The sequence below is a fragment of the Mustelus asterias genome, unplaced genomic scaffold, assembly GCF_964213995.1.
Source record: "Mustelus asterias unplaced genomic scaffold, sMusAst1.hap1.1 HAP1_SCAFFOLD_2024, whole genome shotgun sequence".
Lineage (NCBI taxonomy): Eukaryota > Metazoa > Chordata > Chondrichthyes > Carcharhiniformes > Triakidae > Mustelus > Mustelus asterias.
In genome coordinates this window covers 5657-67065 of record NW_027591969.1, presented here as the reverse complement: position 1 = coordinate 67065, position 61409 = coordinate 5657, and the positions used below count along the sequence as shown (strand labels likewise).

Below are 61409 nucleotides of genomic sequence, written 5' to 3'. Positions count from 1 at the left end.
AACCTGATGGGCAACATGGTGACACAGGCCAGGGACCTGGACTCTGTTCTAGCCTCGGGTCACTGTCAGTGCAGAGTCTGCGCGTTCTCCCCATGTCTGCGTGGGTTTCCTCCGGGTACTCTGGTTTCCTCCCACACTCCAAAGACGTGCTGGTTAGGTGGATTGGCCATGCTAAATTGCTCCTTGGTGTCAGGGGGACTAGCAGGGTAAATACGTGGGGTTACGGGGCTAGGGCCTGGGTGGGATTGTTGTCGGTACAGGCGAGATGGGCCAAATGCCGCCCTCCTGCACTGTAGGGATTCTTGACGATGCGACGGACATGTGACCTGGAAAGCTGCCTCGTGTGTAGGTGTAGGAGGAAGAGGTGTAGGTGTGAAAAAAGCAGCAAGTGTGCTGCTCAGCATTCTGCCACGGATCACCATTGGCGTGTCTCTTCTCAACCTGCATGTTTTTCACCCACTCATCTACGCTTGCTTTCTGTTGTTTGGCAGCTTCTCACTATTGAAGCTGAGGTGCAAATTTTTGGAATTTTTTTATTTTGTTTTGTTTGGTGTACTTGAATCCCACAGCCTAGAGGCCGCTTCGACGCACCCAAGTTTTTTTTGGTTTTGCACCCTCTTTTTCTATATATGCTTACCAAGGTTTTTGTCGTCTTAATCTCCTCAATCTCTCTGGGCTGCTGTCGTGTATTTTGCTTCTCTTGACTTTCTTCATGAGGAAAACTGTTATCAACTGGCCGACGTCCTTACAGATTCTCTGCGCACTGATGCTGCGTGAAAGCAGTGGGTATTACTGCACGGAGGTATCTCACAGGTTTTCCACAACTTCTAAAACAACGTGGATACATCTTTTTTTGTTAAGCCTATGGGTGGTAATAACTTCAGAATTGCCGCCGTCTGCTTGTAGACATCTTTCTGAAAGCTTTGGGCCGCAACGATGACAGTTGGCGTAAATCGGCATCGTACGTTGCTCATTTGCAGTTTGTGTTGTGACCTTTTTATTTCTGGTGGAAAGAAAAATGAAGGAGGTCAGAAAAGCGTACTTTAACAAATCATCAAAGTAACCTTTTTGTGAGCAGCTCCATGAAGTCAAACAGAACTTGTGAATTTTCAGTGTTGACGCCATCCAGTGGAACGGGATTATGGTTGATATGGGGGTTTAAAGCAGTGAATGGGTTGGCCCTGAAGAGAGAAATAATATTTAAAAATTATTAATATAAAGAAAAACCTGAAGTTTAGCAAACGCTGGAAATACACAGCAGGTCTGTCAGCATCTGAAACAGTAAAAGCAGCTCATCATTTTCATCTGAACTGAACTTATTCTGAATCTCTCGTCCAGGGCTCCATGAAAGGTGCGAACAATGACACATGGATAAACCCTCTCTCTACGCAATTTTCCAAAATGGGATTACTGGTAAGAACAGCTTTACTGAACACACTGGAGATCTGATGTGCCTAATTTGCTGCTTAAGTTTATCACATTAAGCCTGCTGCTGACTAACCTAATTACTCTAAGCCCCACAACAAAAAGGTGTACTCTTGTGACATAAAGTTGACGGACTGAAATGTATTGCAACATAAGCTGATGCATCATTTAGACCTGATTAGAATTGTGAACACAACACATTGCCTTATGTAATAAATTGGGGCCAGTTGGTTATAATGTGTCGTGTTACATACAAGCATACATACGACATACAAATTAGGAACAGAAGTAGGCCATTTGGCTCCTCACATCTGTTCTGCCACTTGATAAGATCATGGCTGATCTAACTACCCCAATACTCTTTCACACCCTTGTCAATAAAACTCTATCTACTTGTTGGCGGTATTTGAATCATAGAATCCCTACAGTGCAGAAAGAGGCCATTTGGCCCATCGAGTCTGCACCGACCACAATCCCACCCAGGCCCTACCCCCCTTATCCCTACACATTTACCCGCTAATCCCTCTAACCTATGCATCTCAGGACACTAAGGGGCAATTTTAGCATGGCCAGTCAACCTAACCCGCACATCTTTGGAGTGTGGGAGGAAACCGGAGCACCCGGAGGAAACCCACGCAGACACGAGGAGAATGTGCAAACTCCACACAGACGGTGACCCGAGCCGGGAATCGAACCCGGGTATATTTATTTCAATGCTAGCGTTGAACAATAGAAAAAAATCACATGCTTTAATGCATCATATACTTTGTGTAAAACATTCCCAATTTATTCCCACCATTATTGTCACCACTATAGAGTTAGAGTCAGAGGTTTATAGCATAGAAGCAGGCCTTTCGGCCCAACTTGTCCATGCCATCCTTTTTTTAAACCTCTAAGCTAGTCCCGATTGCCATGTTCGGCCCAGATCCCTCTATACCCTTCTCACCCATGTAACTGTCTAAACACTTTTTAAAAGACAAAATTGTACCCGCCTCTACTACTGCCTCTGGCAGCTTGTTCCAGACACTCACCACCATCTGTGTGGAAAAAATTGCCCCTCTGTACACTTTTGTATCCCTTTGGTGGTTAGGGGCTGTAAAAGACTGGGCCTTGTGATTGGGGACTCCACAATTAGGGGGACAGATAGGAGGGTCGGAACTAAAGGTAGGGACTCAGGGTTGGTGTGTTGCCTACCAGGGGCTGGGGTCCGGGATGTGTCTGACAGGGTATTCAGGACTCTTAGGGGGGAGGGAGATAAACCACAAGTTATTGTACATGTGGGGACACACGACATAGGGAGGATAGGGGAAGGGGATATTAGGCAGGGATTTATGGAGTTGGGGTGGAAACTAAAGGCCAAGACTGACAGAGTGGTTATCTCTGGACTCTTGCCTGTACCACGGGATAGTTTAGAGAGGAATAGGGAGAGGGAAGGTTTGAATTCATGGCTGAGGGGATGGTGCAGGAGGGAGGGGTTCAGGTACTTAAGCAATTGGGGCTCGTACTGGGGAAGGTGTGACCTCTATGAGAAGGATGGTCTACACCTTAATCAGAAGGGGACCAATATCCTGGGGGGTAAATTTGCTAAGGCCATGCAGGGAGGTTTAAACGGATTCGGGGGGGGGGGAGGGATCCTGAGTAGTGGGGCTGAAAGTGAGGGATGCATGGATGGGGACTGCAATGCACGGCATTGCAGAGGTGGGGTGGAGCAGGGTTTGAAATGTGTATACTTCAATGCCAGGAGTATTCGCAATAAAGTGGGTGAACTTGCAGCGTGGATCAGTACCTGGGACTTCGATGTTGTGGCTATTTCAGAGACATGGATAGAGCAGGGGCAGGAATGGATGCTGCAGGTCCCGGGGTTCAAATGTTTTAGTCGAAGTAGGGAAGGAGGTAGAAGAGGGGGAGGGGTAGCATTATTGGTCAGAGATTGTATCACAGTGTCAGAGAGGAGGTTTGATGAGGACTTATCTGTTGAGGTAGTATGGGCGGAGATTAGAAATAGGAGAGGAGAGGTCACCCTGTTGGGAGTCTTTTATAGACCTCCTAAAAGTTCTAGAGAGGTTGAGGAAAGGATTGCGGAGTCAATCCTGCTTAGGAGTGAAAGTAATAGGGCAATTGTTATGGGGGATTTTAACTTGACTAATATTGACTGGAATTGTTATAGCTCTAGCTCGTTAGAGGGGTCAGTTTTTGTTCAAAGCGTGCAGGAAGGTTTTTTGACTCAGTATGTAGACAGGCCAACTAGAGGTGAGGCTATATTGGATCTGGTGCTGGGAAATGAGCCAGACCAGGTGCTAGACTTGGAAGTTGGTGTGCATTTTGGTGATAGTGACCACAATTCGGTTACGTTCACCTTAGTGATGGAAAGGGATAGGCATGAACCTCGGGCCAGTGGTTTTAGCTGGGGGAAGGGTAATTATGAGGCTATTAGGAGAGAATTAGGAAACATAGGTTGGACTAGGAGATTACAGGGACTGGGAACGTCCGACATGTGGAGTTTTTTCAAGGAGCAGCTACTGCGAGTCTGTGATAGGTATGTCCCTGTCAGGCAAGGAGGAATTGGTAGGGCTAGGGAACCGTGGTGCACCAAAAAAGTTTCTTTGTTGGTTAAAAAGAAAAAGGAGGCTTATGTTCGGATGAGACGTGAGCACTCGGGTAGTGCACTAGAAAGCTTTAGATTGGCTAAGAGGGAGTTGAAGAGCGAGCTTAGAAGGGCTAAAAGGGGACATGAGAAGACTTTGGCGGATAGGGTTAAAGAGAATCCTAAGGCGTTCTATAGGTATGTCAAGAACAGAAGGTTGGTTAGGGCAAGTTTAGGGCCAGTTATAGATGGCAGAGGGAAGTTATGTGTGGAACCGGAGGAGATTGGTGAAGCATTGAACCAATATTTCTCTTCGGTGTTCACGCAAGGGGACATGAATATAGCTGAGGAGGACACTGGGTTGCAAGGGAGTAGAATAGACAGTATTACAGTTGATAAGGAGGATGTGCAGGATATTCTGGAGGGTCTGAAAATAGATAAATCCCCTGGTCCGGATGGGATTTATCCAAGGATTCTCTGGGAGGCAAGAGAAGTGATTGCAGAGCCTCTGGCTCTGATCTTCAGGTCGTCGTTGGCCTCTGGTATAGTACCAGAAGATTGGAGGTTAGCGAATGTTGTCCCATTGTTTAAGAAGGGGAACAGAGACTTCCCCGGGAATTATAGACCGGTGAGTCTCACTTCTGTTGTCGGCAAAATGTTGGAAAAAATTATAAGGGATAGGATTTATAGTTATTTGGAGAGTAATGAATTGATAGGTGATAGTCAGCATGGTTTTGTGGCAGGTAGGTCGTGCCTTACTAACCTTATTGAGTTTTTTGAGAAAGTGACCAAGGAGGTGGATGGGGGCAAGGCAGTGGACGTGGTATATATGGATTTTAGTAAGGCGTTTGATAAGGTTCACCATGGTAGGCTTCTGCAGAAAATGCAGATGTATGGGATTGGGGGTGATCTAGGAAATTGGATCAGGAATTGGCTAGCGGATAGGAAACAGAGGGTGGTGGTTGATAGTAAATATTCATCATGGAGTGCGGTTACAAGTGGTGTACCTCAGGGATCTGTTTTGGGGCCACTGCTGTTTGTAATATTTATTAATGATCTGGATGAGGGTATAGTTGGGTGGATTAGCAAATTTGCTGATGACACCAAAGTCGGTGGTGTGGTAGACAGTGAGGAAGGGTGTCGTAGTTTGCAGGAAGACTTAGACAGGTTGCAAAGTTGGGCCGAGAGGTGGCGGATGGAGTTTAATGCGGAGAAGTGTGAGGTAATTCACTTTGGTAGGAATAACAGATGTGTTGAGTATAGGGCTAACGGGAGGACTTTGAATAGTGTGGAGGAGCAGAGGGATCTAGGTGTATGTGTGCATAGATCCCTGAAAGTTGGGAATCAAGTAGATAAGGTTGTTAAGAAGGCATATGGTGTCTTGGCGTTTATTGGTAGGGGGATTGAATTTAGGAGTCGTAGCGTTATGTTGCAACTGTACACAACTCTGGTGCGGCCGCACTTGGAGTACTGTGTGCAGTTCTGGTCCCCACATTACAGGAAGGATGTGGAGGCTTTGGAGAGGGTGCAGAGGAGGTTTACCAGGATGTTGCCTGGTATGGAGGGGAGATCCTATGAGGAGAGGCTGAGGGATTTGGGATTGTTTTCGCTGGAAAGGCGGCGGCTAAGAGGGGATCTTATTGAAACATATAAGATGATTAGAGGTTTAGATAGGGTGGATAGTGATAGCCTTTTTCCTCTGATGGAGAAATCCAGCACGAGGGGGCATGGCTTTAAATTGAGGGGGGGTAGTTATAGAACCGATGTCAGGGGTAGGTTCTTTACCCAGAGGGTGGTGAGGGATTGGAATGCCCTGCCAGCATCAGTAGTAAATGCGCCTAGTTTGGGGGCGTTTAAGAGATCCGTAGATAGGTTCATGGACGAAAAGAAATTGGTTTAGGTTGGAGGGTCACAGTTTTTTTTTTTAACTGGTCGGTGCAACATCGTGGGCCGAAGGGCCTGTTCTGCGCTGTAATGTTCTATGTTCTATGTTCTATGTTCCCTCGCATCTTAAACCTATGCCCTCTAGTTTTAGACTCCCCTACCTTTGGGAAAAGATATTGACTATCTAGCTGATCTGTGCCCTTCATTATTTTATAGACCTCTATAAGATCACCCCTCAGCCTCCTACGCTCCAGAGAAAAAAGTCCCAGTCTGTTCAGCCTCTCCTTATAACTCAAACCATCAAGTCCCGGTAGCATTCTGGTAAATCTTTTCTGCACTCTTTCTAGTTTAATAATATCCTTTCTATAATAGGATGACCAGAACTGTACACAGTATTCCAAGTGTGGCCTTACCAATGTCTTGTACAACTTCCAACAAGACGTCCCAACTCCTGTATTCAATGAAACCAAGCATGCTGAATGCCTCCTTCACCACTCTGTCCACCTGTGACTCCATTTTCAAGGAGCTATGAACATGTACCCCTAGATCTCTTTGTTCTGTAACTCTCCCCAATGCCCTAACTTTAGAGCTGCATCCTCCAGAGCCTTATCCCAGTGTTACACTGCACAGAATATTCAATCCAGTACATATGGAAAGAATCAATAATTGTGCTGTCTTGTTTTTAAAAAAAACTAAATACAAGAGTAAACTGATGGTGAGGATTTACACTGTAGTTCATCTCTGTGTGTTTAAACAGTAGTCAGCTCCATGTTTGTGTCACAAGAGGCATATAGTAATGGGGCTTGGTAAGCAGCCTTTTTAATGTTGTAAATTACACACGCTAATCCCATTGTCGACATTGACTGTTATGCGGTCTGCAATTTTGGTGTTTGTTGCATCAAGTTGTCCAGTTAAAGCTCACAGATCAAAACATCATCTTTTATTAATTCGTGGGACATGGGCGTCGCTGGCTGGGCCAGCATTTATTGCCCACCCTTGGAGGGCAGTTAAGAGTCAACCACATTGCTGTGGCTCTGGAGTCACATGTGGGCCAGACCAGGTAAGGACGGCAGATTTCCTTCCCTAAAGGACATTAGCGAACCAGATGGTTTTTTCCAACAGTCGACAATGGTTTCATGGTCAGCAGTAGATTCTGATATTTTTTATTGAATTCAAATTCCACCATCTGCCCTGGCAGGATTCGAACCCGGGTACCCAGGACATTAGCTGATTTCTGAATGAATAGTCTAGCGATAATACCACTAGGCCATCGCCTCCCTTCTTACCCCGGGTGATATTTGTTTATTGATTTCTCAAGTCCCTCTTGAGACAGGTCATCTGTCATTTTATAAAAAATAAAGTTTATTGCAGTTCTCTATCTTACTGCTGTTCTCTACTGATTCCTGAAGGGCAATAATATGGCAGTATTCTGCTTGGAGATGGTTTTAGACAATATATAAATGACATTTGAAAATAATTTGATTGCTTGTTTTGTTTGACATGAGATTCTAATCATGAATTTTAATTTTCGGCTGAGGGGTTTGGTGAGGTGGGACAACCATTCATCCCATGAATGAATTAATGTTCCCACCGTAATATATAGGAGAATACTGCTTTGGATTGATATTCCAATGTCTGAGCTGTAAACAAGCCAAACGCACAACTTTGCAGTGACTAGGGTTTGTCTGCTTTTGTTATTTACAAGCAAATGCCCGGTATGTGGTGTTAGATGCTCACCTTTCTCCTCTTAGACCTGGGGTCCAACTGAACCTATAACCACCTCTCCCTAACCACCCAAAATACAGCAGAACCCATGCACCCACTACCCTCTTCCCCCAGGGGCCCCGACCAACGCCCTTCACCCCCCCCCCCCCCCCCCCCCCCCCCCTTTTCCTTCTGACCCACAATCTCTCCCACATGTACACCAAAAGCCCTGTACCTGACAAAAGAACCCCACCTTACGCACGCACGCACGTGACTAACATGTACATTTTTTTAAAAAGGGAAAAGCTCCAGGGAAAAGAAGACGACAAGCCACGATACAAGGGCAAGGGACAGCAAGGGTTGAAGATGAGCCGAATGAAAAGTGGCAGAGCAAGAAAAAAAGGGGACATGTCCTCTCTCTATCCAACCCCATGAACCTGTAACGATTTGTGTAAAACTCCCCTCTCTCTCTGTGCTGAGTCCTGAACAGGCAGGGGTTTGGGAAGCCTCCACTATGATTAGATGGTCCAACAATATTTCATATAGTTTGAAGATGCTAAGATTGTGATTGAAAGAAACACAGTAACAAACTGGCAGCAGCAAACTCATAATTTAATAGTTTTAATTGTTATTACAATTTTTTGTTCCGTTCACAGAGGGAGTCTTCCGAAGATGGTGTTGGTAACAAGATGGACTTAACTGTTGGTGCGTATTAAACAGAATGACGTGTCAAGTTAAAGTTTATTTATTAGTGTCACAAGTAGGCTTACATTAACACGGCAATGAAGTCACTGAAAATCCCCTAGTCACCACACTCAGGCGCCTGTTCGGATACACTGAGGAAGAATTTAGCACGGCCAGTGCACCTAACCAGCACGTCTTTTGGACTGTGGGAGGAAATCGGAGCACCCAGAGGAAACCCATGCAGACACGGGGAAAATGTGCAAACTCCACATGGTCACCCAAGGCCGGAATCGAACCCGGGTCCCTGGATCTGTGAGGCAGCAGTGCTAACCACTGTCACCGTGCCATCCAGGTTATTTCAGGCATTTAATGTTCTTTAAAGCTGCTACTTTTACTAAATGATCCTTGTATTCTAATAGTCAACAGTTAACAATGTTGAGGTCAAGAATTGATGCATTCCCCTCTTCTTCACAGTTCTTTCCTCACCACTCCTGATAGTTGATTTTTAGAGTGGTTTCAACTCTGTCCCACGATGATAAATACTTCACACCTACCCTTCAGATCAGGTGCTAAACTTGGGATCCTGTGACATTTCTCTAGATTTCTAATGTTTTGTTTATTTTGATTGTGGAGTGCATGGTATCTCAGTCTGATTCAGCTTCTTTTTCTCCTCCCTCGACTGTGCTCCCCTGAACACGTGCATCCAGTTACCAGCAGGGTCAGGAGATGACCATCATGAACAGAAAACCTTAATGACTTTTGCTGTAATCAGCCTAGAATATTTCTGTAGCCCAACAGCTATCCTGCCTGAGACAATATAATCCAGCATAACCTGAATTGAACCTGAGATTTTCTAGTCCGTAAGGGATAATGTTGCAACACTAAGTCCAATCGAGCAGAGAACCCTCCTGAGTGTTAATAGTTTCTTCCTTTTACCTGGACTGTAGTTGTAAATTGATAAGTGTTATAATTCAGGTCAGAAACTCCCAAGGTTTTTATGAAGTCAGCCTAGGCCATAAAGTTTGCACTTTAATTTGGAACGGGTGAGCATAAGATGTTCCACCCCAGGTATGATTCAAGTGACCCACTAGGGAGCTTTTATCAAACAAAGTTTATTTAAGAATGCAGTTAACATATAATAAGACAATCATAACTTTTACAAATTACAAACAAACAAAAAAGCAGCCATGCTATTGTATAAAGCTTAACAGCTAAATATACTGTTCCAACCAAACATCCCTACAAACACACACCCTGTTCTAGGCTTAGCACAGAAAGCAAGTATGCTCGCTTTGGATATGGAATTGAAAGAGGTTTTCTGACCCTGGAACTTTCAGCACACTTTGAGAGACACAGGCACTACTTGCCTCTAGCTTCTAACGGTCCCAATGTACCACCTGACCTATCAATCATTTTTCCCCCAACAATTCAGAAGAGGGTCTTAAAACTCCAGGGCACTGCATTAGCCCAAATTAAAAATAAAAATTTCTTCAACTATCCGGCTACAGCAACCATAAAAAATACTGGTATGGACAGTGGCAGCATGGTGGCACTTGGTTAGCACTGCTGCCTCACAGCGCCAGGGACCCGGGTCCGATTCCTGGCTTCCGTCATTGTCTGTGTGGAGTTTGCAAGTTCTCCCCGTGTCTGCGTGGGTTTCCTCCGGATGCTCTGGTTTCCTCCCACAGTCCAAAGATGTGGAGGTTGGGTGGATTGGGCATGCTAAATTGTCCCTTAGTGTCAGAGGGACTAGCTAGGGTAAATGCATGGGGTTATGGGGATCGGGCTTGGGTGGGATTGTAGGCAATGCAGACTCAATGGGTTGAATGGCCTCCTACTGTACTGTAGGATTCTATCATTCTATGACAGCACAGTGCCAACACAAATGGCCAGGCCTGCTTGAAAAAACCTGTGCAGAAAACATGATTAAAATACATTTCTTAAAGGCACATCAGTAACTTGGTGACTAACTCAAATATGTACAGGCCGACGCTCTTTCATATAAACTCTCACTTGCGTTTTGAGAGTAAGTGCAACTTAACTCGGTTGTTGTCCATCATTAAAACCTGCCCTTTTCTGTTTTTTCCAGGTGGTCTACCAGACAAAAAGCTGGAATCTGACAAACGGGGAATGAATATGGATTACAATGGAATGATGAGGAAGGACCGATCGGGATTCCGGCCACCAAATTCCAAAGACTCGCCCACCGCAGACAGTGGACCCTACTTTGAGAAAGTGAGGGTTCTACTGTCAGTTATTGATCTATTTAAACGTGTAGCCTTTCGCTTCTTTTGAAAACATCCTAAAACATTTCTTTGGAATGCGTTGACTTTTAATGTGGGTGAGAGAAGTAGCCATATTGCACGCAGTAACGACCGTCAGAGCACAGTGAGAAAAAGACCATGTAGTCTCTCTAATATCTAAATAATCGGCAGGTCAGGAAGCATCTGGAGAGAGATAGAGAGAGAGAGACAAGAGTTAATGCTTCAGATGGAAGATCTTTCGTTAGAACCGGAGAATGTTACAGATGTAATCAGTTTTAGGCAAAGTGCGGGGTAAGGGGAGTAAAAAAAAAAAACAAAAGGGAAAAAAAGGCTGTGATATGCTGGATGGCAGGAAAAAAATGAGTGACAAAAGGGAGGCTGGTGCAGGCAAAGGGGGCCGATAAGGGATGGGTATCTGAAACGTGCTGAAAATACTCAACAGGTCAGGCAGCAATTTGTTTTGCCTCTTATTATCTCTGGCAATAGTTCAGGGAAGGATGTTGATCAGAAGATTGGAAAAAAAATCTCCCCTCTTCAAATCATTCTGTGAGATCGTGTTTGCATTATCCTAAACCCCCACTTGAACAGAGAGGCAGATCACATTCAAGAGGAGGCAACGTTTGCAATGTAGCCACTCACTTATTGCTTTAACGGTTAATCTAAATTATCATTCAAACTCTGGAGTGGGGTTTGACCCCTCTTGCCTCGGAGGCAGGTATATACCCGTGAGCCCGGCTGACGGAATTTATTGCTGTTCCATTTAATATGAACTTGGGTTCACTTTATTTGCTAGTGACCTGTCAGCCAATGGAAAGCAACTTTTCTCTGCCCTTTTTATTCTGCATATTTAATTCTAGATTCTGTCCAAAAACGGAGAATCTGGACTGTTTTCTCAGTTTCTCACCCTCCATTTCCTTGAACTCCTTGTTAAAACTGAGTTCACGATCTGATCCAATCTAACCAAGCAAGCCAGAGTGTCTGCATTTTTCTATATAACAAAGGCCAATTAAATTATAGTAAGTGGATTATATTGTAGCAAGGTTATCAATACGTTTTTTGACCGTTATGTTCAGCCTTAAATCCTCCCCAACTGATTTTGGGCTTGGTAAAGGTGTTGAGTTCAGGCAGCATTGAATAGTATTGGTGTAAATACTGCAATGAGCCAAGGCTGTTGTGTCCGAGATGATTGCGTAGTTCCAGCTCCTTCACCGCCTGTCTGCTAAATCTTAGAGCACAGCAATGAATGCACTAACCTGTAGCTCGAGAGTTGAAGTGCATGACACATGGTAAGGTTACTTTTGCGGAATGTTAGATTCTTGCAGCAACCAGGAAAATAAGGATCCTGCAATGGAACACTGCAGAAAACTCAGTAGCCCATGTGTTTTCTGTACCCATGATGTGGAGATTGATTAAGACACTAATTATATCTAACTGTATGTGTGTGTGTGTGTGTGTGTGAGAGCCTAACTGCTTTCTCTTCTCATTTTTGTTTCTTCCTGCCCTTCCCACAACTCGTCTTTGTGCTGTTCTCTTGTCTGTTTTTCCCTCCCTTTCCTCCCTCCCCCCACCCCGACTGCATGCTGACTGGCTAATGCTCCTTCAGCTGACTTTGCCTTTCTCCAATCAAGATGGGTGCCTGTCCGACGAGGCACCTAACTCGCCCTTCTCCCCTCCTCCGAGTTGTAAGCTGTCTCCCTCGGGCACTGCTCTACCCACCGCCAGCCTCGGCTGCATCGGCTCTGGTCTTAACATGCAGAATCTAAACGCAAGACACGTAAGGGCTGCTTTCTGAATGTGCCTCCTGACTGGGATGTTGTGATATTATGCGATTAATTCCATTCTCAGCGAGAAAATCTCAAGTCTCCTTTCCTGCCCGCATTTTGCTGTGTGTTGCAAAGAGATGCACTTATTATTAAGATTATAAATTCATTTATCGTTAGCGAGTTTAATCTTCCCCTTTGCACAAGTTAAATTCTGGTTGTTTCTCTCTCTACTACCCTGACCCAGTTGTGATGTTTCCACAGCAACATTCATCATGATAAAGAGAAAACAGATTAAATCAACCTCCTAATTGGAAAAAAAATTAATATTTACAGTATTAAAACATTTGGTACACTGTAAATTATGCAAAATGAAGTTATACAGTTACCTCAAGCTATTTTCTCGTGACTAGAATGACTCTTTAGGGCTAGCACCAATTGTTCTTTTTCCAACGGTGCGAAGGAAGGTTTAAAGCTATACATTTTTCCCTTTTGGAGCTAAATACTTCCCATTTTCTTTGGTCTTCATACACCAAGAAGGTCATAGTTTGAGGATAAGGGGTAAACCTTTTAGAACTGAGGTGAGGAGAAATTTCTTCACCCAGAGAGTGGTGAATGTGTGGAATTCACTCCCACAGAAAGTAGTTGAGGCCAAAATGTTGTGTGATTTTCAAGAAGAAATTAGATGTAGCTCTAGGGGCTAAAGGGATCGAGGGGATATGGGAGGGGGAAAGGGGGGAATCAGGATATTGAATTTGATGATCAGCCATGATCAAAATGGAGGGTAGAGCAAGCCCAAAGGGCCGAATGGCCTACTCCTCCTTCCAGTTTGTGTTTCTATAACACAAAAGACAGTGAGAGAGCCTCATCGCTGTGCCGTACTCAGGGGGAAACTGTCCATTATTTTGCGATTATGGGCTGTCCCTCTGCTCTAGTAGAATGGCGGATGTCAGGATGAGAACTGGGTTTGATAGCTAGTCACAAAGATTGTGTTGATGTCTGCATCCTGTGTGACCTCCCCCCTGATTGAATTAGCTTTTTAGTGATGTATGAAAACGTTCCTGGAAGAAAATCTAATTGATTTAATGTCTCTCTCTCTCTCTCACAGAACGGCAATCATGGTTTATTTGGCGGTAGCACAGCACAATCCAGGGGTGTGCATACACCTCAAGTACAACCCATGAATTCATCCCAGCCTAACCTTCGGGCTCAAGTGCCTCCACAATTCCTGCCCCCTCAGGTGTGTAACATCTCTGACCACAGAGTCTTTCTTTTCTCGACTCTTGCTGTACCTTTATTTTGGAGTTGGGAAGTAATGGGCCAGCTCTCGAGAGATTCAAATCTAGCCCAGGTGAATGAGCTGGACTTTACAATGGATGCTTGATGGTGACATTGGGTGCCTGTAATGGGAATTCATTCCATTGTTCAACGCTGGCATCCTTCAATTATTAATGGTCATTCCATCACATAGTTAGAAATGCTGCTAATCCCACATTATCTTCACTGCTGCTGAGCTCCTTGCCTCCTGATTCACAGCGAACATTAGCAGCCCTACTCCTGAGGTGAATGCAGAACTGCTGTTAAGAAGTCGATTAAGGTGAGTGGTGGTGAGAGCTGTTTTATATATTCATGTGCTAAGTGGGTTCCTTGCTCTGATTGTAGGTTCCTGCCTCCATGTTGAAGCATGCCACTCCGAATGGAGCCCTGAACCCAGCCCTATTTAGCCTTGGTCCACAACTTTCCCCTCAGCAAATAGCTATGCTCAGTCAACTTCCTCAACTCCCACAGCTCCAGCTGGTAAGTAGTAATTCTTCCACCGTGCTGTTGTGATACCAGGTGAATGTGTTGTTTTTACTCAGCCTCAGAGTGTGACGTGGACCATTTGTGTAGAGCGATGGCATTCTGAAGCAGCTTTTGAAGGGTAAGGGGTTTTCCTGCGATGGCAGTGCGTCTTCCAAGTTGTGCAGAGCATCTCTGCGTTCTATTTGTGCTTATGCAATTTAGATTTTTCTGCTTTAGGAGAAGCAATCTTATTTAAAAATTTTTAATGCTTGCACATATCCAACGGTGTTACAAAATGTCCCCCAAGTGTACGAATGGCATTGGAGAGTGGCAGGTACAAGGAGTGGTGAATTTAAAGTCCAGATTGCCCTGCCCCATTGATTATAACAAGAGGCAAAATATTCCATGCCAGCTTATTCTCACTTCAATGGGAATGTAAAGTACACAACCGAAAACAAAATAAGCAAAAGGGGGGGAGGCGTCGGCCCAGAAACTCAGCTGATGCTCGAATCCCGCCACAGCAGCTGGTGGAATTTGAGTTTGATTGAAAAATATCTGGAATTAAGAATCTACTGATGACCATGAAACCATTGTCGATTGTCAGAAAAACCCATCTAGTTCACTACTGTCCTTTTCGGGAAGGAAATCTGCCGTCCTTACCCGGTCTGGCCTACACGTGACTCCAGAGCCGCAGCAATGTGGTTGACTCACGACTGCCCTCCATGGGCAATGCTGGCCCAGCCAGCGACGCCCATGTCCCACGAATGACTAATTAAAAAAAAAATCAGTTAAAAGAATCGGGTCTCCTTGTTCGCGGTGAATTGCTACTCCTGTTCACTCCGGCTTCTTATCTTTCCTCCACAGGCCTACCAGCTCTTGATTCAGCAACAGCAGCAGCAAGTGCTGCAGAACCAACGGAAGCTCTCTGCCGCTGTCCGACAACAGCAAGAGCAGCAAGTATGAGACGCTAAACATATCTGTGACGTACTGGCGTTCTTACTCTCACTACATGTTGCAAAAGGAATTTGGAGAGCAACCGTAACACTTCTTTTAATAACAGGAGATTACTTTTATTTATGATATCTCCTTTAACCTATCACTCCTGGTGCTGAATATTCAGACCCACAATAGCACCTGCACCCCATTTTAACCTTCGAGTGACAGTGTTCGGCCAGGCTGGTTGGAATTTGTTGACTCTTGTACCTATGCCTAGGTTGCTTCACGCTGTGGTGGATTCCCTGCTGATCCTACTGCATGCAGTCTTAGCAAGCTAGTTGGGAAATGGTGAAACTCACACAAGGGTAGTGGCCCAGAGTGACAGCTGCTTCCAGGATATAATTTCCTCTTCCCTCAAATTCTGAAAGACGTGCTGGTTAGGGTGCACTTACCCGAGCAGGTGCCGGAGTGTGGCGATTAGGGAAATTTCGCCACAACTTCATTGCAGTGTTAATGTAAGCCTTACTTCTGACACTAATAAATAAACTTTAAAAGCTTTAAACTTTCATACAGGCCCAATCTAGTTTACTTTCTGGTTACCTTTGAGAATTGCTTGAAGTGGTTGCTGTGCGGTTTAACTTGGTAATGCATATGATGTTTTCAAAATAACGATGAGAGAGAAATGAATAATTAGTTAAGCACTCGACAGACACACTGGTGACAACAAGCATTCCACGTGCCGGATAGATTCTGTCATTGCTGGGCTGTTGAGATACGGCCACTGTGGGTGACATATAAACAGAAGGCTGCATATGTTGAAAACCTAAAGTTAAAATTAGAAAATGATAAAAATATACACATTGATTCATCTTTTAAAATACTGCTTTTGAGCCTCGTAGCCTTTACTGAAGCCAGTGTTTGGGAATCACATGGAGATGCGGTGAAGTTCACCTCCCACGTTGATTTCCAATCTTATTTACACATTCCCTGGAGCAAACATCAGACAAACATGCAGCGGAGCAAAGGCAAGAAAAGCAACAGAATGAGGCGATTGCAGCTTCCTTTGCACATCTAACTGCGGGGAGGAGAGGGGTTGGGGGTGGTGGTGGCTTCAGTAGCCCTGCCTCTAGGCGGAGGGGTGGGAGGGATATGTCTGCTCTTGAATTGCAATGCGTTTGCTCACCCCCCCGTGCATTCAGCAGTGACGCCTCCCTGTTCGTGAAAAATCCTGCTGCGGGTTCAGATCACGAGGAAATTCAAGGCTCAAAACATTCGGCTCCCTGAAGATTGTACATTTTTTATTATTGTCTCAAGTAGGCTGACGTTAACACTGCAATGAAGTTACTGTGAAAATCCCCTCGTCGCCACACTCCGGCGCCTGTTTGGGTAACACTGAGGGAGAGTTTAGCACAGCCAAATGCACTTAACCAGCACGTCTTTCGGACTGTGGGAGGAAACCGGAGCACCCGGCGGAAACCCACGCAGACACGGGGAGAACGTGCAAACTCCACACAGACAGTGACCCAAGCCGGGAATCGAACCTGGGTCCCTGGCGCTGTGCGGCAGCAGTGCTAACCACTGTGCCCACCTGATTAACCCCGTAAGGTTTAAAATATTTTACCGCTGAACTTGCATCTTAAAAATAGTGTTGTGTTTCCTTTGCTCGCTGCGGATCATTCACGGTGAAGCCATGAATTCTACCCTTGTCATAGATTTTTAAAAATTTATCTTCACTTTATCGAGTCTATCTGGGAATTAATTTAAAGGGGCGGCGGGGGGGGGGGGAGGCGACAGTAAAGTTGAAACTTACAATCAGGTTCGGGAAGGTTTTTAAATGGGTGTTTTATTGGTTCAGATTTCATAATTCTTTTATAAATTCTCTTCCTTCCTCCCTAAATCTCTCCCCTACCAAAGTAAACATCCAACTAATGGGAGTTTAGAATCATAGAACCCTACAGTGCAGAAGGAGGCTATTAGGCCCATCGAGTCTGCACCAACCACTATCCCACCCAGGCCGTAACCCTATGCATTTGCCCTAACTATCCCCCTGACACGAAGGGACAATTTAGCGTGGCCAATCCACCCAACCCACACATCTTTGTGGAGTGTGGGAGGAAACCCGGAGCACCCGGAGGAAACCCACGCAGACATGGGGAGAATGTGCAAACTCCACACAGACAGTGACCCGAGCCGGGATTCGAACCCGGGTCCCTGGTGCTGTGAGGCAGCAGTGCTAACCACTGTGCCACCGTGCTGCCGAGAGTGAATGCTGACAGGTTGTTTGACTTTTGGTAGAGGCATGGGAGGGAGAGAAGGAGAATCCTTGTGACCTGCTCTTTACGATTCTCTTGGTTTGTGTCATAACATGGGTTGAATTTTCATTCGCTTTCTGCATTCGACGTTAGTTAGATGATTTGTGTTGTAAGGAGAGGCTGGATAGACTGGGGCTTTTTTCTCTGGAGCGTAGGAGGCTGAGGGGTGACCTTATAGAGGTCTATAAAATAATGAGGGGCACAGATCAGCTAGATAGTCAATATCCTTTCCCAAAGGTAGGGGAGTCTAAAACTAGAGGGCATAGGTTTAAGGTGAGAGGGGAGAGATACACAAGGATCCAGAGGGGCAATTTTTTCACACAGGATGGTGAGTGGCTGGAACAAGCTGCCAGAGATAGTAGTAGAGGCGGGTACAATTTTGTCTTTTAAAAAGCATTTAGACAGTTACATGGGTATGATGGGTATAGAAGAATATGGGCCAAATGGGGGCAATTGGGATTAGCTTCGGGGGTAGCATGGACAGGTTGGGCCTGTTTCCGTGCTGTAAACCTCTATGACTCTAGTTAGATTAATAAGTGAGAGCGACCCTCTGTGAACCGTACTCGATGCTCACTTGGTGTGGTCTTTTTTTCCTCAGCTTGCCCGTATTGTAAACGCCCTGCAGCAGCAGCAGCAGCAGCAGCAACAACAGCACCGACACAACGCCCCTGGGATGAAGCACTCTCCATCGCATCCCGGCATACCCAAGCAGCACCTGGATAATGTTGTGCCTAATCCTCTTCCCTCTGGCCTTCCAGACTTCCAGACCAAAGGACAGCTTCAGCCGGGTTACCCAATGGGTGAGTCCCCTCATCAGGGCGCCTTGTTTTATTTCTAAACTTGTTCTTTACCCACCAGCTTTGAACAGGGCCCCTGGATTTTTGGAGAATGACCCTTAAAAAAAAAAAATTTTTTTTGTATTTCAGGCCTGGGTTCAAACATAAACGTAAACCAGTTAGACGTCAACAGTATTGTAGGAATGAAGGAACCTCAGTCCCAGCAGTCCCGGCTCAAGCAGTGGACAACCATGGAGGGTCTGTCTCCTGCCACTCCGCCGCCAGATCACAACCCCCTCAAAAACGGTAACTGTCCAAAGATCGGACTGGCTGAACACACGCCAGCATCGACATTCTTCCTTGCTTCAACCCCGGTGCTGAACGAGAACTTCTCGCGATGTTATTTGTTACCGATTGATTGCTTTCTGCTTTCCCTTCCTGTTTCTTTCTCCTAAAATCTACAGCCTTTCAAAACCCAAACTGATAACTCAACACTGTTTTTCACTGTGCCTTCTCTCCCCCTCTCTTCAGCTTTGGTAACGTCCTGTACTTTACAACTTGAGCTTTCACCTTGGTTTCTCAATCAGACTCATCAGCTGCTTGACTGTGAATAATTGTCATGTGGCGGACGTATCCATTTCAAGCATCACACATAATAAATTGGAGCGTAGGAGCCCTTGGCTTAGATTTATGTTCACCTTTTGAAGTTACCAAATTAGAATGTGGTGCTCCCTACAGTCCAGGCAGCCTCTTGGCATCTTCTAGCTTCAGCTTTGAAGAATGTTGAGTTCTGTGAGGTAGCAGAGGACTTCTGAATCCTGCAGAACCGGACTCTCTCGCACAAGTCCAGCAAGTGATTAGGAAGGCAAATAGAATGTTGTTGTCTGCTGCAAGGGGAATGGAATATCAAAGTAAGGATTTTTTGCTGCAGTTAAAGTTTGCTTGTTAGTCACAAGTAAGGCTTACATTAACACTGCAATGAAGCTACTGTGAAATTCCCCTAGTCGCCACAGTCCGGCACCTGTTCGGGTCAATGCACCCTAACCACGTCTTTCAGAGTGTGGGAGGAAACCGGAGCATCCGGAGGAAATCCACGCAGACACGAGGAGAACGTGCAGACTTCGCACAGACAGTGGCCCCAAGTCGGGAGTCGAACCTGGGTCCCTGGTGCTGAGAGGCAGCAGTGCTAACCACTTTGCTACCGTACTGCCCCTTAGCTGTACAGGGCATTGGTGAGATTACATCGAGGGTGCTGTGTACCATTTAGGTCTCCTTATTTAAGCAATGACATAATTATGGGCGGCACGGTGGCACAGTGGTTAGCACTGCTGCCTCATAGCGCCAGGTACCTGGGTTCAATTCCAACCTCGGGTGACTGTGCGGAGTCTACACGTTCTCCTCGTGTCTGCGTGGGTTTCCTCCGGGTGCTCCGGTTTCCTCCCACACTCCAAAGATGTGCAGGTTAGGTGAATTGGCCATGCTAAATTGCCTGCGAGTGTCCCAAGAGATATAGTTTAGGGGGATTAGTGAGGTAAATACGTGGGGTTATGGGGTAAGCCTGGGTAAGAGTCGGTACAGACTGAATGGGCCGAATGGCCTCCTTTCGCACTGTATGGATACTATGATTCTATTATAATTGCATTAGAAGCAGATGAGAGAAGGTTCACATGACTGATTCAGGGACAAAGGGGCTATCTAATGAGGAAAGGTTGAACGGGTTGGGCCTGTGTTCTACTTTAGAGTAATGAGAGGTGTCTTATTGAAACATATAAGATCCTATGGGGACTTGGCAGGGTGGAGCTGAGAGGATGTTTCTCCTTGTGGGAGAGATTAGAACAAGGGGGACACAATTTAAAAATAATGAGTTTCCTGTCTAAGATGGCGATGAGAATTTTTTTTCTCAGAGCCTGTGCTCTGAGACTTTGTGTAAAACATCAGTAAATTCCATTTGAACAGCTTGAAACTATCCAAAAAGAGAAATAAACTCAAGTCGCTGTCAGTTTTTTTTCTGCCCCAAGATAATGAGGAAAGGTTCACGGGATGACAAGCCAAAGTGGGAGCCAGTCTAAGGAAACATCCAGTGGCATCAATAATTAGATTTTAATTGCCCTCCAGGCTTATTTGGACAGTTTGCGAATAGGGGCTTCTGTCAGTGGGCTCAAAGGAACCGATCGGAATAATAATGAAGCATTGCAAAAATACTTCACCCAGCGTACTCTTCAAGTGACGATATTGGGGCTTGTTAACTTTAGGATTCGGGGTGCAGGGGATTTTAGGTGTGGGTGATGGATTTCAGGATACTTGATTGGAATGTGCCTTCTAGTGAACTGATCTTTCTCACTCATTGCGTTTTGGGGACTCTCGGGAACAGGAGACCCGCGTCGCTGCATTCAGGAGGTGGCCTGGGCAATACCATTTCACACTTCCACTCAGCCCAAATGATTTGAGTAGTTTCAGACACATTTGCTCCCTATCTGATTATCCCCTACCGATTTAAGATGCTACTTATTGATCACATAATAGGAGCGCATTCAATTGCGTCATGCCTTTCCTCGTACAGTTCCTTTATAGGCAGCAATAGTTCACAGGAGCTTTGCTGATTACTCGGCTAAATAATTTGTGTATTAATCTTGTATTTTTATGTTGTTTTGCAGGTGCTATTTCGAGCAGCATGGCACCACCGAAGTCTCGAGATAGTCTGCCCTATTATGAAATGATAGCAGGTGACTCCTTGGCCAGCCATTCGGGTCCTGTGAGTGACAACTGGTCCACCCCTAAGCTCTCGAATGGATCCAGCAGCTCCAGTTGGCCTCCAGGTCTGATGCTACTTTTATACAACATTTAAATAAAGAAACATGGGAGATACGAGGAGGCCATTCGGCCCTTCGAGCCTGTTCTGTCTTTCAACTTAATTATGGCTAATCCTCTATTCCAATGTCACACTCCGCACTCTCCCCATACCCCTTTAGAAATCCATTTCTCCCTTAAACATATTCAGTAACTTGGCCTCCATAGTTTACTGTGGTAGATAATTCCATGGGTTTACCACCCTCTGAGTGAAGACGTTTCTTCTCATCTCAATCCTAAATGGCCTACCCCATATCCTGAGGATTGTGACCCTGTGGTTATAGACCCTCAAGACAGAGGCAGCAACATCCCTGCACCCAGTCTGTCCAGCCTTGTCAGAATTATGTACATCGCAATTAGATTCCCCTCCATTCTAAATTCCAGTGAATACAGGCCCAATTGACCCAATCTCTCCCCATATGACAATCCTGCCATCCAAGGAATGAAGTTTGGTGAGCCTTCGCTGCACTTCATCTAAGGCAAGTATATCCTTTCTTGGATAAGGAGACCAAAATTGCACACAATACTCTCCAGGTGTGGTCTTGCCAAGACCCTGTACAGCTGCAATAAGACATCCTTGCTCCTGTATATGAACTTGCATATGATTTGTTAAAATGAGTTTTCTACAGTAAACCAAATTGCACAAGTAATTTTCCTTTGCAACCTGAGGGACTGGCTAATCTTTAAAGGAAAAATTCCAATTCTTTGTACAGTTTAGTGATTCTCAGTAAAAGCACCACGGTTTCAATGGAAGAACAGTGCTTCTGAAGAGCACCAGGATGTGACCTGGATTCAGTGCTCACCGTGCCCCGGGTATCACAGTGCCTGCCAAAAAGCACCAATTCTAGAGAAACTGCAGCTCACTTCTAATCAGGCACATTGGTCAGTGCAATGTTCCCTCAGTATCACAGACATATCATAGAGTCCTACAGTGCAGAAGGAGGCCATTCGACCCATCGAGTCTGCACCGACTCAATCCCACCCAGGCCCTATCCCCATAACCCCAGGCATTTACTCTAGCTAGTCCCCCTACACTAAGGGGCAATTCAGCATGGCCGGTCCACCTAACCCGCACATTTTTGGATTGTGGGAGGAAACTGGAGCACCCGGAGGAAACCCACGCAGACATGGGGAGAACGTGCAAACTCCACGCGCACAGCCGGGAATCGAACCCAGGCCCCTGGCGCTGTGAGACAGCAGTGCTAACCACTGTACCACCCCGTACAGTACTGTACTGGAGTGTCCGCCTATGTAATAGAGTGTGAAGTATGATGTTGTCAACTTAACTCCCAAATGTAAAGTAACAGATTTGATTAATAAATGTCTTTGGTGCATCCCACCCCCCCCACTTTGTCTTCGTTATAGAGTTCCGCCCTGGGGAACCATGGAAGGGTTTTCAGAACATTGACCCCGAATCAGACCCCTACGCGACCCCAGCGAGCATGATAAACAGCTCTGCAGCACCCCCATCCCCGGACTCAGAACACCAACTTCTCAGGGACAGGAGCACAGGTACGTGACCCATTTACCTTCTGTTTTTGTGTGCATTTAGTTTTGCTTTATATTAATGTCCCTAAAAGCTGTGCTTTGTGATTCAGTGAGCCTCAAGTGTTCCCTTTCGTTCAACCATTCTTATATTGGAATATTTTACAGAATTCCTAATGAAGAAATAACTGAACTAATTGTCCCTTTCTACCAAAGCCAGAATATATTTCCAAGCTTTCTACATTGGTCAGTCAGACAGCGGAACTTGTGGGCTGTTGTCTGAGCTGGAGGGGGAAACTGGAAACGCCAGCTAGTTGAAAGAGTGATCATGCTGTCACCTTTTGTCCTTCTTTCTTTGATCCAATGTTGCAAGTCGCGGTGCCCTCAATTGTAAAGCAGCCATGGATCCTGCATAATATATAAAATGTAAGGGTGGGTTTGTGACTGTTTACAAGTGAAACTATAATCACCACTGGGGGGCAAAGCCTTGCTCGTTCCTGGCCTGTTGTTACTTGCAGCGATAGTTAAAAGTTTATTTATTAGTGTCACAAGTAGGCTTACATTCGCACTGCAATGAAGTCACTGTGAAAATCCCCTAGTCGCCACACTCCGGTCCCTGTTCGGGTACACCGAGGTAGAATTTAGCATGGTCAATGCACCTAACCAGCACATCTTTGGATTGTCTGAGGAAACCGGAGCGCCCGGAGGAAACCCACGCAGACACGGGGAGAACGTGCAAACTCCACACAGACAGTGACCCAAACCGGGAATCGAACCCAGGTCCCTGGCGCTGTGAGGCAACAGTGCTAACCCACTGTGCCACCCATAGTAGTGGCATTGGAGCAAGATTTCAGTCACAGATGTGCATTATCAGTGTGAATGCTCCCTCACGTTAGGCTTGTGAGCGAAGTTTGATTTCTGGCTCTTCTCTTGTTTGTCATAGGGTCCAGTTCCTCCCTGAACACCTCGCTGCCTTCACCCGGTGCCTGGTCCTATAGTGCCTCAAACAGCTCCTACAGCACCGTACAGAGCACTTCAGGTAAGGGCGTGCTTTGTTTTCCTGGAGCCTATTATGCACCTGTTAGGACAATAATGAAGAAACAGCTGTTTCATCTAGGGTTTCTGTGAGGTATAAAACAAAATAATCTTACTGCAGGTAGTTTTTTCATAAATTTACATTAAAAGGTGGTGGATAAATTCATCAGAACATCCCCAAGGCCCTTGAGAACAATTATCAATAAAAACATTAAGCTGTATTCTGCCATAGGTTTGAGCAAGCAGTACACGACCAACTAGAATCATAGAAGGCCTACAGTGCAAAAAGAGGCCACTTGGCCCATAACGTCTACACTAACAACTATCCCACCCAAGCCTGATTCCCGTAACCCCATGTATTTACCCTCCTAATGTCTCTGACACTAAGGGACAATTTAGCACTGCCAATTAACCTAACTTGGACATTTTTGGAGTGTGGGAGGAAACTGGATCACCCGGAGGAAACCCATGCAGACATGGGGAGAATGTGCAAACTGCACACAGACTGTGACCTGAGGCCGGAATTGAACCCGAGTCCCTGGCGCTGTGAGGCCGCAGTGCTAACCACTGTGCCATCCTGCTTACTAGAGTAAATATTATCTCCCTGGTTGAGCCCACACAGTTATGTTTCTTGATGCCCCCATCTTCGCTCATTCCATTAGTTCCGTTTGTTACCTAACCACCATCCCATTATTGATCAAATTCAGCTATTCATAAAAACGTAGAAGATAGGAGCTGGAGGAGGCCATTCGGCCCTTTGAGTCTGCTCTGCCATTCATCACAATCATGGCTGATCATCCAACTCAATAGCCTAATTCCTTGCCCTTCCACCCTATCTGACTACCTACAGGTGATCGTCACACCAAGTCACAGGCAATCTTTTAATAAATATATCATCCAATTTCCAAACAAATGTTTATAAACCATTCAAACGAAAAGGATTTTTAAAATTTTAATCTTGAACCTGTGCCCTCAATGAGAATATATCTTAAACATTTTGTTCTGGCGAAATGGGCTTGAGGGACTGAATGGCCCCTTGTCCATATGTCCATATTTTATTGGTTCCGGGGTTCTCTCATAGCCCAGTCTTGCCGTTTCTTTGCATTAACTGGGTCTGAACCATGCTGTTCTTTTCAGCCAAGTTCAACGACTTCAAGTCGACGTGGTCTCCAGATCCAATCGGACATCCCAGGATGTGGAAGAATCAGATGTCATCAAAAAACACTAACCCGCCAACCCGGCCGCCACCAGGACTGACCAACCAGAAGCCCCCATCATCTCTGTGGGGCAGTGGAGCCCCCCGATTCAGCAGAGGATGGGGTGTACAGGAATCACGATATACCCTGAGTACGCACCTTGTTCTCACTATGTCCTTTTCTCTCATTCTATCGTTCCTACCTTTGTTGCTGGATTCGATTGAAATGTGCTTTATTTTTATTAAATCTTGCTATCTTGCCATTACAAATAATTGTTTAGTTTATTTACCCAATGAGAGGAAATACTAGGCATTGAGTCAGTGATCTGATCTTACCTTATTCCCATCCTATTGAAAAACGGAAATACTCCCCTCTGTCTGACAGTGTCGTCTTGGCCCCAGTGCACACTCAGAAACTCGATGATGACTTTGAGCACATAATCTAGATTGAAGCTTTTAGTGCACCACTTCAGCGAGTGGTGCATTGCCAGAGGTACTATCTCTCGGATCAGACGTTATACCCTCAGGTGGATTTAAACGATGACACTTGAAGGAGCAGGAGTGTCCGCAATCAACCGCGAGAAACTGTTTCACTGTTTAGCTAGATTGCGCTGTTAGTGGGATCTTGCTGCCTTCAAATTGGGTACTGCATTTCCCTAAATAGAATCATAGAATCCTACAGTGCAGAAGGAGGCCATTTGGCCCATCAAGCCTGCACCAACCACGGTCCCACCCAGGCCTTATCCCATAACCCCATGCATCTACCCTAGCTAGTCCCCTTGTCACTAAGGGGCAATTTAGCATGGTCAATCCACCTAACCCACACATCTTTTGGACTGTGGGAGGAAACTGGAGCACCCGGAGGAAACCCACGCAGACACGGGGCGAATGTGCAAATTCCACACAGAAGGTGACCCGAGCTGGGAATTGAACCCAGGTCCCTGGCGCTGTGAGGCAGCAGTGCTAACCACTGTCCCACCCCATATCGCACCAGTTTTGAAGTAATTAATTGGCTGAGAAGCACTTTGGGGCTGCTGAACACTGATGCATCCTGAAGATGAGAAGATGCTATAAATACAAGTTTGTTTTTCTCAAGCTTGGAATTAATTTACCACAATCCCGATTTGCCTCAGTGCCTTTTGACATTCTTTAATCTTGCTAGTGCCTTTCAACTTGGGCTGTGGTTCTTGGTGTCAAAGAATCTGTTGACAATTCTCATCAATCAGTTCATGGTGGTGTTGAGTGGGTTATTCTTTTATTTCTGGAAGAAAATGGTGCTTTTCGAAAATATATATATTTTTTCTTTCTCTTTAGGTTCCAACTGGGGTGATGGCAGTTCGGGTGGATCTAGTCGGGTCAGCTCCTGGCTTGTTCTTCATAATCTCACTCCACAGGTACGGGAATTCTATAGAATGATCAATAATGAGGGGCACATCCCGAAGGTACTCTAGATTCCTAAAGGCTGTGGAGTGGTTTGGCCAGGATTTTGGCAAAGCGTGATAGTTAAAAACAGCTGGCTTCGCATGCAAGTTCCCTGGCAGCCCCACCGGCTCTGGAGCAGAAAGGGAAAGAGAAGGAGATCTCTCTCTTTACTTCACACAGAATCCCACAGTGCACAAGAGGCCCTTCGGCCCATCGAGTCTACGCCGACGCATGAAATGCCTTGACCTGCCCGCCTAATCCCATTTAAAGTCATGGAGGTTTACAGCATGGAAACAGGCCCTTCGGCCCAACTTGCCAGCACTTGGCCCATAGCCTTGAATGTTATGGCATGCCAAGTACTCATCCAGGTACTTTTTAAAGGACGTGAGGCATCCCGCCTCCTCCACCCTCCCTAAAAGCCTTTCCCCATCACTGATCAATAGGGAGCTGTGTCGCACTGTAGCTGGTTCCCTAAACAGAGTATAAGGAAAGAGAAATAATATAAATTTAGGATAGGAAAACAGAGAGCTGGAGGTCTGGTCTGAAAGTGGAGGAATGTTTCAGGATTTCCTGAGGCTCTTCCTTACGAGGACAGTAAGTTACAGGGCATAAAGCTGAAAATCAAGGCATTGGTGAGGCTGCACCTGGAGTATTGTGCACAGTTTTGGTCCGCTTGTTTGAGGAAAGATGCAGTGACATTGGAGGCAGTTCAGAGGAGGTTCACTAGATTGATTCCAGAGATGAGGGGTTTGTCGTATGAAGAGAGATTGAACAGTTTAGGCCGACACACTCTGGAATTTAGAAGAACGAGGGGAGATCAAATTGAGGGATACAAGATGATAAAAGGTGTGGATAAAGTAGACGTGGAGCAGATGCTTCCTCTTGTGGGGCATTCTAGGCCGAGAGGTCAGAGTCTTAGGATAAGGGGCAGCAAATTTAAAACAAGAGTCGAGGAGAAACTACTTCTCCCAAAGGGTTGTGAATCTGTGGAATTCGCTGCCCCAAAGTGCGGTGGATGCTGGGACAGTGAGTAAATTTAAGGAGGAGTTAGACAGATTTTTAATTGGGAATGGGTTGAAAGGTTATGGGAGAAGGCAGGAAAATGGGGATGAGCGTATCAGCCATGATCGAATGACAGAGCGGACTCGATGGGCCGAATGGTCTAATTCTGCTCCTATATCTTATGAACTTATAAATCTTGACAGTATGTTGTGTTTTCCCACTATAATCACTATGGTATAATGACACCAAAATACTCTTAATAGTATTTGGTTTGGATGTCACTTGTACTGACAATAAAACAGCTCGTATTGTGAGCTATAAACAAAACTCCCAGTGCCAAAAATCTGAAATAAGTACAGATATGGATAATAAACCTGTCCGACCTTAACAGGAGACAATTGATGTTTCTGCCAGAATTCAAGTGCGTAGCTTCATAATCTTTCTGTCACCATTCACCTTTGATGAAATAAAGAGCAGATACTTGGGGAAGATACATTTCTCTTCATGATGTATTCAAAAGGGTGGATGATAAAATCGGCTTGTCAAGCAGAAAGACTTCACTGGTAAAGAGGCAGGCCTTGCTCTTTGACCCGGGTTCGAATCCCGCCACGGCAGATGGTGGAATTTAAATTCAATTAAAAAAGTATCTGGAATTAAGAATCTACTGATAACCATGAAACCATTGTCGGAAAAACCCATCTGGTTCACCAATGTCCCCTTTAGGGAAGGAAATCTGCCGTCCTTACCCGGTCTGGCCCACATGTGACTCCAGAGTTACAGCAATGTGGTTGACTCTCAACTGCTCTCCAAGGGGCAACTATGGATGGGCAATAAATGCTGACCAGCCAGCGATGCCCGTGTCCCACGAATGAATTTTTAAAAATGCAGCCTAAAACTTTGCTATTTATTGGATGGTATCATTAAACCACGAGATATGTTTCAATTATCAAATGTTTTGTGGCAGCGCTTTGGTAAATGTCCTGCAGTGTGCCACAGAGACCTTTGACCTGTGGCATTTGACCTGAGCAGCCTTTGGCTGGAGAGGGAGGTAGAGTGAGTGGCTGGAGGAGAAATCGCACTGGGCGGTGAAACGTCTCCAATGGAAGAGGGTGCAGCAATCGCGCATAAATAAGAGTTGTAATTCGACTGGAGGAAACTGTACCCCAGCCAGAGTCAGCATGTTTGTTTCAATATAAAGTTTAAACAGCTTAAACATTGCTTCATCTTAGATCGATGGTTCCACTCTGCGAACAATCTGCATGCAGCATGGCCCGCTGATAACATTCCACCTGAACCTGACACACGGCACTGCGCTGGTCCGATACAGCACTAAGCAAGAGGCTGCCAAGGCCCAGACTGCACTGCACATGTAAGTCTCTGGCTTTGATTGGATGTGATTGGTTACTCCTCATCTCTCCCACCCCCCCTCTCCCTCCCACCCCCCTCTGTGTCGTCCCCCCCTCCCCCCCCCTCGTGTCGTGTGTCCCCCCCCCCCGCCCCCCCGTGTCGTCGTCGTCCCCCGTCCCCGTCCCCCCGTGTCGTCTCTTCCCCCCCCCCTCCCCCGTGTCGTCTCTCTCCCCCCCCCCCGGTGTCGTCTTCGTGCCCCATGTCGTCGTTCTCCCCCCCCCCCCCCCACTCTCACTTCCCACCCTCTCACCCCCTACCCACCACCCCCTCTGTCTCTCTCTCTCTCCCCCACCCTCTTTCTCTCCCCCCCCCCCCCCCCCCCCCCCCTCTCTCTCTTCCCCAATTCATGGGCCCCCGGGCAGCAGGTAATGTTCTGTAGTCGGGAAGGTGAAGACAGTCTCACCGTCACAGACTGCTGACGCCAGGTCCCTTTCAGAATTCTCTGGTTAGATTTGTGACGATGAGGCAGAATGTGCTGGAACACCTTTATGCAAATCAGCCAGAACATCAAAGCAGATCTTTCTGTCAGAGATTAAATGCTGCCAATACCGGGGATCTAAAATGAAAGGAGAAAATACTGGAAACATGCATCAGACCGGCCAGTGTCGGAAAGGAAATGGACAGTTTAGGATGGCGTTTGGGCGTGTTTCGCTGTTGTTTCTTGTTTTCTTTCTGACGCTGGCAGATGTGTGACACTCGCAGCATTGCTGTCTTAATTCCTGATTTCCAGCAGAATGGTTGTTTTTCTGCCTTTGGGCAACACATGTTGATTGCAGTCAGATGTCCTTGGGGAAGGATTGCGCACTGGTTAGACCGAGTGAAACACTGGGCCAGCTGAGACTCTGGTAGCAGCGAGCCTTCCTTGTTTATACAGCGTTACCGAGCTGTTTCTCGGAATGGGATTATCAAGTCCCAGCTGCTGGTTAAGGCTCCTGGACTCTTTAGTGCACTGGTTATAAAGATGATGCTGACCGGAGTTAATACATCCCATTTTCAGGGGAAGAGGTAGGAAGTTAGCTGGAAAGAAGAATGAGTAAAAGGATATGCTGGGTGTGCACCAGTAACCGAACGTTTGAAATGGTTCTAGTGCTGAGCCATTCTAGAATTTTCTGTATTTTTCCCCCTTCCCTTCTGAATTAAAAAAAAACACAAAAATAATTACATAAAGTTTAACGTTTATTTATTAGTTACAAGTAAGGCTTACACTAACAATGCAATGAAGTTACTGTGAAATTCCCCTATGGGGTAAAGGGAGGTGGATAAGGAGTTAGATCACAGAGCTCTGATCTCTTTGAATGGTAGAGCAGGCTCAAGGTGCTAAATGGTCCATGGGACGGCACGGTGACACAGTGGTTAGCACTGCTGCCTCACAGCGCCAGGGACCCGGGTTCGATTCCTGGCTTGGGTCACTGTGCGGAGTCTGCATGTTCTCCCACGTGTCTGCGTGGGTTTCTTCCCACAGTCCGAAAGACGTGCTGGTTAGGATGCATTGTCTGTGCTAAATTCTCCCTCTGTGTTACCCGAACAGGCGCTGGAGTGTGGCGACTGGGGGATTTTCACAGTAACTTAATTGCGGTGTTAATGTAAGCCGACTTACGACACTAATAAGTAAACTGAACCATGTTGAAGTTTACTCATTGTTGTAAAAGTTTATTTATTAGTCACAAGTAAGGTTTACATTAACACTGCAATGAAGTTACTGTGAAATTCCTATAGTTGCTACTTGTGACACTTTAGATAAACTTTAAATGTTCCTAAGTCTACAGGCCAAGGCTGATTCTGTCCCCAGTTCATTTAGTTTTCAATTTGTTTGCAGGTGTGTGTTGGGGAACACTACCATTCTTGCCGAGTTTGTCAGTGAAGAGGAAGTCAACCGCTATTTTGCACAAGGTCAGTTATCAACACCATCCCCAGGCTGGCAGACACTGGAGACGGGACAGAGCCAGATGGATCCAGTCGGGAGCAGCCTGCACTCGTTCGGCGGGCGGTCCGGCCTGGGACAGTGGAACAGCGCCGGAGGAGTGGGCAGGGGTAGCGGGAACCTGGCGGGAGCCTCGCTTTGGGCGACCCCGAGCTACACGGCCAGCTTGTGGGGGGCCCCGAATTCTGACGACTCGCACCGAATGGGCAGTCCGGCCCCCTTACTACCTGGCGACCTCCTGGGCGGAGGGGCTGATTCAATTTGAACTTTTAAGCTTTCAACCTTTGACCTGTGACCTCGTGAACTTTTTTGAAGAGCAGCACTAATGGTGTTTTTTTTCAAACTGCAATAAGTTTCAAAACAAGTTTAAAAAAAAAGGATAAAAAAAAGAAAAAAGTGAAACAAAATAAGGGGGTCATCCGCAGTCTCTCTTGTGCACATAGACACCTCCCTCCTAATTTTCGGCTACTTTTTTTTAATCAAAAAAAACCAAAAAAACAAAAAAAAAAACTAAAAACATATCACACTTCGGAATACTTGAATCATGACGCCAATATTAAAAATGTGAAGTACACTTTACCATCAAAAAATAAATAAGTTTTTTTTTAAAAAACCGTAGTATAGTTTTTCCTTACACAATTTTTTTTTCCTCCCCACCCCCCCTCTCCCCACCTCCTCCGTATCGAGCAGTTGTTCCAACAGGACATTTACTCAACTGGGCACGTTTCCGTCCTCTTGACACGCAGTAGCGGAGACGCGACAGAACCTCACGTATCGAAGCTAGTGATTGACCAGGACAGATACTGAACCTAATGGTTACTTATGTACAAGTTACAGGACATTTATTATGCACCAGTACCAGCCGTGTACCCTTACAAAACAACATATGCACCCCAGCCCTTCCTCCAGGGCGGAGACATCATATGAATTCAACGTCAAATTTACGTTTTGCGGGGATGGGGGGGGAGAGAAATCTTAGCACAAGACTTTGCAGCTGCTTTCTAACAGGTGAAGGCACAAACGGGGAGGGGGGGGGGGGGGGGGGTATTGCTAAATCACACAGACCAAAGAGTGCGTCAGGTTTGATTTCTGATCTGTGCTGACTTGGTTTACAAAAGCAGCAGTGGTGTAGGGGTTACTGTTGAACTCAATGTTTTCCACCCCCCCCCCACAGGAGCCCGGTGGGGAGGGCTAGTAAAGAAAATTGTCCGTTTGTGATCACTGTCCGACAACCCTTGTCAGAAGGTTGTCTGCAGACGGCCATTGGGTGAGTGCAGGGTTGGGCGCCGCTGCAGTGCCCACTGTGGTTGAATATCCTGCCAGCACTCGGTGTCTAGGGTCCTGGATGAATAACGATTGCTTGGGAGAGATAACAAAGGGCTGCCCAAAACAGCAACCCAGCGAGTCTCAACATGTTAAGGCGAGGGGTATCAGAAAAGCGTTAAGTCCGTCTCCGGATAGATGATAGTGGAGAGCAGTATTTGAATCCAAGGTGCTTCTCTTTTGGTTTAAGACTTTGGGCTGAACCTAGGTTATCGCTCCCCAGAAACTTGCAGTCTTTACCCCAAGGATTGCTATTGAATCTTCCCCTCATCCAACCAAAAGTTGTCTTACTAATTTCAGTTGATAATTGAGATGTTCCCAACCCTTCACTACAATACTACTTATTTTGCGCTCTATTTAAGGTCCGCTGACTGTATTTTTTTCAGTTGTAAATTGTAACACATCAGTTATAGCACAGCACAGCCCTGAAACATACGGTGATGACAATATCACCACACTTCTTTACAGTGTCTCCCAATCACTGTATTGCTGCAGCTAACTGATCTTGTGCTGTTAGTTTATCACGCGCTACTATTTAGCATCGCGATAGTATTTTTTTTGTTCTTCAGTGGGCAATGTGCTGCCCTCTGAAACTGCTACACTCAAATGACATAAGCACTTAAAAATTTAAGTAGGTTAGAAAACTTAGTGTAGAGGTTTTCAAGTTAAATTTACATGTTGCACTCAGTTCCAAAGTGTTGGAGGGGGGGGCGGGGACTTTCATTGTGTACTGTAACAAGCTTTATCATTTTGTAATGGGGGTTCATGGCGGGTCAGTCATTTCCCCCCGTCCTCACCCCCTGGAGGTATTCAAAACACTTAGCTAATCCAATGAAGGTGTTGTTGCCGTAATGTAATAAAAATAACTCCTATGAATATAGTCCTCCCTACTTTTGTATATGTTTTTGTGTTTTTTTTTAAATTTTTGAGGAGAAATCTAGCTATCCAATTGGCTTGGCTGGCTTGAGCCTTCCTACGTTCACCTGTACTGCCTGTAAATTGAAACTTTCACAAAATGGCTTGTAGCTGCCCACAAACTCTCACTGGCGCAAGTCTGCATACTGGTTTATAGCCAGCTGTTTACATCCCACAGTCTCTGGCATCTCCACTCTTAACAAGAGCTTCTCTGTGACCGCACAGGGATTTTGGAGTCGGAGGGAGCTCTGGGAACAACCCCGCTTACAGCTATAATAATCCTTGCTGCCTGTAGCTCATTCCTTTCCCTGGAAACCACAAATTTTGTTTGTGTGACATTACAATCTATCTGTAATAGTGAGCCAATCTGTGGCCATTCTGTACACATGTTGAACTAAAGTATGCAAACATATTTTGCTGTAAACCTTGGATAAGGTTATACCAGACTCTGTAGGAATAGCTTTAACATATTGTTTACACCATATGTAAGAACATGCCTGCATCTATGTGCAGAACCATGATACACGTGGCATAAAAGGGGTCATGTCCAGGACAGCTCACAGACCTGGTGTGGCCATAACATCGAACAAAAAGGTCCAATTTAAAATGTCAAGCAAAGATACTGAAAGCGTATTTCGTTAAAATGTTAAGTGAGGTGCATCTTATGAAAGGGTATGTGTCTGTCTCCTGTGAAATACTCCGTTAGTGACCTTGTCACTGACTTAGCCTACTGGTGACCTTGCTGCTTGCGTGGGGTTACACTAAAATCCGATCACTCAATCGATTGAATTGTGTCGTACAAAGATGCTGGGGACTGACGCACATCCTTTATAGCTGGCACACATGTTTACACACGCACAGAGTCAGGCAATGCACACTTCAATGTGTAGCGGACTGCCCACAGTCCTGCTACTGCACAGGCTGGTACTGAGTCCCAATTAATAGTAGATGAATGCTGAACACAGCAGAGGGACAGTACACTTGTTCACTGGTCGATCACTATATGAAAGATATATAAACGTTTACGTACAAATGTTCTTCAGATTAAGAAGTGTGTGCTTTCCTATTTTCCCCTTCATGTTTTAAACCCACTTGGGTGAAACTAGTGAGAAAATCATTTACTTGTTTAGGAAACTATATTTAAAAAAAAAAAATTGTTGTTAATGCTGTTCTAAGTATTGCACCTTCTTCTGTTTAATTTTTTAAAAAATTGTCCTCATTGTGTTTTGCTGTAGTGTTGAATTTTTCTTAAAGCAGTATAGTATGGGAACGGGATAGGGGGCGAATGTGGTAATGGGCAGTGAGCAATGACGTACATTGGGAAGAAAGGGAAGGCGATTTGACATCTTTCTTCGTTAGTCTTCACCTGCTGAAGACACTGGGTTTGTAGCCACATCAGTGTCACGTCTGTTAAGTGACCAGAAGTGGCTGCAATTTAGAAGTTGCTGCTTTAATCACGTTTTGGATTGTACACAGTTAGCCAACCAGTAGGAACCCCTTGCATTTCCCCTTTCTATCCAGATATGGGATCACCTTGCATTTGCCATGTCCCACCCCAACCATATCCCACACTACCCACCTCCCCCAGTCTCGCTCACGTGTACAAACACACGCGTACACCGACCCATACACACTTCACTCCTGCGTGCTTGATCATCTTCCAGCACTTTGTGGAGTTAAATAATCGTGAACATTGTGGAGGTGCCCAGGTGTTTTGGCCTTGTCCTGTTTACATCACCTTTAGGGCTGTGTCGAATTATCGAGTATAATACTTTGAAGAATCTTTGCATTTTTAAAACAAGAGTCGACCAGTTTCAGACTCGAACGCGCCGGTGACGGTTGAGACTGGTGGGAACGCAGATAACAAATGCACCCTGTTTTAGTGTTGAGTGTTGTATTTGATCCGGTCTCCCAGACCCTGTCCGATGAAGGGAGACTGTGGATGTGGTAACGATAAGTCACCAAAAGCTGCAAAGTGTTTTTTTTTTGCTGTGCTTTATTGCAGTGTTTATATTGACTAATCCAAAAGGAGATGAATTGTGAAGGGTTAGCTGCTCATTCTCCATCGCACTTTGCTGACATTTTGTTTGAAGCAAGTAGAACTCGGAGAAGCCGGGCAATCTGAAACTAACTGTTCCGATAATCGATTTTTAAAAAAAGATTTGATTCCAAATATTGTTGGCACAGTCCTAGAAATTCTTTTCCAAGGTATAGAAAAGTCTGAAATCGCAAGAAGAGTCGAACCGTTCTTCCATCAAAACAGGATAAAAAGACCAAAAATATATGTTTCGTATTTTTAGATGAGGAGTAACTCTGGGAGCATTTGACAGTGTTTTAGTTTGCAATTTTGTTTTGCTTATATATAATTTTTTTTCTCCTAAAATTTAAAGAAAGTTCTCAGGAATTTTTAGGGGAAAAGCCAGTTCCCGAAATGTTACTTTTTTTTAAAAAAAAAGAGGGAATAAAAAGCTAATGTCCGACTTTGGGATTTAGATTTTTCAGTCTGTTTGCTGCACCAGTTCCAATCCTGTCTAATAACTAGAAATCTACTTAAGTGGTAATACCTCATTGCAGTCCTGTTTGGGTTAATATTTGGGTTATGAACAATATGCTTCCGCAAAACTTTTCAACGCCATGTCCTGCCTGATCTGGCAAAAGCATTTCCTGTTTTCCTGGGGTAGCTAGGTTGGGGTGGGGGGCGGTGTGGGTGATGGAGCTGTAATTGCCCTAGTGTGATTTATTAAAAATCCGATCAGTTTATCTTTTAATGCCAAGGATCCTTTGCTATGTCGACAATTTTGTTAAAACACTCAGTGTCCCTCTCCCCGAGTCTTAAGGGTGGGGATTTTGCCACCTTGCTCGGGGGGGGGGGGAAGGCTCGTAAAATCCCCCCCCCCCGAGGCCAATAGAGAATTCCGTTCTGAGGGGCAGTAAAATTCCAGCCTAAATGTCCACTCGAGGCCGTGTCGTTTGGCTGCCTTCCTGCAGGGCGAGCTGATGTGAATCCACTGTGGGTATGGGACCGGTCATTTGGGGCAGGGCATTCGATGTTCCTGTACGTTCGTTGTACCCTGCCATCCTGAAAGGACCATGTCGAATGTCTGTTGAGGAAAGTGGCTAAGAAGTTATTTCTGAGGAAAAGTATTGAAAAGCTTCATGAAAGTAGGTAGGATGATTCCAAAATAAGCACAATTTTCTTTTTCTCATCCACCCCATTGCCCTCACCAGCCTGACTTGTTCCATCTTGACAAAGCCATTTCTTGTGATATTCGTAGGGTCTGGTTGAAAGAAATTGTAGTATTTAATTCAAGCTTTCCACCCCTTGAGATGGGTGGGAATTCGGAGGACTCGGTGGGAGGGGTTGGCGATCTCTTCACGCTTTTGGACCTCGATGTTCTGCTTTGCTGTCGCTGCCACTGGTTCATTTAACTGGTTCCAGTCAACATTGCGTGGCACCAGTTAAAATGGGGCCTTTCGACAGCTGAGCACCAGAACTTTCCATTAATGGCAGTGATTCTCCAACTGTACCACATGGACGGTCCAAAAATCTTGGTTGGCAAACATGAGAGTGGAAACCAACCTGGCATCCATCTCCAGCACCACATACCCCTTCTTCCCTTGTATGAAAGACTGGATATAATGTGCAGTAATCCTGATACATCTATTCAGGATACCACCACACCTTCACATAATAGTGTCCAGGCCTGTTCCCCCTTAGTGATTTGAATCTTCTGTTGCAATGATTTTATCCACTTAAAACAAAATACTATTTAGCGTCATTATAGATTTAATTAAATACCTGGTGTAAAGGACATCTCATGGGGGAATTCCTGACTTGATTGTGGATCTCCTTGGCATTTTCCAATGGAAGATAAATAATTATGCAGTAAGATGGACATGAATTAATTCAAGGCCAGCCGTCAAGCTTGTGCTTGTAGTGTGCAGGAGCGTGTGGGCATGAGTTGCTGTTCTCCCCCTCCCCTACACACTCCCCTGTGGACTTTGTCAACCAGTGCAGGTTTGAGTCCTGCTCCTAATCACAGTGTTCTTGCAGACATGTGCGCAGTACCAGCCCCACGAAAAAAAACAAGATTCACAGTTTATACAAATAATCTTCAACAGAAAAAAAAACTGCTTAAAAGACATATACGCCAGCCCTCCACGCAGTCTATAGGAGCCAGGCAGAAGTCACGAGTTTTTCTTGGAGACAAAAGGACTGGAAATCTAAGCGTAAAGACAGAAGTGTAGCAAAAATTCAGATGATCTGATGGCAACTTAAGCAAAAATAAAAAGAGGTCAATGTTTCAGAATGGTAACTAAAAATGCATTATCTTTCCTTCATATGCAACCTAAACCTGTACATTTCCAGCCTTTTTGATGTCCTACTTATGTATGTAAAGGTCCTGTAATATCTTTTGTACTATCCTGGTAGTTTGTACTGCAGGCTAACCCCAGCCGGACTCTTCCAATTGTCTTCAATCCCAAATTGTTTTGTAATGTGTGTGTGTGTGGGGGGGGATGACGGAGAAATCTCGATGCTTTCGTCATATCACTCCCACCTCAGCATGCCATTACACCATGACCCACAGCACTTTGGTTATTGACAGGTATCCTTAGAATGGGGCGGGAGGGGTGATGTGTTTTCCAATCGCAGATACCTGAAGTGTTTGGTTCACAAAACCTTAAGCGAAATTACCGTCTTTGTCGGAGGCTGTGGGATAGCTGGCTATTAGAAAATGTGAGACAGTGAGCTTCCTGCATTTCCCAGATTTTTGGATGTGGGGTTGGGGGGGGGGGGTGGGGGGGCGGTGGCGAGTGGAATCCACAGTTGGTCAGAAAGAAAATTTGAAATACAATATACATTTGCTCTGCGTCAAAAGCTCTCCGTTACAGTAATGAAGTTAGAGTTGATTTCAGGAGAATGCAGTGCCACTTTTATTGCTTAGCCAGCTTCTTTCCATATTTTAAAATTATTTTCGATTTGGCAAATCATCTTCTGTAATTTCTCTTTCCAAGAGGTTCTGATGTGGCTTTACAGTTTCCGTCACCTTTTTATTTAAACTAGAATGCCATCCCCTTTATCCTTCACCCAGGCTCCCTTTTCCACGCTCCACTGGTGTTCTCTCTGTCCTGTCACCTTCCTGGCGCTGTTGCACTGCCTTTCATATCGGGGCATGATCTTCAATTGAAAACAGCCCAAGGGCCGCAGTTACTTCCTCTCTTGACACTTGACACCTCACAAGGTTGCTGAGCACTCTTTGTTGCAAACCTTTTGTTCGCAAACCTTCAATTTCCCCCGAAAGTAGATAATTAATGTGAAGAACTCAAGTTGGACATTACTGATTAAATCTCCCCGCTCTTCAATCAATCTCAACACACATTACTGAGAGACTTTAACGGGGCATTCGTCCCTCATTCACCTGGTATTTGCCTTTCCTTAGAGACTTTGAACTGGACCAATTTAAAATGTAGGAGACCCTTGAAAGAGCATTCTGCACCTCCGTACCAAGGTTTTAGTCTTATTATCAACCAGGCAGATTATATTCTCTTAACAGCGTTTTGATAAAAGTGCAGTGTTAGCATTTTCCCGTCTTGTATTTATTGGCTGTAAATGGTGTAGGGCCATGGCAAAAGCATCCGCAGGAGTCAGTTCTGTACTTGTACCTCTCATTTGAAGAGGGATGGTTTTGTTCTTTTGATGTCAAGTAACAGTGCGATTGGTGGAGAGATGAGGTCCCGAAATGAAGTGGTTGCCTTGGTCCAATCTCTGGTGGTGGGAAGGTGTTCCAAAAAGGCCCCTTGAAGTTAATTAGTTACAATTCACCAATCCTCTTCGGAAAGGCTGCTGGGGTACTGTTGATTGGAATGTGGAAGCAACTGGCAGAGGGTTTGTTGCCCAGAGGATCCGGGATTATGGACTGTTTCGTTACCATCCTGGTTCGGCCCCTGAGTCGTGCCACGCCCGAGTTGTGAATGTAATATTCAGCTGTCAGTTTGACTCCACGGTTGGAGGTATTTTAGTGGACGTGTGCGCACTTTTGTAGCAGGGTTGTTGTGTCAATCATATCGATCATTTTTAAAGTTTGGCCCCTCTTTTGAATGAGTGTCAGGGAGAGGTAGCAAGAGAGAAGATTCGAGACCTCACTCCGTTAGGGTAATCAGAGTTTTGCTGGGGTCGAGATACCACCTCTTTCCAATGGGAACGGTGTAGCCTGATCCCTTGGTTTGCTTTTGACGTTTGGAATTGGATTTGTGAAGGGTATCGCACCTTGTGGTAAAATTTTGTAATGAGAATTTCTGCCTTTGGAACAAGTGTATGTCTTATTTTTAAAAAAAAAAGAAGAATCAAAAGCTGTGAATGAGAGTTGTTGGTTGGCTAAATTCTGCTAAAAGATATAGTTGTATGCATAGCTGTTTCCCAGTAATTCCTTTGTCAATAGCACAGGGCATATATTCATCGCTTTCTTCCTCGTGTGGGGGGGGGGGAACGCAAAAATTAATTTGAGAATTTGATATTGTTACTGATTTGTTTGTGTAAAGTTACAAAAAGAATCTCTACCGACTGCCTTGACTATCTTCCAGCTTCCCCTTCCCAGTTACAGATGGTTTCGATAGATTAGAGTCCCAGGGTCTCATTGCCATGCCTTTGTTGAATGAAGCTCCCGTATAAAGGATATCGGTCAGCTTTGCTATGGAATCTTCCTTTGAGAAGACTGTGTCGCTTTTTTTTTTGTAGAAATTGGATTTCATTGATCTAACAGTGTGTCGAATTGCACAATATCTTTAGTGTATATTAAGGAAAAGTTGTTTTTGTGTTAAGTATTAATGATTTCAGCAGAGCAGAGAGGTGACTCATACTTGTAAAGAATTCCGTTTTTTAATTGCATGTGAAGCATACCTTTGCTCCTTGCAGTTTCTCATTTTTCCACATCCCTCTGTGGCATTTTAATCTCTCAGATTTGTAGGATGGGTGCATGCTATATTTTTGAGTTGTCGATGTTTGTCTTTCTCCCTCTCTCTCTCTCTCCTGGTGAGTTGGATCACCGCCGAGAGAAGGAATGTCACCAATTGCTTTTCGTAAAGTTTTTGTCTAGAGTACCTGTGAGATTTGTGTTTTTTTTTTCAAAAAGTTCACAGCTCAGCACCAAATATGGAAGGTGAGATTCCTGGGGGCGCGTGTGTGTGTGTGAATGTGTGCGCACTGTTTTGATGCCGCTATGAACCCATTTTAATTTAAGAGGTTAACTTTGATTACGACTGCGTGCGCTGTTTTTACAATGTGCTGACAATAGAATTGCGGGAGCCTTCCGCCTCTCCGTCTGCGACTGTGCACGCGGTTCCCAAGATGTAGCTATCTACTCCCAGTTCTTTGTGTTTCCCCTTCCAGTGCGTCAGATACCTTTTTGTTTACATGATGGTTGGATTGATTTTTTTTAGACTGGTTGATCTGATGAAGTCACCGTTACCACCTCCCCTCTACCACCTTGTCTCCAGGATACATTACCTACAAAGCTCTTGGATGACCCTGTTGTACTGTTCTGTGTTATACATAGAGGCATTAAAAATCCACAGTGGCCAGGGGTGTGGGGGGGGGGACACAGTGGAAGAGGTTGAATTACACTGTTTACACTTGCCTGATTCAATTGCTGTGACTCACAGAGCGACGTTTCTATCATTTTGCTGCATGCACTGTGATGAAATTTAACATAAAAACACTTATTATTTTTTTGGAGTTTACGAGGTATGGACGTCACCATGGAATATTGGGGTGCCGTGTAAACGGAGGGAAAAGACTGTCGCTGAATGGCGAGAGTTAAGAGATAGGCTCCCCATCACCCAATGGAGTGGAAGTTGCAGAGTGGTTTTGTCTAGGATTCCCGTCTTAGTTGGTTCTTGGTGGAGCAGCCGGGGGCACAGTGCAGTAAAGGAGGCAGCATATCGGAACTGCTCAGGAGAAGTCGAACGTTCTTTTATGTCAGTTGCAGTCAGCTCAGATAAGTGATCTGTATATAAACCTTTACAACGTTATCACTCAACTAGGGTAGAATTTGGCAACTCGAGAAGGAAAAGAAGATTTTAAAAAAAGCTTATTCTGAAAGTACTGTGAATTATATATATATTAAAAAGAAACTTAAGTTCTGTGGTTCCAAGGATTTCTCATTCTGTTTTTATAACTGAATCCTAATGTTATATAATAAGCAATTTAGAACATTTGCAGAGGATTTTGCTGATATGTCTTACATTAAGCATGTGCATATTTTGATAGGTTTTGAAGAAATAAGTATATATGGAACTTGGTGTTTGGGATAATTGGTCTGTTTGGTATTTGGATATCTGACTTTCTACCGTGCCTGCCCCCGGTACCAGTTCAGTATTGGTGCTAACAGATTGTTTGTTTCTTCTTGTATTGTTAAATTTTCGGCATGGCACCCCTGTAGCACATGCAGTGGGGATGTCTGGCTCTCTCCCCCTCCCTCCCTCCCCCCAAACCCGGACTGGACGGCAGTAACTTTTAAAAAAAAAAACTAAAACTGCCTCCGGCCTCAGCTAGCCCGCCAGCGCTGGGTGAGGAAACTCTCGTTTCGTTTAGAGCCAGCCCGTTCAACGGGTTGCCATGGGGTAACTGGATAATCCATCTCTTTTTTTTTTGTTTGAAGGTTGTTGGGGTGGGGGGGGGGGGGGGCGTTGGTTGGGGTTTGATGGGAGGGAAAGATGAAATTGATGCCATTTCCTCTGCTGCAAACACACCCACCTTGCCTGGCAGAGTGGTCAGTAGGGCTTGTCCCAAAACAAAAATAATCTCAACAACCCAACCACCTTTCCTCCGGGGTGAAGATGGTCCTGTGGCAGTGTGTGGTTTCTGCAGAGAATAGTGGTGTGAAATCAGGAGAGGTTTGTTTAAATGTGCGTATACATAAAATATATATATATGCAGTTGTGTGTGTGTATATATATATATATATATGTATGTATAAATGCATTGTTGTCACTAGGATTACTTAGCGTATTGGTGCCAATGCAGTATAGGAGAAAATAAATTGTACTTAAGCCAATACACTCAATGATGCTCTTAATCCATCACTTAAAATCGCTCCCCTCTCTTTATCAGCATTGATCAGGAATCTACAGTACTACACGTCACCCCAGTATTACACAGCTTGGGTTGTATCAACAGTCAGCGTTCTACACTTGGGAAGGCAGGGTCTAGAATTGTGCACCTAGATGTCTTTTCTTTCCTCCACAACTCGAGTGGCCAAGAGTACATTAAGGTTTACTGCAATCCTAGTGACAACATGGTAATCTACAAATAAATTAGAATATGGGGTGGGGTGGGGGGAAGAGAGAGATGAGACGGGCACACACACACACACACACACACACACGCATCAAAGAAAATGAATGTATTTCCATCGTTTAAAACAAAAAGAAAATTACCTGCAAAAATCTGTTTAAAGGGATGCTGAGTTTTTAAACCACAAGAGGTTTGGGTGGGTGGGGGTTGGGGGGGGGGGAAGGGAGGGAAGAACGTCCCGTTAGTGGGAGCCATTGCCTTTTTAATTAGAAAAAAAAATGAAAATCTGAGAACTATGCATTCTGTAACCAGGATAGGTACTTACTAAGAGAGGAAAAGAAAAACTTAACAAAATCACTGGTTCATTCACAAATTGTGTTGCTCTATGTAGTTTGTACAAAATAAGCTGAAGAGTTTCCACTTCTTGGTCTTGCCATAGCTGGTACTGTATCCCCATCGCTGGAATAATAAGGGTGAATTTCTTTTATATATCAGAGCAAAATATTAAAGTCTGTCATTTCATTGAAACTGAAAAACAAAAAAGTTGTTCTAATAGGTATATATATAAAGAATTTTGAAATTTGCTTTTATCCGTGGTTTGTTTTTGAAGATGTGATTGTAAAATTGTGCAACACAGTTGCTTCAGTGGACTACATAATTTTTCTTGAGAAAAAAAAAAGAGAATAAACATGTTGTGTTTGGCTGCTAAGCATTACCTCCGGTGTCCTGCTGTGTTTTTCTTTCACCTTTTTTGGAGTTAGACCATAAGACGTAGGAGCGGAATGAGGCCACTCGGCCCATCGAGTCTGCTCCGCCATTCAATCATGGCTGATATTTTTCTCATCCCCATTCTCCTGCCTTTTCCCCATAACCCCTGATCCCCTTATTAATCAAGAACCTATCTATCTCCGTCTTAAACACACTCAATGACCCGGCCCCCCACAGCCTTCTGCGGCAAAGAGTTAGATTGTTTAAATTTTAAGCTTATTTTTTATTGTCACAAGTTGGCTTATATTAACACTGCAATGAAGTTACTGTGAAAACCCCCTTGGTCGCCACACTCCGGCACCTGTTCCGGTACACCGAGAGAATTTAGCATGGCCAGCGCACCGAACCAACATGTCTTCTGGATTGTGGGAGGAAACCGGAGCACCCGGAGGAAACCCACGCAGACACGGCTGGGTCCCTGGCGCTGTGAGGCAGCAGCGCTAACCACTGTGCCACCTGTCTGCATGGGTTTCCTCCGGGTGCTCCGGTTTCCTCCGGGTGCTCCAGTTTCCTCCCACAGTCCAAAGATGTGCAGGTTAGGTGGATTGGCCATGCTAAATTGCCCCTTAGTGTCCAAAGGTGTGCAGGTTAGGTGGATTGGCCATGCTAAATTGCCCCTTAGTGTCCAAAGATGTGCAGGTTAGGTGGATTGGCCATGCTAAATTGCCCCTTAGTGTCCAAAGGTGTGCAGGTTAGGTGGATTGGCCATGCTAAATTGCCCCTTAGTGTCCAAAGGTGTGCAGGTTAGGTGGATTGGCCATGCTAAATTGCCCCTTAGTGTCCAAAGATGTGCAGGTTAGGTGGATTGGCCATAGTAAATGTATGGGGATGGGGCAGGGGGCAGGCCTGGGTAAGATGCTCTTTTGGTGCAGACTAGATGAGCCAAATGGCCTCCTTCTGCACTGTAGGGATTCCATGGGAAGTTTGAACAGAAAAACATGACAAGAGTCCGACCTTCCTAAGCCCAGATGACTCTCTGGACCTCTTGTGGCAGTTGCTGAATGTCTGTAAGTTACAGAGAAATACACCGCAGTAGCTCTTCTCCCCCCACCCCCTTCCCCCAACACACACTTGAATGCGAATGTAGTAATGGGCATGCAAGCCAGCTATAACACACACTCGCTAGGGAACCCAAGGGTCAGGATAAACGATGGTTTCCTGAAACAACATCCATCAAGTTGGCCTCTGGCAGTGAGGTGAGCCTTCGGAACACTTCCAGATTAAAGTTCAAGGTATGTAACAGTTTCGTGCTGAATGGCTGGCCATATGCTGGGAGAGCGTAGGTCTTCCCATCTGCAGTGTAAAGATTATAATTCTGTGCGTACTTTGTACGTACTTTCCCTGAAATCCTGTCCGATTGGGATATCCGTCTTGCAGAAGATGCACATTGTTTGCCAACTGGATAAGGTGAGCAATCTATCGTTTGCTAAATTTATTATCTGTAAATAAACTCCTAATCCATGGCCCATCCTTAAAGTATATGCAGCAAATGCTTTAAGTATCTATGAGATAACATTTTCTGTGCAGGAAAGGGTTACATTTCAGTGCGTTTCCACTTGTCGATGATTATTACATTCAACTGCAATTGCATTTCTAACATGCGGAAAACCATCCCATCCCATTAATCAGGAAAAAACATGGGTGCAGACACAGGTGACAAAAAGCTTGGTCGAAGGAATGCTTAGGTTGTGCATCATAGAATCATACAGTGCAGAAGGAGGCCATTCGGCCCATCAAGTCTGCACCGACCACAATCCCACCCAGGCCCTATCCCCATAACCCCATGCATTTACCTTAGCTAGTCCCCCTGACACTTGAGGGGAAATTTAGCATAGCCAATCCACCTGACCTGCACATCTTTGGAGTGTGGGAGAAAACCGGAGCACCCGGAGGAAGCCCACGCAGACATGGGGTGAACGTGCAAACTCCACACAGACAGCGACCCAAGCTGGGAATCGAACCCGGGTCCCTGGTGCTGAGAGGCAGCAGTGCTAACCACTGTGCTACCATGTCACCCAAATGGTTTAGGAGGGAAATGTTGATCACCGGGTCCAGATGACTAAGGCACAACCTGCATTTATATGCTCTTGACAGGAAAGGTTGGCTCTTCTCCACAGATGCTGCCAGACCTGCTGAGATTTTCCAGTGTTTCCTGTTTTTCATAGAAACCCTACAGTACAGAAAGAGGCCATTCGGTCCATCGAGTCTGCACCGACCACAATCCCACCCAGGCCCTATCCCCATATAGCTACATATTTTACCCACTAATTCACACATCTCAGGACACTAAGGGGCATTTTTAGCATAGCCAATCAACCTCACCCGCACATCTTTGGACTGTGGGAGGAAACTGGAGCACCCGGAGGAAACCCACGCAGACACGAGGAGAATGTGCAAACTCCACACAGACAGTGACCCAAGCCCGCGAATCAAACCCAGGTCCCTGGAGCTGTGAAGCAGCAGTGCTAACCACTGTGCTACCGTGCCGCCCTTTTTATTTATAAGGCACTGTTTAGTGTCGTAAAACATCCCAAGACGCAGTTGTCAATACTGGGGTGAAAGGGTGGCGAGGGTGAGATGGGGTGAAGGAGGTGCAGAACAGGCCAGAGAAATGGAGATTTTGGTGATGGGAAGGGCCAGTAGGGATTGAATGTACACTCGTAAAGAACAAAGAACAATACAGCACAGGAACAGGCCCTTCGGCCCTCCAAGCCCGCGCCGCTCCCTGGTCCAAACTAGACCATTCTTTTGTATCCCTCCATTCCCACTCCGTTCATATGGCTGTCTAGATAAGTCTTAAACGTTCCCAGTGTGTCCGCCTCCACCACCTTGCCTGGCAGCGCATTCCAGGCCCCCACCACCCTCTGTGTAAAATATGTCCTTCTGATATCTGTGTTAAAACTCATAATGCACAGGTTATTTTTGACAGTATATTTGTCTCCGAGGTCTGGGTCTCTGCTAACATTTCTTCCTTGGCTGAGACAAGAAAAATGACGCAGTCCAAGGGGACCCGGCTTCCCTCTTCAGGTCAACTTGGTTTCAGCTCCATGCTCCCATGGGGTGTGAATAACCACTCCTAGTGTGGGAATTGTAAATGCTCCCAACACGAGTGTGCTAAGTGTTGGGTTTCTGGAATACTTTTCTGCCAGAGCCCCGTTTTGCTCCCAAACGAAGGCAAGACTGTCCTTGGAGACTGGAACTTTCCCCACTTTGTTCCATTGGAATGGTGGTTCTGACATGTGCTTCAGGACTTGGCCTGGCTAAACTCCCAACACTGGCACGGTTCCCAAGCTCTGAAACCCACTGGCCTTAACTAAGTGCGAGTGCGCGCACGTTCAGCAAACAGGATTTTAACTTGTTACTGAACCATCTGCACTTTGTTCATATTTTTAAGGCACCCAGCAAGGTGAAGGAGTGTAGCTCCGGTTTTAAATCCTGAAGCGGTGTATAGTTGACATCTGTTGACTTACAACAAAAGACTTTGAACTGTCACGGAAATTGCTGTGTTTTTATTCAGCTCCTGCCTTCACATTGTGGTGATTTATGCACCGCGCAGTCATCGATCGAGTGCTTTAACATCATGAAGAATGACACTGAATGCAGATTGTCAGCACTTGCAGTGTGGGCATTAGGATAATTGCCATTTACTCAGACGTGTATCCAAACCAAAGCGTACAATTATGTTGTGGTTACATAAGATCCAGGAGCAGAATTAGGCCATTTGGCCCATCGCGACTGCTCCACCATCATGGCTGGTAAGTTTCTCAACCACATTCTCCCGCCATTACCCTGTAACCTTACCTATCTATCTAGGGTGGCACGGTGGTTAGCACGGCTGCCTCACAACGCCAGGGACCCGGGTTCGATTCCAGGCTTGGGTCACTGTCTGTGCGGAGTCTGCACGTTCTCCCCGTGTCTGCGTGGATTTCCTCTGGGTGCTCCGGTTTCCTTCCATAGTCTGAAAATACATGCTGTTTGGTGCATTGGCTGTGCTAAATTCTCCCTCAGTGTACCTGAACAGGTGCCGGAGTGTGGTGACTAGGGGATTTTCACAGTAACTTCATTGCAGTGTTAATCTAAGCCTACTTGTGACACTAATAAATAAACTAAACTAAAACTATCTCTGTCTTTATACTCAATGACCCGGCCTCCACAGCCTTCTGTGGCAATGAAGTCCACAGATTCACCACCCGCTGGCTGAAGAAATTCCTCCTCGTCTCGGTTCTAAAGGGTCGTCCCTTTATTCTGAGGCTGTGCCCTCGGATCCGAGTCTCTCCGAATAATGGAAATGCCTTCTCCACGTCCACTCTATCCAGGCCTTTCAGTATTCTGTAAGTTTCAATAAGATCCCCCCCTCATCCTTCTAAACTCCACCGAGTGCAGACCCAGAGTCCTCGTACACTCCTCATACGTCAAGCTTTTCATTCCCTGGATCATTCTTGTGAACCTCCTCTGGACCCGCTCCAAGGCCAGTACGTCCTTCCTTAGAACAAAATTGCTCTCAATAGTCTGAATGTGCTCTGACCAGAGCCTGTTAAAGCCTCAGCAGTACATCCCTGCTTTTACAGTGCTGGACAAGCAACGTACGACCATAATACATGAAATCATGAATAGATCATTCAGTCCCTATAGCCTGCTCTACCAAGTTGATCTTCCATCTCAACTTCACTAACTGCTCCCCATATCTCCTTATTCCCCGGGAGATCAAGTCTTGGAAAATTGGAGGTTGCAGCATTAGTTAAATTGGTCAGCACTGCTGCCTCACAGCGCCAGGGACCCGGGTTCGATTCCTCACTTGGATCACTGTGTGGAGTTTGCACATTCTCCCCGTGTCTGAATGGGTTTTCTCCGGGTGCTCTGGTTTCCTCCCACAGTCCAAAGATGAGCGGGTTAGGTGGATTGACTATGCTAAATTGCTCCTTAGTGTCGGGGGAACTAGTTAGGGTAAATGCGTGGGGTTATGGGGATAGGATTGTGGTTGGTGTGGACTCGATGGGCTGAATGGCCCCCTTCTGCACTGTCGCAGTCTATGTGCTGGTTAGGTGGATTGGCTATGCCAAATTGTGACTTAATGTTCCAAGATGTGCAGGTTAGGGGGATTAGTGGGGTAAATATGTGGGGTTACGAGGAAAGGACAGGGGTGAGGGGAGGTGGACCTGGAACAAATTCTTTTGGAGATTCCGTGCAGACTTGATGAGCTAAATGGCATCTTTCTGCACTGTAGGCATTGTATGGATTCTATTACTGAGACCAGCTTTCAATGCAGGTGGCAAAGACCCAAGGTGAAACCAATAGCTATCTGGTACTTATTTATTAGAAGCAATCAGTTAGGACATCCAACCGTCATGGGAGCAACTGGACTACAATTTGGAACTTGTGATGATGTATTGTCAGGGAACTTCGAGGTTTGTTGACTTTATTGATTGCTATTGGCCTGAACATTGCTTTTCTAATTCCCCCCACCTCCCTGGTAAGAAATAAAGGTGAGTTGGAGGGTTCCCAATTCAGCACCAGGGAGAAAATGAGGAGACTGAAACCAATATCTGATCATCTTGACTCTCAACGGATGGGTTCCTGGTCACCCAAGTTGCTGCCTGTATCAAACATGGCGGAGTTGAAATTGGCTTCATGACTAAGTAATCCCTGAGTTAATGGGAATCCCTGGTTAATTGGGAATTACTGAGTCATTGGGAGTTCCTGAGTCATTGGGAATCCCTCAGTTATTGGGAGTCCCTCAGTTATTAGGAAATCCTTGGTTAATTGGGGATCACTGGGTTATTTAATGATTAAACAGCTGTAAAAATGTTTATTCCTTCAGTTTATGCTAACTTATTTTAATGGTGGACCAATCATAATTACATTTTGCACGCTTTTTAACGTGCTGATGAAAATATAATCCTTCTCGGGGATAATATTGGCTTGCTGTGTAATCATTTGGAATAACAGGAAATTTTGAGTCAAACCTTGTGACAAAGTGAGGATGGTTGTATCAAAGATGGCGGGGCGCAGCTCTGTGCGAGATGCCTGTATCAAAGATGGCGGGGCGCAGCTCTTAGCCGGATACCCGTATCAAAGATGGCGGGGCGCAGCTCTGTGCGAGATGCCCGCATCAAAGATGGCGAAGCGCAGCTCTGAGCGCGATGCCCCGTATCAAAGATGGCGACGCGCAGCTCTGAGCGCGACGACGTCGGCCGTGCCCTCTGACTCGGACGCGCTTCCCTTCCTTCCGGTCAGTTCAGCGCGAGAGGAGCCGCCGCCATGTCGGACAATGAGGACAAGTGAGTGTGAGCGCGGCCTGAGTGTCCGCGCGCTGCGGCCGGACACTGCCCGGGAGCCGCCTGACCACAGGAGCGGAATGAGGCCACTCGGCCCATCGAGTCTGCTCCGCCATTCAATCATGGCTGATATTTTTCTCATCCCCATTCTCCTGCCTTTTCCCCATGACCTCTGACCCCTTATTAATCAAGAACCTATCTATCTCTGTCTTAAAGACACTCAATGACCCGGCCTCCACAGCCTTCTGCAGCAAAGAGTTCCACAGATTCACCACTCTCTGGCTGAAGAAATTCCTCCTCATCTCTGTTTTAAAGGATCGTCCCTTTAGCCTGAGGTTGTGCCCCCTCTGGTTCCAGTTTTTCCCACTGGTGGAAACATCCTCTCCGTGTCCACTCTATCCAGGCCTCGCAGTATCCTGTAAGTTTCAATAAGATCCCCCCCTCAGCCTTCTAAACTCCCCCAAGTACAGACCCAGAGTCCTCAACCGTTCCTCATCCGACAAGCTCTTCATTCCAGGGATCATTCTTGTGAATCTCCTTTGTCCGGAGACAATACACATTTCTTTAACCTGTGCTCAATGCTCCCTCCACCCACATTGTCTGTATCTTTAAGACCTGGTTGGCTGTAGGGATTCGCATTCTAATCAGTATTCTGTAACTTGACTTTGTGTCTCTGTGTGCCCTGTTTGAGAGCAGATATCCACTCCATCTGACGAAGGAGCAGCGCTCTGAAAGCTTATGGCATTTTGCTACCAAATAAACCTGTTGGACTTTAACCTGGTGTTGTTAAACATCTTACTGCCCTTTCCCAAGGCCAGCACATCCTTCCTTAGATATGGGACCCAAAACTGCTCACGAGGTGCTGAACAAAGGATGGGGGAGGGAGTTGGGGGGGATGAACAGGGTTTCAGAGTGAGTCTGTTTGTTACTCCCACTCCACCTGACGAAGGAGCAGCGCACTCCGAAAGCTTGTGGCTTTTGCTACCAAATAAACCTGTTGGACTTTAACCTGGTGTTGTGAGACTTCTTACTGTGCTTACCCCAGTCCAATGCCGGCATCTCCACATTGTTACTGTCTTAACAGTAAGTAGTCTCACAACACCAGGTTAAAGTCCAACAGGTTTATTGGGTAGCACGAGCTTTCGGAGCGCTGCCCCTTCATCAGGTGAGTGCAGGATTTGTTTCACAAACAGGGCATATATAGACACAAACTCAATTACAAGATAATGGTTGGAATGTCCTGTGGAGTCGATACACATCTCTTTAACCTGTGCTTAACCCTCTCTCCACTCACATTGTCTGTACCTTTAAAGACTTGATTATCTGTAAAGACTCGCATTCCAACCATTATTTTGTAAATTGAGTTTGTGTCTATATATGCCCTGTTTGTGAACAGAACTCCTCACTCACCTGATGAAGGAGCGACACTCCGAAAGCTTGTGCTACCAAATAAACCTGTTGGACTTTAACCTGGTGTTGTGAGACTTCTTACTGTCCTTTCCAAGGCCAGCACATCTTTCCTTAAATACGCAGCCCAAAACTGCTCACAATACTGCAAATGGGATCTGACCAGAGCAGGACCCGCTCCCCCCGCCCCTGGGACCTGCCCCCGCCCCTCCCCTCCCTGCCCCCGCCCCTCCCCTCCCTGCCCCTCCCCGCCCCGCCCCTCCCCTCCCCGCCCCGCCCCGCCCCTCCCCTGGGACCTTGCCCCCCCCCCCCCCCCAACGCCGGGACCCGCTCCCCTATCCACCCCAAGTTTCTCCTTCACTCACCAGCCACCGGGGCCATGACACAGCGGGGCCCGCCAGCAGCAGGCATGGACCAGAGAATCGAACACAGCGTCCCACTGTCTGGGATGACTCCCTGCACCAAGTGGCTGCAGTGCCCCCCCCCCACTGTCTGGGATGACTCCCTGCACTTGGATACAGAGCAGTGGGCCAAGGTGGGGAAGGGACTGGCCATTGGTGCTGGAGCAGGGGTAGTAGTGAGATGAGGGGGGGAATTGGATGAAGAATCTAGATGGGGTGAAGTTTTGATAATGTGAGCCACGGGCTGGGTGGTGGAACTGGAAGAAATGATAAAGATGGTGCGAATGATCTCAAAACCGTTTATCAGGGCACGGGTTAATGCAGCTGCGATGGGTGAGTGTATAAGATGTGGAGATGCCGGCGTTGGACTGGGGTAAACACAGTAAGAAGTCTCTCAACACCAGGTTAAAGTCCAACAGGTTTATTTGGTAGCACAAGCCACAAGCTTTCGGAACAGGCTGCCCCTTCGTCAGGTGAGTGGGAGTTGTGTTCACAAACAGGGCATATAAAGACACAAACTCAATTTACAGAATACTGGTTGGAATGCGTGTATAAGGCCAGAGGCAGCTGACTGGGATGTGAGTGGAAATGCCTTAGACAGCTAGTTCTGAGCTTCCGTTACTTTTCCACCCATTTGATACGTTTCCTGTCTCTGATTCCAGTTTTGATGGCGATGATTTTGACGATGCAGATGAAGATGAAGGAATGGATGATCTGGATAACGCGGAGGAGGTGAATTCACTTTGATTTAACCCTAGTGCTCTCTCTGTCACTGGTTCAGTTCCACTCCAGACATATTGGCACTCCTAGTGCAATACTGAGGGAGTGCCGCACTGTCAGAGGGTTAGTACTGAGGGAGTGCCGCACTGTCAGAGGGTTAGTGCTGAGGGAGTGCCGCACTGTCAGAGGGTCAGTACTGAGGGAGTGCCGCACTGTCAGAGGGTCAGTACTGAGGGAGTGCCGCACTGTCAGAGGGTCAGTACTGAGGGAGTGCCGCACTGTCAGAGGGTTAGTACTGAGGGAGTGCTGCACTGTCAGAGGGTCAGTACTGAGGGAGTGCCGCACTGTCAGAGGGTTAGTGCTGAGGGAGTGCTGCACTGTCAGAGGGTTAGTGCTGAGGGAGTGCCGCACTGCCAGAGGGTCAGTGCTGAGGGAGTGCCGCACTGTCAGAGGGTCAGTGCTGAGGGAGTGCCGCACTGTCAGAGGGTCTGTACTGAGGGAGTGCCGCACTGTCAGAGGGTTAGTACTGAGGGAGTGCTGCACTGTCAGAGGGTCAGTACTGAGGGAGTGCCGCACTGTCAGAGGGTCAGTACTGAGGGAGTGCCGCACTGTCAGAGGGTCAGTACTGAGGGAGTGCCGCACTGTCAGAGGGTCAGTGCTGAGGGAGCGCCGCACTGTCAGAGGGTTAGTACTGAGGAGTGCCGCACTGTCAGAGGGTCAGTGCTGAGGGAGTGCCGCACTGTCAGAGGGTCAGTGCTGAGGGAGTGCCGCACTGTCAGAGGGTCAGTGCTGAGGGAGTGCCGCACTGTCAGAGGGTCAGTGCTGAGGGAGTGCCGCACTGTCAGAGGGTCAGTGCTGAGGGAGTGCCGCACTGTCAGAGGGTCAGTGCTGAGGGAGTGCCGCACTGTCAGAGGGTCAGTGCTGAGGGAGTGCCGCACTGTCAAAGGGTCAGTACTGAGGGAGTGCCGCACTGTCAAAGGGTCAGTGCTGAGGGAGTGCCGCACTGTCAAAGGGTCAGTACTGAGGGAGTGCCGCACTGTCAAAGGGTCAGTGCTGAGGGAGTTCTGTCCTCTTGAGAATCCTCGATGTTCATCGCTCCACCATTGGCTCTCGTGCCTTCATTTGTCTGGACCCTGAGCTCTAGAATTCTCTTGCTGAGCCTCTGCCTCTGTACCTCTCTCTCCTGCAAACCTGCCTCTTTGACCGAGCTGTTTTGTCACCTGTTCCCATGTGGCTGGGTGTTGGATAATGTCTGATAGCTGTGATGTCCCGGTGGTTGTGTTAGAGGAGACACAGTCAGTGATCAGTGTGTGGCAGAGCGGGCTCCAGGCTCTGAAGGGTTAACTCCGGCCCCATCCTGGCTGTTTTACTAACGTTTCCTTCCCGCGCTTTTCCAGGAAGACCGCGAAAATGTGGAGATTCTTCCTGCTGCGGACGGCCAGCAAGCAAATCAGAAAAGGATCACAACTTCATACATGACCAAGTATGAGAGAGCTCGAGTGCTGGGAACACGCGCTCTTCAGATAGCGTGAGTACCGAGCAGAGGGTGATCCAGCCCATCGCATTGCAGCAACAGTCAAAGAACAAAGAAAATTACAGCACACGAACAGGCCTTTCGGCCCTCCAGCCCTGCCCAGAGATAGGAAGAACTGCATTTCTATAGCGCCCTTCACAGCCCCCGGGCGTTTTACATCCAGTGAAATGTTTTTTGAAAGTGTAGTTATTGCTGTAACTCGGCAAATTTGGGCGGCCAATTTGCGCAGAGCAAGATCCCACCGGCCGCAATGAGATAAATACCCAGGTAATCGGCAATCGGTGTTGGTTGAGGGACTGCGAGACTCGCGAGGGGGAATCCAGAAGAAGGGGGTCGCCGTCCAATAAGTGGAAGTAGGCCAGTCAAGAGGGAAATCGGGGAGAGCCTTCTCACCCAGAGGGCAGTGGGGGGGGCGGCTCTCCCCCTAAAGAGTGTGGGTGCAGGGGCGCAGCGGGAGATTTCAAGACTGGTGGGATAGAATCCTACAGTGCAGAAGGAGGCCATTCGACCCATCGAGTCTGCGCCGATCACAATCCCACTCGGGGCCCTATCCCCATAACCCCATGTATTTACCCTAGCTGGTCCCCTGACACTAGGGTCAATTTTAGCACGGCCAATCCACCTAGCCCGCGCATCTTTGGACTGTGGGAGGAAACCGGAGCACCCGGAGGAAACCCACGCAGACATGGGGAGAACGTGCAAACTCCGCACAGACAGTGACCCAAGCCGGGAATCGAACCCGGGTCCCTGGCGCTGTGAGGCAGCAGCGCTAACCCCACTGTGCCGCCCTAACATTAGATTTTTGTTTGACAAATGTATCGAGCTGTGAAGGTGGACGGAGATGAGTTAGGATGAAGTTACCGAATGGAAGAGGGTTGAGGGGCTGAATGGCCTCCTGTTCCCACAATGTGACAAAGCGCTTGTCCTGGTGTCATCGGGACTCTCCAATGAGCTCATAGTTGCTGGATTTTATTTTGATTTGATTTATTATTGTCACATGTATTAACATACAGTGAAAAGTATTGTTTCTTGCGCGCTACACAGACAAAGCATACCGTTCATAGAGAAGGAAAAGGAGAGAGTGCAGAATGTAGTGTCACAGTCACAGCTAGGGGTGCAGAGAAAGATCGGCTTAACATAAGGGTAGGGCGACATGGTGGCACAGTGGTTAGCACTGCTGCCTCCCAACAACAGGGATCCGGTTCGATTCCTAGCCTCGGGTCACTGTCTGTGTGGAGTTTGCATGTTCTCCCCGTATCTGCGTGGGTTTCCTCCGGATGCTCCAGTTTCCCCTTTCATTCCAAAGATGTGCAGGTCAGGTTGATTGGCCGTGCTAAAATGACCCTTAGTGTCACGGGGATTAATGGGGTAAATACATGGGGTTACAAGGATCGGGCTTCGGTGAGATTGTTGTCTGTGCAGACTTGATGGGCTGAATGGCCGCCTTCTGCACTGTAGGGATTCTATAATAAAGTAGGTCCATTCAAAAGTCTGACGGCAGCAGGGAAGAAGCTGTTCTTGAGTCGGTCGGTACGTGACCTCAGACTTTTGTATCTTTTTCCCGACGGCAGAAGCTGGAAGAGAGAATGTCCGGAGTGCGTGGGGGTCCTTAATTATGCTGGCTGCTTTTCCCCGAGGCAGCGGGAAGTGTAGACGGAGTCGATGGATGGGAGGCTGGATGGAGAATCCCAGAAAAAACTGCAATTCATTAATCTCTCTCCCTCTCTGTAGGATGTGTGCACCTGTCATGGTGGAGTTGGAAGGGGAGACGGACCCTCTGCAGATCGCAATGAAAGAACTGAAGTGAGTAACAATGCAGCGCCAGTGCAGCGCCAGTGCAGCGCCAGTGCAGCATGCGGTCGTCGGTGAATTGTCACTGCAGATTACTGCACTGTTCTGGCTCCGTTGAGATAGACTAACTCGGCTCAAATCTACTGTTCTGCATAGTTAATATTGTGAAGATCAGAACACAACTGATGATGCAAGCTTAGTATCCGTGTCAGCTGCCTGACACCCCAATTGTCATGGGGCTAAAGGGACCGAGGGATATGGGGGGGGAAAAGGGGGGGGATCAGGATATTGAATTCGATGATCAGCCGTGATCATAATGAATGGCAGAGCAGGCTCGAAGGGCCGAATGGCCTCCTCCTGCTCCCAGTTTCTATGTTTAACCTTCGTCGCTCAGAGGAGTACAGCCTGAATGCGGATATTATTACCTGTTTGCCACGATCACTGCTGTTCGGCAACCCTTGCTGTAAGCAGGTCACCTGAAGCAGTTTCCTGGGGCGAGTGCTAACCCTTTGTGTCAACACAAGTCTGTCTTGTTTCACAGAGCACGGAAAATTCCAATCATTATCCGAAGATACCTGCCGGACGGAAGTTACGAGGACTGGGGAGTGGATGAGTTGATCATTACAGACTGAGCCGGGACTTGCTACTCGGACACTTTGCGCACCCTTTCCTCTATTTAAATTCTCTCTTTGATTTTTATGTCGCATTTTTGTAAAATAAACATTTATTCTCATTGAGCTGACTTGGAGCCTCAGATTCTGCAGAGAGCTGGAGGGACTCGGTGTTGAAGGTGTGACTCTGATGCAAATGGTGCCAGATTGGTTCCGATGGGCAGTGCCAGGCAGGCAGCAGACACGGGGAAGAGATAACAAGCTGGTGCATTAGATAACACTCAGCTGGGCACAGAGGGAGCTTTACTCTGTATCTAACCCCGTGCTGTACCTGTCCTGGGAGTGTTTGATGGGGGACAGTGTAGAGGGAGCTTTACTCTGTATCTAACCCCGTGCTGTACCTGTCCTGGGAGTGTTTGATTGGGGACAGTGTAGAGGGAGCTTTACTCTGTATCTAACCCCGTGCTGTACCTGTCCTGGGAGTGTTTGATGGGGGACAGTGTAGAGGGAGCTTTACTCTGTATCTAACCCCGTGCTGTTCCTGTCCTGGGAGTGTTTGATGGGGACAGTGTAGAGGGAGCTTTACTCTGTATCTAACCCCGTGCTGTACCTGTCCTGGGAGTGTTTGATGGGGACAGTGTAGAGGGAGCTTTACTCTGTATCTAACCCCGTGCTGTACCTGTCCTGGGAGTGTTTGATGGGGACAGTGTAGAGGGAGCTTTACTCTGTATCTAACCCCGTGCTGTACCTGTCCTGGGAGTGTTTGATATTCTAAGACTATAATCTCTATTGCTTTTCGCTCTGGCTGTGAGACAGGATGGACGGGATTTTCCGGCTCGCTCGTCCCGAAACTGTAAAATCCCGCCCGGGGTGAACGGATCTTTCCTCTGTCCGCCCCTTGCCCTCTCCGATTCCCGTGGTGGGCGGGATGGTAAAATTCGGACCGGGTTCATGAGAGTGAATTATGATTCAAACTGAGAATTGCTGCTCTTGATGCCCTCATGTGGCCATATCGTGAACTGCTGCAGAACCCGGCAGACATTTTCTGTCTTGACGCTCGACCGCACCAGAGATACTGGGGGCGAGTGTCTCCCCGAGATATCGCTGTTCTCTTCTGGGGTCTTTCTCTAAATCTTATTGAAATTGAATCCCAGGCCGTTCCCAAATCAGAATCACACCGTACGGGTGAACCTTCTGGAATCACAGCAGTTGATGGTGAAAGTCTCTTCAGATTGAGAAGAACAGTCCATTCCTGCAGTGCCTCTGGATGCCCATGGATGTACGATTTGAACTGGAGTCACTGTTGTAATGTTGGGAGTGTGATAATTCGCAGACGGCAATGGGATAACGATCAGAGCGACTCTGTCTCTGTGATGTTGGCCTGCCCTTCCTTGAAATAGCGGTAGAGAGATTCGTTACACCCAGGTGGGGAGGGGTTAAACAAGACGGAAAACAGATAGAATCCCTACAGTGCAGGAGGAGGCCATTTCAGCCCATTGAGTCTGCACCGACCACCCAGCCCCAATCCCACCCAGGCCCTATCCCCCAAATTTACACTGATAATCCCCCTGACACTATGAGGCAGTTTAGCATGGCCAATCCACCTAACCTGCACATCTTTCGGACTGTGGGAGGAAACCCCACGCAGACACGGGGAGAACGTGCAAACTCCACACAGATAGTGTCCCAAGCCAGGAGTTGAACCCGGTTCCCTGGCGCTGTGAGGCAGCAGTGCTAACCACTGTGCCGCCCCAATAATGCTGGAAAATCTCAGCCGGTCTGCCAGCATCTGTGAACCATAGAATCCCTACAGTGCAGGAGGAGGCCATTTCAGCCCATCGAGTCTGCACCGACCACAATCCCACCCAGGCCCTACCCCCATATCCTTACACATTTACCCGCTAACCCCTCTAACCTACGCATCTCAGGACACTAAGGGGCAATTTTTAGCATGGCCAATCAACCTAACCCGCACATCTTTGGACTGTGGGAGGAAACCGGAGCACCCGGAGGAAACCCACGCAGACACGAGTGGGTTTATTCTCTGTGGAGAGAGAATAGAGCCGACATTTCGAGTGGATGACCCTTCGTCTCAGCTGGGTTGAAACGTTGGCCCTATTCTCTCCCCACAGATGCTGTCGGACCGGCTGAGATTTTCCAGCATTCTCTTGTTGTTGTTTCAGATTCCAGCAGTTTCTGCCTTGACGCTGGCTGCTGCGACATTCTTTATTCTCATGGATAATAAAGGAAAAAAATCCTGCAGATGCTGGAACCTGAAACCAAAACAGAAAATGCTGGAAAATCTCAGCTGGTCTGTGGAGAGAGAATAGAGTCAGTTGCCGGAACTTCACCGCCCTGCCTGCCACAGGAATCGGAGCGGGCGAGGGGCGGACAACGAGAAGGTCCATTGATCCCCCCGACGGGATTTTACGGTTTCGGGACGAGTGAGGCCATAAAATCCCGCCCAATATTTCCAGTCTGGATGACCCTTCCTCACAGCTTTACTTTTATGACGCTGGGTGGAATTTTACCGGCACGTCCGCCCGAGGTTCGTACGATCCCGCCCCGAGGCCAACGGAGAATGCCGTTCTCCGAGCCTCGCCCACCCCCAATGGAATCGGGGCAGGCGTGCCGGTAAAACTCCGGCCTGTGTGTGAAACTATTTCTTCTAACACCCCCACTTTGCCCTTCCAGTCATAGCACTGCGTCTGTGCAGAAAGGCGGGTGAATGGGGTCCAGATCAACCATGATCTCATTGGCTGGTGGAGCAGACTTGAGGGGCTGAATGGCCTCTTTCCCCTTTGTTATTGATTCACCAGCCAAAAGGGATATTCTTTCCAATTTATCCCCTGAAATCCTTTCATTTTAGGAGCAGAAACTAGAAGCAGGAGGAGGCCATTCGGCCCTTCGAGTCTGCTCCGCCATTCATTTTGATCATGGCTGATCATCAAATCCAATATCCTGATTCCCCCCTTCCCCCCCATATCCCTCGATCCCTTTAGCCCCCAGGGCTACATCTAATTTCTTCTTGAAATCACACAACATTTTGGCCTCAACTATTTTCTGTGGGAGTGAATTCCACACATTCACCACCCTCTGGGTGAAAAAATTTCTCCTCACCTCAGTCCCAAAAGCTTTACCCCTTATCCTCAAACGATGACCCTGGACTCCCCCCCACCTTTGGGAACATTCTTTCTGAATCTACCCTGTCTCTAACCCTGTTAGAATTTAAAAGTTTCTATGAGATCCCCCGCTCACTCTTCTAAACTCCAGCGAATATAATCCTAACCGACTTAGTCTCTCCTCATATGACAGACCTGCCATCCCAGGAATCAGCCTGGTAAACCTTCGCTGCACTCCCTCTATAGCAAGGACACCAAAACTGCGCACCGTTTGAAAACCTCCATTAGATTTCCCCCTCCTCCCCTCACCCCCTCAGTTCCAGTGAAGTTAAAAGGCTCCGTTAAATTAATTCACAGCAAGTAGGATGCTGACAGGCTCGCTGTGGAGTTATATTCCGAGCTTAACTCAATATGAATATTTAATTGGTTGTCTGCAACACTTGAGGGAGCAGCCAAGATAGACGCGAGCTGGGACAGACTGTTTTATTTGTTCAGTTATGCATAAGACAACTATTTATCGTTGAACATGTCCACAGATATTCTGATCCAGAAAGAGTCGTTGACATTTAAGTAGCTGGTGGAATCTTTTAAGTCAACTTGCAATTCTAAGAAGAATAATTTTAAACGGTGCTAAAAACACTTGTGAATTCTGCAAAGGAGTAGCTTACCCTTAAACTGCAACCTTTTACAGCGACTCGCTAAAGGTTTCTCCAGCAGCAACTCACCCCCCCCCTGTCGATCATTTACAAAATCTGGGGCAGTAGGTGTAGGGGACCACCGCAACCTGCAAGTTCCCCACCCGAGTCACACAAGGGCAGCACGGTGGCACAGTGGTTAGCACCGCTGTCTCGCAGCGCCAGGGACCCGGGTTCGATTCCGGCCTCGGGTGACTGACTGTGCGGAGTCTGCACGTTCTCCCCGTGTCTGCGTGGGTTTCCTCCGGGTGCTCCGGTTTCCTCCCACAGCCCGAAAGACTTGCTGGAACCGTAGACGGCGCGGTGGCACAGTGGGTTGGCACTGCTGCCTCACAGCGCTACGGACCCCGGGTTCCATTCCCGGCTTGGGTCACTGTCTGTGTGGAGTCAGCACGTTCTCCCCGTGTCTGCGTGGGTTTCCTCCGGTTTCCTCCCACAGTCCGAAAGATGTGCTGGTTAGGGTGCATTGGCCCGTGCTAAATTCTCCCTCAGTGTAACCCAAACAGGCGCCGGAGTGTGGCAACTAGGGGATTTTCACAGTAACTTCATTGCAGTGTTAATGTAAGCCTACTTGTGACACTGATAAATAAACTTAAACATCACCCGGACATCACTGCCATTGCTTCATCATCACCAGACCAAAATCTTGGATCTCCCTCCCTGGAATCTCTGTGGGAATACCGACAGGAGATGGATTGCAGTGACTCAAGAATGTTGCCCATCCCTAATTGTCCCTTGAACTGAGTGTCTCGCTTGGCCATTTCAAAGGGCATTTGAGGGTTAGCCACATTGCTGTGGCTCTGGAGTCACATGTAGGCCAGACCGGGTAAGGACGGCAGATTTCCTTCCCTAAAGGACATTGGTGAACCAGATGGATTTTTAAGTTTAAGTATTTGTGTCACAAGTAGGCTTACATTAACTCTACAATGAAGGTACTGTGAAAATCTCCTAGTCGCCACACTCCGACGCCTGTTCGGGTAAACTGAGGGAGAATTTAGCACGGCCAATGCACCTAACCCGCACAGTTTTGGACTGTGGGAGGAAACCGGAGCACCCGGAGGAAACCCACGCAGACACGGGGAGAACGTGCAAACTCCACACAGACAGTGACCCAAGCCGGGAATCGAACCCGGGTCCCTGGCGCTGTGAGGCAGCAGCGCTAACCACTGTGCCACCGTGCCGCCAACAATGGTTTCATGGTCATCAGTAGATTTTTAATTCCAGATATTTTTTAATTGAATTCAAATTTCACCATCTGCCGTGGCGGGATTCGAACCCAGATTCTGTAAAGTATTACTAGTCCAGGGACAATGTAACTACACCCTTTTCTGAGGAAGGATGTTCTTGCTCTCGAGGGAGTGCAGTGAAGGTTTACCAGGCTGATCCCGGGGATGGCGGGACTGATGTATGAGGAGAGATTGACTCGGTTAGGATTGTTTTCGCTGGAGTTCAGACGAATGAGGGGGGGATCTCATAGAGACTTATAAAATTCTAACAGGACTAGACAGGGTAGATGCAGGGAGGATGTTCCCGATGGTGGGGGGAGTCCAGAACCAGGGGTTACAGTCTGAGGATTCAGGGTAGACCATTTAGGACGGAGGTGAGGAGACATTTCTTCACCCAAAGAGTGGTGAGCCTGTGGAATTCATTACCACAGGATGTAGTTGATGCCAAAACATTGAATGTATTCAAGAGGCGGCTGGATATAGCACTTGGGGCGAATGGGATCAAAGGTTATGGGGAGAAAGCAGGATTAGGCTATTGAGTTGGACGATCAGCAATGATCGTGATGAATGGTGGAGCAGGCTTGAAGGGCCGAATGGCCTCCTGCTCCTATCTTCTATGTTTTATCGCCTCCCCAAATTAAATCAAAAGAGTGCATTGCTTAAGTCTATTGTTTGTTGATGTCGCATTCATACGGGTCACGGCTGGGTGAATATTCCGAAACAAAAGCGGAAAATGCTGGAAAATCTCAGCAGGTCTGACAGCATCTGTTGGGGAGCGAATAGAGCCAATGTTTTGAGTCATCAGAGCTAGAGAGAGCTGGAAAGTATGGGGTTGGTGGGGCGGCAGGGGGCCAGCGTTAGGTGGAGGCTGGAGAGAGATTGACCAAGATGTCATGGGCAAAAA

At 46.8% G+C, this 61409-nt stretch overlaps 2 protein-coding genes across 3 annotated transcripts; both read left to right on the top strand.

Annotated features, from left to right (window-relative positions):
• The first annotated feature begins 1341 nt into the window (after positions 1-1341).
• Positions 1342-31009, top strand: LOC144489229 (trinucleotide repeat-containing gene 6B protein-like). Of its 2 annotated transcripts, XM_078207069.1 has the most exons (16): positions 1343-1413; positions 8254-8302; positions 10371-10516; positions 12149-12319; positions 13414-13545; positions 13968-14102; positions 14952-15044; positions 17934-18135; positions 18262-18417; positions 20766-20927; positions 22324-22470; positions 23387-23482; positions 24616-24825; positions 25988-26067; positions 28327-28466; positions 30321-31009. In XM_078207069.1, exons 1-16 carry the CDS (start codon positions 1345-1347, stop codon positions 30688-30690), a joined length of 2358 nt encoding a protein of 785 aa, XP_078063195.1. In that variant the 5' UTR covers positions 1343-1344; the 3' UTR covers positions 30691-31009. The 2 variants fall into 2 exon arrangements, with proteins under 2 accessions (XP_078063196.1, XP_078063195.1); XM_078207070.1 differs by lacking the exon at positions 12149-12319 and having other exon boundaries at positions 1342-1413.
• Positions 31010-48940: 17931 nt separating this feature from the next.
• On the top strand, positions 48941-55588 carry polr2f (RNA polymerase II, I and III subunit F). The gene is made up of 5 exons (XM_078207068.1): positions 48941-49001; positions 51469-51538; positions 52924-53054; positions 54792-54863; positions 55393-55588. Exons 1-5 carry the CDS (start codon positions 48982-48984, stop codon positions 55481-55483), a joined length of 384 nt encoding a protein of 127 aa, XP_078063194.1. The 5' UTR covers positions 48941-48981; the 3' UTR covers positions 55484-55588.
• The last annotated feature ends 5821 nt before the right edge of the window (positions 55589-61409 follow it).

Excerpts from the sequence above, each read along its gene's own strand:
- LOC144489229 (XM_078207069.1), top strand. The coding sequence starts at position 1,345 with ATGAAAGGTGCGAACAATGACACATGGATAAACCCTCTCTCTACGCAA. Across the intron at positions 12,320-13,413 it reads AGAATCTAAACGCAAGACAC|AACGGCAATCATGGTTTATT; the intron begins GTAAGGGCTGCT and ends TCTCTCTCACAG. Across the intron at positions 28,467-30,320 it reads GCCCAGACTGCACTGCACAT|GTGTGTGTTGGGGAACACTA; the intron begins GTAAGTCTCTGG and ends ATTTGTTTGCAG.
- polr2f (XM_078207068.1), top strand. The coding sequence starts at position 48,982 with ATGTCGGACAATGAGGACAA. Across the intron at positions 51,539-52,923 it reads ATCTGGATAACGCGGAGGAG|GAAGACCGCGAAAATGTGGA; the intron begins GTGAATTCACTT and ends GCGCTTTTCCAG. Across the intron at positions 53,055-54,791 it reads ACACGCGCTCTTCAGATAGC|GATGTGTGCACCTGTCATGG; the intron begins GTGAGTACCGAG and ends CCCTCTCTGTAG.